Source organism: Agelaius tricolor, unplaced genomic scaffold (genome assembly GCF_023055355.1).
Source record: "Agelaius tricolor isolate 1412-34295 unplaced genomic scaffold, bAgeTri1.0.p SCAF_13, whole genome shotgun sequence".
Classification (NCBI taxonomy): Eukaryota; Metazoa; Chordata; class Aves; order Passeriformes; family Icteridae; genus Agelaius; species Agelaius tricolor.
This window is the reverse complement of record NW_027269273.1, coordinates 22,162,575-22,234,663: the sequence shown is the minus strand read 5'-3', so window position 1 is coordinate 22,234,663 and position 72,089 is coordinate 22,162,575. Positions and strand designations below refer to the sequence as shown.

Sequence of the window (72,089 nt, the reverse complement as noted above, 5' to 3'; positions counted from 1 at the left end):
GGAAGGAAGTCACAGTAAATTAACAGCTGGCTGGTAAGCCTGGAGCTTTAGAGAGAAAACTGCTCCTTCCTCCTTACAAAAAGCTTGGGTGGAAAAAAAGCGGTTTCTCTTCAGTTATTTGGTTGCTGTGATTGAGGTCAGGGAAACTGAAAGAGCTGAGAATTGGATGGAGGAGAGATTAGGATCTATGAGCAAACACTGCTGACTTCCAAAGAATAGAAGGAAATCTCACACTATGGTGTTTTACTAAGTGTCAGAGCACAGGAATTTGGTTGAGGATAAAGTAAACAATTATAATGAAATTTTTGCTTCTTAGCTCTTTAAAAAAAATTGATCTCTCATTTGTTGATGGGCTTATAAATGCAAACTTAATGTCATTCCCATCCATAATGGAACTGCTAACTTCTAGGTATTATTCATCAAGAAAACATACCCATGACAGCTATCAAATAAAACATTCATTAAATTATGCAATTTATATTTCATTCCTGTATGCAGAATACCTGAAAGTACTGGAGCATTAATACAACCCTAATCTGGTTTATCTCCTTTACTGCATAAATTTATCACAAAGCTTCATGACTGAGTAATAGCAAAATCCACATGAAATGTGCACAATCTAAAGAGCTCTATAGGGCAGAGTTTGAAAATCTGCAGTTTCTGTTTAAATGTGTTGAACATATCTTCTTAAAGAATAATAGAAGAAAAAAAAGTAAAGAGCATGTATCACTGATTATTATAAACAGAAGTGTACATTTCCCAGATAATAAAAAAATTTCTGTTCACAGAGTTTGATCTAAATATTTTAAATTGATCTAAATATTCTAAATTCCTACCATAACCCAAATTCAGATTATAGTAGCAGAAGAATCTGGCTTTGAATTATGCCATATAGCATAAAAAAAAAAAAAAGAGGATCTCATGAGTAGATTATGACCCTTGTGCTTTATAGCTGTTCACCTGACCACCTTTTACATTATCTTTGATAGTGCAGATCCAGAAAATTCTCCAGCTGATAAACTAGAAATAGGAAGAGTGTGATCAGTCTCTCTCCCACTTTACCAGCTCCTATGTTTGAAGTTTGAGTGTCAAGTGCTCTTTTTTCCAGCTATTGGAAAATTGGGACTATATTAGTGTAAGTATCATGCCTTACTCTTTTTTAATTACAGCATGTGTTTATGTTTTCTGGTTGTAGATAGAGAAAAGCATGGAAATATGACACTAGAACACCCTGAAGGCTTAAACAATAGAGGGTTGTATCAAACTGACTAACATTAAGAAACCTCTGATTTTTCTTACAGTCTTGCATTTCTTTGGGACTGGTTTATTTTCCTAAGCTACCTGGGATGGCAAGTGGAGCCAGAATACTTCTGAACCTAGTTATTTTCTTGCCTGTTTTTGCATTGTGTCTCACAGGGCTGTGGTTTGGTTCCTGCACTTATTTGAAAGCACAATCTGACTTATTGAGAGTTTGAGAGGAAGATGGCCTGAGTTACCAGTAGCATAATTTATACCCAGCTGTAACTAAACAAGATTTGCACTTGCTTTCCCTCTATATGACTGAAGCACGTGATCAAAAGGCAAGATTAGCTGAGACAAACCCCTGCAGATTTAATTTTTCGTGCTGGGCTCTGAAGAAGGTGCTGTTCCCCTGGATGCTAGGGAGGTGCTGTCCCTGAGGCTGCAGGTTGGGTGGGCAGCTACTGACCAGAGGCTGTGCAAGGACCTGCAGTCAGCTGGTAACTCCATTGCAATGGAAATGAGACCAGGCTGTGTTTGAATTCCCGGTGAGAATCACCATGCACATCTTTGTGAAATGACAGACAGATTAATGAAATACACTTTGGGCACCTTGCATAAACGATCTGTTGCCTGCAGCTGGTTCACTGTGTAATTTTGTGTTATTGTTGCAAGGAGAGATCAGCAGAAGGGAGTGTGACTCCTCACAATGTTTTGCTGTCTGGCTGGCTGCCTGGTAGCCCAAGGTTTAAGATTTTTCATGTTAATATTTAAAATCCCAAGAGGATTGCATCCCAAGTGCATTTTTGAGCTTCTGATACCTGTATTCCATTTCAATCTTGATGGTTAGGAGGGAGAGATTTGGGGCCTGAGGGCTTTCTGAAATGACCCAGCTGAGAGTATACGGTATCTTCTCTTCTGGAGTACTGGCCATGTGGAATTTTTCCCTCCAGAGCTCAAATGTGTGATAAATTTAGTATATTTAAAAATATGTTTTCCACCTAAGCTTTGCATGACAATAATATAAGTTGTAATTATTTAACTGTTACTAGTTATGATTTAAAGTAGCAGACTAAGGAAGAAAGACTGGAAATATCCTAGTCTTATTAGAGCCATCACTCTTTGCCTTGGACATTGGTTATGAAATATTATTAATTTGACATTTTCAGCTTACTTTCCAGTACTTTTAAGAATCTCTGAGAGGCTTTTATGATTGCTTATTTTAAATCATAAGACATTAAGTACTTCAGACAAATAAGATTTTTATGCTCTTCATTTGTAGAATGCACAAAGGTCAGCTACTAAGCATGCTGAGACTCTTTTGCTAGAGGTATCTTTATTACTCTGTCTGTATTTCATATGCCTGTCATAACTACAAGAGGAGTAAATCCAAATTCATCCCTAGATGTGGGGCAAGAAAACAACGCTTAGTAATAAGAGAGCAAAGGCGACTCAGCTAAGAAGAAGGACTGTTCAGTTAAGGCAGGAGAGATGTAAAAAAGTTTCTAAAATGTGACAGGTAGTAGAACCATGGTAGTTTGTAGAAAAAAATCTAATACAAGCACTTGTTTTAAGAAAAAAAAGCTGATGTGAACATTAGGAACGTGATCTATTGGTTAGCAGATGCTTGAACAGTTATATTTATTGGCTATCCAGGAGTGTGTTTCTCTAATCTGATAGTGCAAATATTATAACAGCTGCATACACTTTTAATAAATGTTTTCTAGTTATACTGTGCCTGGGGACCGTGCATCATTCCTAGACCACAAATGGCTCCCTGACCAGGGACACACAAGCTCCTAGGCCATCCTGGACCTCCAGCATATCCTGACTGCACCAATGGTGGCCTCCAGGGATTGCCAAGGATGGCCTTTCGTCACTGCCTAAGGAACAGGTTAGCCTTGCAACTGGTCGGGAAAAGTTCCCCATAAAAATGGGCAATAATATCAGTAAACTGGAAACTCTCCATAAAGACTGTTTACTGCATATTACAAAGGAACAAGGGTATAAAATACAAGAAAGAAAGCTTATACAACTCCTTATATGGGTGAAAACTTACTGTCCTTGGTATCCTCCCGACGGCTCCTATGACCTCGAGCACTGGAAGCGAGTGGGGGAGTCTCTAAAGTCTCATCAATTAGACAGTCATGAGGTTAATCCTGATGAATTCATTACGTGGCTGATTGTTTATTCTGCACTACAAGCTTTTCGCGATTCGGAAGAAATATTACACCCAGCCGTAAATTTGTCTGCAGACACTTCCCATGCACTCACAGCACCACTTTCACGTCCTGATTCGGTTGTTTTGCAAGTGGAGGAGGGAATTAATGGGGAGGAACCGGAGGGTGATCTCGTGAATCTAAGAGCTATTGATCTAAGACAGGAATGTGATTTATGTCCTGCTATAAAGCCACAGCCACTGAAACCTATGGCTGCATCACCATCTACTGACACAAAGGTGCTAAAACAGCAGTCATGTCTCCCACCCTATGACATGTCTCCCTTAAGACATGTGACTGATAATGAACTTTCGCTGTCCCCTGAGCCAAAAAGCTTTTTAGACACCTGCCGAAGACAAGCATTAGATCAAGGGGATGTTGAATTGCTCCATGCTCTGCCCACGGTCTATCAAGGCAATCAGCCTCATCATGAGCAAATTTCTTATGAAATGGTTAAGGAATTAAGAAAGTCTGTGAAAGAAAATGGTCTGCAGTCTTCCTATACGATGAGACTTGTAGAAGCTATAGCAAAAAACTATGTTATGTTACCTGCTGACTGGAAAGCTTTATTTAAATTGATTATGACAGCACGACAATATTCGCTATGGTGTGCAGAGTATGAAGAGTTATGTGAAAATCAAGCCCGGGCGAACATGGACACTGGTAATGCTGGAATAACAAAGGATCATTTGGCCGGGACTGGAGCTCAGACAACCATAAGAGATCAGTTAAGAATGCCCCCAGAGACATATAACCAAGTGAGGGGGCTGGCTATAAGAGCTCTGAAGAGAGTGTCGGACATTAACAGAACTGAACCTGGCTTCTCCACCATAAGGCAAGGACCCCAAGAACCCTACATTAATTTTATCGATCGCTTGCAAACAGCTGTGAACAGGCAAATTGATTTACCAGCTGCAGCAGAAGTTTTATTGAAATCCTTAGCCTATGAAAATGCTAATACTGACTGTCGTAAAGCACTCGATCAAATAAAAACCAAACCTGGTACTTCCTTGACTGACTTTATCAAAACTTGTGCACATATTGGTACAGAACAATACAGAGCAGATTTACTAGCAACTGCCTTAGCTCAACAGCTACAAGTGGCTCGGGCAGCAATTAAATGCTTTGGCTGTGGAGAGGAAGGCCATGTGAAAAAGCAGTGCTCAAAGAATAAGCAAGGGAAGAAAAAGCCTAGTAAACTGTGCTTCAGATGCAAGAAAGGTTACCATTGGAGTAATGAATGCCATTCTAAGTATGACAAAGATGGCAAACCTCTGCCACAGCGGCAAAAATTGAAGGGCGGAGTGAAATCCAGTGCCACAGAACAAAACAGGATCCAGGCACAGCAAACCCACACAGCTCAAATTACATCAGGAGAACCCCAGGCAGTGCCAGCTTGGACTTGGCAGTTTCCACCACAACCACAATAAATGACACATCAGTTCACCTTACACCTACCAGCTTAAATGGACCCCTTCCTTTTAAATGCCATGCATTGCTGCTCTGGAAAACTTCATCATCTAAAAGTTGACTTTTTATTTTACTAGGAATCATCAACTCTGATTCTAGGGGTGAAATAAAAATCATAGCTTGGACTCTTAACCCACTTTATACTATCCCAGCAGGAACATGCATTGCTCAGCTGATACCACACCCTCTATTGCCAGACATGCAATCGATACCATCTGTCAATGCCATCTGACTGGGGCACTGGAGGTTTTGGGAGTACCAGTACTCCCAACATTTGTTGGTCCAAGCTCATTTCAGTACAACAACCTTTTCTAACCTGTGTAATAGATGGCAAGTCTTTTACAGGATTATCAGATACTGGAGCAGACATAACCATCATCAGCAAACAGGAATGGCCACGTGAATGGCCCTTAACAACTCCAGCAGCGATCATTGATCATTGCAGGCATCGGAGGTCAGCACACACCACAGCAGTCAGCTAAAGAACTCATGATATAGGGCCAGAAGGGGAACAAGCACCTCTTAAACCATATGTACTTTCTACTCCATGTAGACTGTGGGGAAGAGATCGGTGAGATCTGTGATCACAGTGGGAACTGACGCTGACAACAAGTCTTTAAAAGTGGTCACTGATGAGCAGGCGAGAGTTCAACTCCCATGGAACACATACTCCTGTGTGGATTCATCAGTGGCCCCTCAGAGGGGAACGGCTGCAACAAGCACAAAAGCTGGTCAAAGAACAATTGGATATGGGAAATATAGTCCCTTCCACTAGCCAATAGAACACCCTAGTACTTGTGATTCCAAAAAAGACTGGCAAATGGAGAGTCTTACAAGATCTGAGAGCTATCAAAGCAGTAATAGCCTTGATGGGTGCACAGCAACCCAGAATACCTAATCCAGCAATGATGCCTGAAACTTGGGAATCATTAATTATTGATTTAGAAGATTGTTTTTCCACAATTGCATTATACCCTGATGATGCACCCCATTTTGCTTTTTCCATTACCATCCTTGAACAAGAGTGAACCCATGCAAAGGTATCACTGGGCTGTGTTACTGCAAAGGATGAAAAAGTCCTACAATATGCCAGCTTGTGGCCACAAGTGCTTTACAACCAGTGCAGCAGCAGTTTTCAACGGTTCTATTGTATCATTATATGGTTGACATACTGCTAGCAGCAGATGACTCTTTTGTATTGCAAAACTGTTTTGCCTTTTTGGGTCTTTCCCTTGACAAATTTGGTCTTTGTATTGCAGCAGACAAAGTTCAAACTGTCCCGCCTTGGAAATACCTGGGGTTTCTATCATTTGAACAGAAAATTTTTCGTCAGTCCATTGTGCTGCCGACCTCTATTAAAACAGTACATGATTTGCAAAAATTATTAGGAACTACTAATTGGCTCAGACCTATCCTTGGTATCTCCACTGAGGAATTGTCACCCTTATTTAATTTACTTAAGGGAGACGCAGATTTACCATCTCCTTGTGAACTCAGTCCAGAATCCCGTGAAGCATTGCAAATTGTGAAAGATAAAATTCAGACATCCTTTGTATCCAAATAACAAGCAGAGTTACCACTGAGACTTTTTGTTATCATAGCTGAATTCCAACCATATGCATTAATAGCACAGTGATGTGATGATAACAATTGTGGATGCTAGAGTGGGTATTTTTACCTCACACATTTTCAAAAACAGCAACCACATTACTTGATGTGATTGTTAGACTTGTTTCCAGAGGACAAAAATTATACCAAACCCTACATGTTTTTTTTTTTCCTTCTTATATCCACATTCCTTTGCCTGCAGATGCTTTTCAGGATATGTTCCAGGAATCATTATCTTTACAGGCTGCCATGACAGACTTTTTGGGAAACGTTGTTAATTCTTTGCCAAAAAGTAAAGTTTTGCAATGTTTAAAAGATCTTTCTCTACAGCCACATTTTCTAATGTTGTCACAGTCCCTGCCTGGAGGAAAGACAGTCTTCGATGGCTCTGGGAAAACTCAGAAAGCAGTTGTTGCCTGGAAAAATTCCACAGGGGATTGGGAAAACTCTTGTGATTTTTCAGCCAGGGTTGACAGAGCTAAGAGCTGTTTTAAAATAAGCCTTTCAACTTAATATCAGATTCCTTGTAAGTTGGTATTTTAAACCATGTTGAACATTCTTTCCAAAGCGAGTGGACAACAAGAATTTTTACACTGTTATCTACTCTGTATGATTATGTCCAATGCCATCTCAGTGTTTTTATGTTATGCATCTTAGGTCTCACTCATCTTTGCCTGGACCTGGGATAATGGCAACAGTTCCAAGTCAAATTACAGAGGCAAAGTTGTAGCATGAGTTCTATAATTAGAATGCAAAAGCTTTGAGTAAACAATTTAATCCTACTTTTTCTCAAAAAACAGACAAACGGCTCATTCTCTGATTGTGCACACTTAACACCTTTACTTACCAGACTAGGTACAAATCCAAGAGGATTATGTGTCAATAAAGTCTGGAAGGTGGGTGTTACACGTTTCTTCTTTGATACCTTAAAATACATGCATGTGTCAGTTGACACATATTCCAAATTTTTTATTGCCTCTGCTCATAAAGGGGAAAAGGGGAGAGATGTCATTAAGCACATGCTGTGCATGTTGTGAGCTATTGCTGCTTTAGGAGTTCCTGAGGTAGTGAAAACTGGTAATGGTTCAGCATATGTCTCACAATCAATGAAAACCTTCTTTCATTCATGTCACTTGTACATGTCACTTAACTGGCATACCTCATTCCTCAAGAGGTCAAACTGTGGTGGAATGCACACATGCCCTTTAAAAGAATATGCTTCTTAAACAAAAAACAGGGAATCCCCTTGGTGTAGCACCTCAGGAAAAATTGACAAAACAACATTTGTTTTAAATTTTTAAAATATTTCCAGATTTGTTAACAAAACAACAAGTGAAAGAAGGTTTTCCCATAATGCTTTAACAGATTTTCAACCACCTGTCTATTATAATGATTAGCAGAGTGGACAATGGCTAGGCCTTCTGCTTTTGTTAACATGGGGGCATGGATATGGCTGTGTTTATCCACAGGACCTTACTGGTTATCTGCAAAGAGCATCAAACCCACTGCAGAAGGAATGATAGCTTAAAGGCATCACAATTTTAGTTTGGTAATCAGTTACAATGGGTTTAGGCACAACATATGTGCCTTTTTTGTCATCCTCAGTGGTTTCTTGAGAATTGTGAATAAAACATGGGTCCCACAACCAAAGACCAATGTTTGACTCACATTGGCCAAAGCAATTAATCAATCTATGCTTTGAAATGGATCACTAGGAGTGGTCATGTATATACAAACATGTCTGGTTGGCATTCCTTTAATGAAGGATGAATGGAACAAGTTGTGCAATCAGAGAGTTACATGTGATTGTACAGCTCCAGGTAAGCATAGGTTGTCATGTTGGTGTTTGGGAATATGGCAATGTAATGCTGGCCAGTCTGTGGGATGGTGTCTGGGCAATGAGAAAAGTAAGTAACTTTCCTGCTCTCTCACTACAGCCTCAAGAACTGGATGTACTAGGCTCTATAAAACTCCTGTATGTTTTTATCTTAATTATGCTAACAATCCAAGCACAGACAACACAGGAGTTGATATAAGTGGCAGTGGCATTTACCATTATGCCTCTGCTGGTGCAATTTTACTACTCCCTCACAAGTCACATCAGGGACCAATGCAATAAGCCTGCCTGTAACATATTGTTAATATGTGGCAACAGAGCAGTGCAAGGCATTCCAGGTAAAGCAGTGGCAGGTCCATGTACTTTTGGTCATTTAACCATGTTTCATCCAAGTCTTGAAGCACTAACTAATTGCACACTATGACATAGGTGAAATAAAAATGATACTAAATCATTTGGCCCTTCTTAACTCTGAGGTTGAATTCTGGAATCCTGCAAAGAGAGTTTTTAGTTCTTTAATTGCCTTTGTTGATACTGCATATGCCTTGAGCATAATTAATAAACTAGCCTGTTGGCTTGTGAAGGAAAGTAATGCTTTTTTAACAGGATCATTAACAGATGTTAACTCTGTACTTCATGCAACACTGAAAAATAGAGCAACAATAGACTTTTTTTGGCCCACGGACACAATGTGAAGACTTTGATGGAATGTCCTGCATGACCCTGAGTGACCACTCTGAATCCATTCACAAAAGCATTCTGGAACTGAAGAACCTGTCTGGAGAACTGCAACAAAACCTGGGATCGGATGCTTTCAGCCTGTTCTCCTGGTTGGGAAGTTTCAATTTTGGGCCTTGGGTTAAACACATAGTTGGTTTAGCTATAATGGGACTTAACAGCATTTTTGATGATTATGTTATGTTTGCCATGTGTCTTTTCTTGTATTCAACAGTTTATCAATCAGAACATAAAGCAGGTAATGCTTATGCAGACACACACTGTATTCACTTTGCAATGCTTAGTAAATAAAAGGGGGGGAGGTGTGGGGCAAGAAAACAAAGAACACTTAGGAAAAAGAGAACAAAGTCTGCTTGGGTCAGAGCAAGGACTATTCACTCAAGGCAGGAGAGATGTAACAAAGTTTCTATAAGGTATAAGGTAGCAGAACCAGTAGTTTGCAGAAAAAAGTCTTATACAAGCACTTGTTTTAAGGAAAAAAAGCTGATGTGGATATTAGGAGCTTAATAACTTACATTATTGGTTAGCAGGTGCATGAACAGTTATACTATTGGCTATCCAGGAGTGTGTTACTCTAATCTGATAGTGAAAATATTAAAAGCTATGTACATTTACTAAATGTTTTCTAGTTCAACCACAGGTGGGGACCATGCATCAATCATACGTCACACCCACATCCAGTGAAATTCTGATAGGTTTACTTAACTTGAGCAGAATATAACTGTACCTACTCCTACTGAAGACACAGGTAGTGCAAATAAAAGATCAGAATACATCTAAATAAAGGGTCCAGATCTGCAATTTCAGCTCAGGTGTTGTGTCTGTAACAGGTTTTTTTTCTGGCCAAAGACACAGAATTAGGCTCCCATTTATTTTGTTTATTTTGATCTTCCTACCAATAAGGTAATGGAAAAGTTAAAACATTTATTCAGACTTTTCTATTGCTCTTACTTTTGACATTGTTTTATACTATATATAAATTGGTTAGCTATGGTCTTATAAAATGTTTCAAGCAATACTTATTTAAGGCAATAAAGTCTGACAGTTGTCCCTGCCCATCTTATTACCACTAAAAGAGCACTGCTGCTCTGTATTTCTTGATATTTGAAGATATCTAAATGACCATCAGTGATGAGTAAAGAAATAGTAACTGAACACAACTTCCAATCAACTGCAATAAAAAAATATTTTAGTAATTCAAATAAAACACTTTCTAAAGTAAAACAAAACTGTTTAAAATAATTTCTGTTATCATTAGCATTGAAATTACTATATTTATTTTAAGAACTGGTGGCTTAATCAGCATTGAAGGCATGTTGTGAAGTGTTAGAATATATTCTGTCATTTGGCTCAGCTTTAGGCAATTATACATGTAAATATAATTACTATGGTATTTTTTTTAAGCATATTAGTCTCAAGTTTGTGATGAATGAATCTGCAACATATTTTCTTAACACCTTTTTGAAGTGAATTAATCCAATATTAATTTATTTTAGATGTGCCAGAAGCATCATCCTATTAGTAATAAGTTGAAATAGACAGCAGGAAATGCAGGTCCTTTCCTAGCATTGCCAGAATGTATCTCTGTGTGTATCCAGCAATCTGGGTGATATGTTGACAGAATGAGGCCAGCGATGCAAATAAAGGAATTCTCCCCCCTCCTCTCCTTGCAGTTTATTGCTTGTCATTGACTAACTCACTGACTAGAATTTCTACAGAAAAATCAAACTAGGAGAGAAGCAGCTTCTATATTAGCATGACTATCAAGTGTTTAATTTGTGTATTAGGTGATAAGAGTATTTATGCTTCCAAAATTGCAGCTATTTAATTTGGTTTATCAGCTGCCTAAGACTGAAGTAGGATTCTCCAGGTATATAAATTTCAGGCTGGATTCTTAACACAAATTAGAGTAGTTTCACTGCAGTTGCTCTAGCAGACTGTCATCAGTGTCACTTTACATTAGTGGAACACATGAATCCAAATGCTTCTGTTAAATACCAAATAAATACAACTTTTTTTTTAAATGGAAGGTGATTTTTTTAAACTATCCTCCCAAAATATCTCAAATTATGCATGCTAGATGTGTTAGGATTTCTTATTTTGTCTTAATCACTTGCAATTTTTTAATCTGATTCCCTGACATACTAACAGCAGAGAGACAACATATATTTATTTTTGCAAACCATAGGGTATATGTCTCAGCAATTACTGTTTTCAGATCAGGAAAGCTCAATTTAAGATCAAAACTATTTATTCCATAAAAAAGAAAAGCCAGAATTCATTAATAAATGAAAAAACGCCCCAACAAAAACAACAAAATCAAACACAGAATTTATAGATAGAGAAATTCAAAGATAGTGGATGAATGGAAGGAAAGCTGCATTTATGTTAAATAAATATTCTGGGCCTTAGCATTAAAGTGAGGTAACATAATCCTGTTCCTTTTGATCATAATACACAGATAATCAGGATAGGGAGTCATACAAGCATATACAACTGTATCCAATTCTTATTTGATAAAAAGGAATCATGGACAAAGGACTCAAAGAAGACAGATAACAAGCTTCTGCATTTTCTGGCTTGTTGTATCCAGTAGATACAGAAAGCCAGATTAGTATATTTTATTCATATTTACTTGAGTAGCTTTATTTATCTAGCATAGTTACCATCTGTGAAAACAAGTGCTTTGCACAAAAATAATGGAGAACCTAGTTAAAAAAAAAAAAAAAGTGGCTTCCAAATTTAGTTTGCTGTTACCAATGAAATACATACTGCAATTTGGCAAAAATCTGTCTTGTGGGTGATTTGAGGGGTAAAAAGGCACCTGATCACTCATTTCCACACAGGTACTCTACCAACCAGAAAAAGATTTTTCTCAGATTGAAGCCTGAACCTCTGTTTGATGGGAGGGGGAAACCACTCTTCCCAAGCTCTCAAAAACTGTTGCAAGCAGACATTTGACTGATGGAGCAGCCCTGCTTTCTCCAGTCTGGGGCACACAGCTCAGTATGATTCAGCAGGTGTCCATTTTAAGTGACCAGAGTTATATTTTATAGGCCATTTTTCTCACTCATCTGGAAGTGTAAGTCTTGGCTGTCCCCATGCCTAATCTTTGTATATTTAATTCAAGTGATGCATATTTTGAACTGCACCCATATAAAATTGAAATCAGCTGGCAAAAAAAGGTATTTCCTATGAAAACATATTTTCAAGGAAGAGATGAGAGGGGCAGTGTGAGGCATAAAAGAACTAAACGAGAAGTTGATGGTGTTGCAATGCTGCTGAAGATGTAATAACTTTTGAAAGGTAATACCTTATTTAGGACACTGAAACCAAAGTATTTTTGAATTCTTGGATGCATTTGAATTTTAAAATTCCACATTTTTTATTAAAAAGTGTAGAGGAGGATTTTACACTCTCTCACACACACACACAATTAAAAGAAACAAAAACATAGAGAAAGTTTGTTTTTTAAAAGTATGAAAGGCAGTTTGCTTGAACTGTGGTCTGGTGTGCTTCCTGTGCATAAGTGGGCCCTATGTATATGATCCACCTGCTGGTTTTTCTCCAGCTAATCTGTACATGTGTTTTATTAATTATGTCATATGTACACTTGACAAAGAATTTCAAACACATAAACACCTGTTGTCTGGCAAACACATAGTTAATATGACAAAAAGTTACAGATAACTCATATATAATTGTTACCTCTGGCTTGGTATGCCTTCAGCAGCACCACTTTAGTGCCCAGCTGTAGCTTGTGCCTGTTTTTGTTTTAGACTCAGGGTATTTTGTAAGCTGTGTATGATGCATGTGTAACTACAGCATATGCTGTTTATGAGCCCTTCATCTTTCTTCACTTGAGGCAGCACTGCCCCCCCACAGTTTGCAGAGTTCCATCTGCATCCCTTGTCTTGAATTGTAGATTTGTATCATGGCAGAGTATAGAAAAGGTATCCTCAATCAGCTGCACAGCATTTTTCTAGGCTGGCAGTCATTGTCAAATCAACAACAAACCTGCTGCATTTAGTGCTGCTGATTCTTCATAAGGCATTTCCAAGGCATTTTAAAATGCCCAACATTTAGTGAGGACAGTTATTACTTCCCAACCAATTTAACAGGGTATCACTGCAGAATTTCACCCAAGGATAGGCATAATATACTCAACCTGTCCTACAGCACTGTAGGACTCTCTGATAAGGTGAAATACAGTGTTTTGAAAGTGTATATTCATGTATATTCCTAATAGCCTAATGAGCACAAAATTCATTCAGACATGTAGAAGAGCTAGCTAAATCCCTGAAACAGCATCCTAGTCCTGTGCATTGTTTTACCAGGCCAATCATAGTTTTCATTTCTAACTGTGCCATATTGGGTTAACAAATATTTCACAGAAGGCCTTCAGCTCTGGTTTTATCTTGTTCTAGTTGCCCTTATTTTTTCCTATTGCAAGTTTGATTGGTACATCCCTAACAAAGTTTATGATGGATCAAAAAGAAAACCTTATCCAGTTTGAGTAGCAAAGGGAATGGCTCCTTAATTACCTGGAATTAAAGGGAACGGCTTCCCTTTAATTACTGCCACTTGATTTAAATCTGAAAGGCAGTGCTTTAGAGTGACAATGTGTTTAGTCTAACATTCATCAGAATAAGAAAAGTTTGAATATAGTTGTATTATGTAATGAAGAGACAGGAAATACTGAGACTGTTAAGCTATTATCTGTCCCTATTTAGAAGTGGTTTTTACTGAGAACTGTAGCAAATTGAAGTAATATTAATTCTGGCATAACTTTCTACTTTTATTGCAGGGTGACTCAAGCCACCTTTTTATCTCAGAGGAAACAATATAATACTAGAGAAATAGCCTTTGAAAGAAAAAAACTGTACCCCTGGTTTAGAGTTTACATGAAGGTATTTTTTTAAACACTTTACTGAGACGTTTTTGTTATGGCACTGAAAGAATATACAATGTGGAAGTATAAAACTATATTGAATCAGAAAATAGACCTCACATTACTTGTTACATGGGCTAATATGGGAGAGTCTGCATTTTTCATCACATCTATTTTCACAGAAAACTATTATTTTTATCACTCTGTTTTAATCTATTGTATTTCCCCTAAGTAGCAGATTCACCTTCAGGGACTGATTTATACATTGCAGTTCTGTTAGTGTCTTGGTTTCCAAAATGTTTTCAGGAATTGTGGTAAGCTCATGTCACTGTTAATTAACCTTAAAGGGAAGACAATACAACTCCCCTGTAATCACAGAATGATACTACACAGTCTTTTTATCCACCACTGGTTCTAACTTTTAAATTAGTTTTAGAAAATAGCAAAACAATTTATAAAGTCACATTGAAACTTGGAATAATCAAAGTGGAAACTATTTGGCCAGTAACTAAATATTGTTCATTAACTGCTGGCAATGATTAATATTCTAGGCAAATTATTACTGATTCTATTTCCAGTGTGTCTACATACTTATGACAAAATTCAAGCTTTTGAAAGCAATTAGGACCAAATCCACAAGTGAAGAAAATAATAATCTACAATAATATAATACTTTAATAATTTAAATATTCCTTTCTCATAAGGGAAAAGTTATTGTGCAATTCATATTATGAATCAAAGTTTTGTGGGGTAAGTCCCTCTTTTTCTTTTTTAATTTTTTCAGTTAAACTGGGTAAGTAAACTGATAAATCATGTTTTTTGTTTTGACCACATAGATTAAACAAGAAATTATAGGGATTATAAAAATACTTTTTTTTTTCCAACTCACAAAAACATCTGAATTGACAAAGGCAATAAGAAGTCAAATTTGATAGAAACAATTTAATTTTAAAATTTCTTTTTGATGTGCACAAAGACAGAAAACTCCTTAAGTGGATAAGCTTCCCTACAGTAGTCACTCTGATTGGTCTCCAATAGATAATCTTTCTAGGAGTATCAGTTTTGTATCAAGAGGATAATAAAGGAGCTGATGTGGAGCAGCATACAATGATGTGTGTGCCCTCTGTAAAGTCCTCCAGAATAAGAAAATGTCTCTGCTTTAACAGGAATCCTTTAAGAGAGACTCCAAATGTGAGTCTTTCAAGGCTAAGTTGTGAAAGACCAGAAGCCAGGCTCCAAGGATGCTGAGCACCTGGATACAGGGGATACAATGCAAAAATGCAACCCTTTTCCTGGAAAAAGAATGGGTTAGAGGGAAATGGAGGAACTTCCTAATTTCTTCCTCATTAGTTAAGTACTAAGAGTTTGGGGGGCAAAATCCTAGTTTTAAGTTTCCCAGTAATTTCCTTTATGTACTATAGATAATATATATAGTCCAAAAATAAAAAAAGAGGTAATATTAGACTCATCTAGACATTAAGTGTGTGCAGCTTATTGTGGCTAAACTGATCCTGTTACAGCTGCTTGATATGGTTAATTCTCTGTACTATTAGATCAATGAAACTGTAACTATGGCATTTTTACTAAAAAAGGAAAGTAACAATATTTAAAGTGAAAACTTAGTATTTCTGGAATGCAACAGAACATCAAAAACTGGTCAAACCATCATAAATTCTGCAGTAGTCTTGCACATGTAATTATATCATCTGTTCCAGATGCTCCCAAAGACCTTTGAAAAACTGTGTGATTTCTTCAAGTGACCTCCCCACATGAAATTTACTTTTGCAAACAACACTTGAGTATCAGATAATGAGATGATAATTTCTTTTAGAGAAAAGGAACATCGAGTTTACTATCAATTGTGTAAATTCATGAGATATATGTAATTTCTTAAATTGTGAACTGTCTTGTTAATAACATCTGCATACTGATTGTAAGCCTTCTGGTCTTCCCAAAAAATGGACTACTTTTGAATTCCAAGTTTCAAAACCAGTTCTTTTTATTTTACTATTACTCAAGTATGGCTCAGTGGATTGTATATTAAATTGATCTGATTACCTTCCTAAGCATGGGGGGAAGGAGGGTTTTCTTAAAGACTGTAAGAATGGAAAAGGTCAGGACAACATGAAAGAGTATTTTTCAGACCACAAATGAGAAACTGATTGAAAGTTCACAATGTAAAAATGCAGTCTTACCTCTGTTTTGCAGAGGTTGAGGTGCATGTTTTTTGACCATTTACTAAAACAAAATTTCTGGTGAGAATCTTGGTTTACATAAAACCACACCAAACCAAACCAACCCCTCATCCAGATTATATTCATATATTTATTAATACTTTATATACTTCTCATTATATTGGTTAACTCTAAAATAATATTAAATTCATTCCATCAACTCTGTTCTTCCCCAAAATGCTGAACAGGAATGAGGAGTGACAACAAATCAAACAGATATATGCATCACTAATCCATATAGCTCAGCTCTCCTTGAAATGTAAATTCCAGAAAGGGACTTGCATTTTCAAAGATGCATGCAGCTTCTGCTAACTGGTGCTCCTGCATTCAACTCATTTAAAGATTAGCTGTAAACTTCAGAGAAGAAAGACTTGATGCCTGCAAGCATAAATATAGAAAGACATTAGAATTTTCTCCCTTCCTTTTTCTTGGGAGACTATGAAATTTAATGTGGCATATAGACGTATGAGTTTTTCAATTACTAGCATCTACCTGAAACTTTTATTAAAGTATACATTGTTTTCAAATTTGCTTCTGTAAGAAAAAAATTAAAAAACTCAAAATAAATTTTCAGAATGTATAAGAAACAGAAAGTAATAATTTTTGCCCAATATAAGCTGCATTTATGTTGCTCCCTTTGATGAAATTGGAAGGAGTTTTGTTTTTTACTGACATTGCATTGGTCGGAAAGAACCAGCCATGCTAGACAATATTGGGAATATGGATTTGGGTGTTCTCTTATCAGACTAAAGTGCTGTGTCCACAAAATAGAAAGAACCATTCTGATATGGAATCACACTGTAAATTCAGAGTTCAGAAATTTTCTGGTCTAGCTTTTTACTTGACAAAAGACAAAGAGCACACTGTTAGACTGCACAACTGTATTCATTACAGTTTGCCTATGCAATGTCCTTGTAGAGATGGTAGAAGACCAGCATAAACATTCTGTTCCTTGACTAATTTGAAACAAAAAGTTTTGTATTTCCACAGATTCTTATTTGACATTGTATTTCTTAGTGCCTCCATCTGATGAATATTAATGATTAAGAAGCCACAATCTCAGAAAAGTGGAAGAAGTAAAAGACAATTTGCACCATCTGTAGAAATCAGGGATGTAGTAAATATACTTCAGAAAGGTAATTTCAGAGATTAATTACATGTTAATGAAAATAATTTGCTCTCATACATACAGCATATTTTCTCTCATACATACATATACAAGCAGTAGAACAGCTAAAGAATAAGATTCATTATATTCTTTTTAACATTTTACATTTGTTGAGAGAATATTTGGTGAAAGATATTTCTACATAGAGTCTGATTCTATCCAGCTTCAGAAGAATACTGCTACCTGCCTAAGTAGCCCACTCATAAAGTATTAAAAGCCTAAAAATCAGCCCTGCAATACATACCTCTTAGCCTGGAAAATGGAAGAATCCCATGGTAGGAACTCCTTTAGGCTGAGCAGTGACTTAGGTAGAAGGACAGAGATGCAGGATCTTCATTGGGTTTGATGCTCAGAGTTGATTTTCTTCTTTGGTATTTATGTGTAACAAATTGTTTACATGAAAAATCAGCACAATACTGTTAAAAAATATTGAAAATAAAATCCTGATGCAGGGCTAGAAATAGTTGTGGTTCTTATATATTAACCTGAGTATGTCTGAATATTGTCTGAGATATGCAACACAAGAGTTTTTTTTAATGTTGAGACTATCCCATGGTCTGCATCAGAAATGGCAAAATAAAACTACACCATGCTTCAGGGGGCAAGCAAATAATTTTTTTTTTTTTTTAACAAGAACCATTGTGCCAATAGAGGTATATAAACCAAAGTCAGGAGAACAATAGAATAATTAGTCAGAGAGTACAAACATAATTCATATGGTAGTACTAAGAGCCTTTCCCTTCAAGAGCAAAGTGATAAAATTTATGCAATCAAATATTTGTACAGTCACTCGTTAATCGTTAGTATTTTTTTGGCATTGATTTTTATTTTAGTGTATAGAATATTAGTCTTCCTGGCATATTTTAATTTCTTTGCATTCAGAACCCTCACTTTAACCTTCTTCAAACAGTTTATATTTTTACTTTGGAGATTTTTGGAAAACACAAGATAATAAGAGTGTGGTTTAATACCCATGTTATACAGACAGGTAGCTTCTAGCTCACCTATTCAAAATTACAGGTGAAATAGATTCCTTCTATTATTAATTAAGTACTTCAGCATATTAAAGATTATGATTTATTTATTGGAGCTACTATGTATGCCCCTATTTTAACATACAATTTAAACTTATTTTATGAAAAATTCTATAAATCAACACCACTATTGTGTGGGATATAAAAAATACTAACAACAAAAAATACAGGACAGTTAGAATAATACTATTTCCAATATTTACATTTTTTACAGTTAGATGCATTTTTCCAAAACAGCAGAAATCTTGTAGAGATACACCTTTGCTAAGTTTGCTGAAGTTAATGTATTTGCATGTGAGACAAAGAAGATCAGAATATGACTCCCAGTAATCATACAAATACATAAAACTTATTTTTCCCAACATAAAGAGTACCCTTTCAACGAGTAACAGATGTGTTGTTCCAATGAAGCATATAACCAGTGTGTTAATTTCATAATACGAGTCTTTACAGTTTAGAAAGGTATGCCTGAAAGTGTGTCTCAGGGCCTTTTTAAGAAATATTGACCCCAAATGTATTAATGCCAGTCAAAGGAATGATTAACCATCCTGTAAAATTTTGCATTGTGCTCTCTGAAATAAGAATACAGTTGCTCTAAAACAGTGCTGTTAACAAGAGGATGGGGACGTCCTTTGGATTCATGTAAACATCTCTCCCTCCCATCACTTCTGATGCAGTAGAATCCCTTGGTTTGGTTAAAATAAAAATTAGAAGACATAATTCGGGATGGAAGATTTAGAAATCTTTCAACTTTTTGTAATTCAGGAAGAGGGTCCTTGATCAAAGTATTTCCATCCACTATGTGAATCTGATCCAAACTGAAATGCTTAAGCCACTTTTCCATATGGACATCATATAGACTTCTCTGAATAGCTTTGTATTTGGTATTAAGCACTCCATTCTTAATAACAATATCTTCAAAGAGCTGAACAGGCTTGTGACTTTCTACTCTGTTGTAATACACTTGGGTATAGTCAGATATAACTCTCTCAGTGGGATCTCTTAGAATGAGCAGCAGTTTAATGGAGCTATTCATGTCATGAATTCTTCCTGGAGCCTGTGGTGAGGTAAAATAACCTGGTGTTTTCTCAATTGTAATTTGATTTCCATAAGAAAATGGCATCAGATTTCTATACCAGTCTATTCCTTTCACATAATTTTCATCCCAGTCAAAGAAGTGGACTTCTGTAGCTGCCACCACAATGTTAGGATGAATATCCAACATTTCCAGCAAAGCTCTGGTCCCTCCTTTACGAACTCCTATGATGATTGTCTGAGGTATTTGTCTGCTTGTGCCAGGAGGTCTCACCTGTGCTGAATAGTGCTCACTTTTATTGCTGAATAATCCCACTTGTGACTTCAGTGTTTCCATCAGTGCCCCATTCTCAACAGGAGCACCCCGAGCATGAGTCAGCAGAAGATAAGCTGACACGAGTAGGAAGGCCATGTGGAGAGGAATAATTATTTCAAGATAATGTTTTGCTCAATTAATGAAAGAATAGGTGAGTCCCCTTTTGAGATGGTTGGCAGAACCCGTGGTAAGCACACAGCAAGCTTCTGAAGCATCTGCAAAAGAAAATAAGACAAATCAGTGATTATAAACTCATCATCAAAAATTCAACTCACAATTCAATTCACAAAGCTAATCTGTGATCCCAATAAGAAATTAATAAGGAAATTATTTGTTTCCCCTGAGTTTATATCAGAAGGACAGAAAAGTCCCATGTGTTGGGGCTTTTTTCTCCTTACCATGAGTGACCACTGATGGTTACTAACCTTTTAACAACTTTTATTTCCTCTGAGCAGATTAGAATTGTTTACTTGATTTTAAATCCTGACCATTTGTTGCTTGCTTTGATTTTCCTAATTATCTTCCATATGTAGCACATACTTCTCTTGTTATAAATACCGTACCCCATATGATAATAATTCCAAGGAATATTTGAATGTCAGCACCTTTCTTCAAATTCCCTGCTAGAATAATCTATTCTCGTATAAATAACAGACCTGGATGATGGTGCCACCATCTGGGTTTTAGTGAGCTATGAATCATACAAAAATAATTCTGTTTACTTAGACACAAAAACCAAAACATAGATAGAGGCAAAGTTTTGAAATCTAAGCCCATTAGAGCAGAAAACTAACTCTGTCAAACAAAAGTAAAGTGGCTAAGTGGGATCAGTGTGGGAAAAATAAATGATGCAGGGTGGATGGATTGTCTGTAACTATCCAAGTGTTGCGCTGCACAGTCATATGCGTGTTGGAAAAGTCTGGGCAAAATCAGATCTTCAGATAATATTCTGCAGTTCCTCCAAAGCTCTATATAAGACATATCCAGATGCTTTCTGGTCACTGAGAGATTTCTGCAGGGAGGAAAAGTCTGCTTGAGGCTGAACAGCTTCTTTTACTTAATCCACATTGCATATGGTCATTTTAAGAAGTGGCGAATGTTAAATATCTTCAAAATTTGCAAAAACTTCAGGCTTGCAGGTATGTGCATGTGCAGATGTAAGTGAGAGAAAACATCTATGTAACTGTGTTACTAACATTTGAAATCTCCTGGGTAACTTTTGTACATAATGTTTGAAACAGATTGCTTATGGATCTGCCATCACAACAACGGTCATAAAAAATTCAGATCAATGCAACACCTGCACTTGAACCACTGTGCTTGGATTGCCTGTTTTTAACTCTGAAAATCCTACAGGACAAATTCCCATTGAGAGGACTCTTGAGTTTCACTCCATTTCTGAGCAATTACATGATTTAAAGATTTGTGGGCTATATCTACATTCTTGTTTTGTTTTTAATGTAGCATGCAGAAAAAAGGGGTTTTTTTCCTACATTGAAGCAGCAGTCATTTAATAAACAATAAACACTTTTGGAATAATTTTGAATTATGGCTCATATTTTAAGGTAGTCTCAGAAGTGTTACAACCTTAGCTCTTTCTCCAGTGTCCACTGTCTCTTTCTTTTTCTGAACGTACTGGTCACAGTACTTCATCTCTTAGAGACAGCCTTAGAAAACACAGCTGATTCCCATTTGTCATGGCACTGAGGAGCATTCAGTATTTCTATTTAAAAATTGTTTCATTTGAGTCTTACTTTACAGGCTTAAAGACTTTAAATTTTTGATAATAACAGTCTAGGCAATGCAGCAGATTCATTAAATCTCTTTTCTAAATTTTATTGAAACCTTCTCCAGCTTCTTGGCTATCTAGGGAATGATTGTAGTCAGCCTCAAAGGGCACTACACTCCCAGTTATATAGCAAATATTAACCCTAAAATTGTCATTTAAAAAATAAACTATGACCTTTAGTGAAGAAATCTGCAGAGAACATTCCCTGTTATGTCTGAGCAAGACTTAAAGGGCAACTGCTTCTTCAAAGAGAGCACAGTTTCAATAGGAAGAGTGAGTATATGATTACTAAATATTGGAAAAGTCCAAGTACAAATTTACTTTGTAATGACAGAGTGGAATGCTGTTCTTTAGGAATTTGAACAGAGGTTTCATTTTAAAAATCACCATTTTTTCCACTAGGAACTTCACTCAGAAATTCTGTTTGAGGTTCCCAAGAGAAAAGAATGTGAGAATTTCTATGGCAGTCACAGGAGGGAAGAACAGGCATGTTTATACCAAAATCATTTATAGTTACTATTCCTTTGGATGGCAAGTTTGGGAAGTGGTAACCATGCTGTTCAGTGCTGCTGAGGGACTAAAATGGATTTTACAATAATGGCAGCTAATGCTGGTTTTGGAAAGATCCTTAGGATGCACAGCACGAAATGTGAAGCATTGCACCCCAGATGATTCCTGGAATGCCAGCTTTCAAAGAAGGGACTCCGCTTTAAGAATTTCAAGCCAAATTTTTCACAATTCACAAGGTTCCTGAATAGTTCAATCTGAGGAAAGGCACAGCAATGCATAAGATGGTATCAGAAGTAGCATTATATGATACCATGGCATTTTTCCAGCCCTGTGATGCCAGCAGGCTGGGATTTGGGAGCAGGGGCCAAGGGAGCAGTTGATCATTCTTTTAACCTGAAATTAATTCTGAAATTCTGGTGTTAGTTTGCATTCTATTAATCTTCATTGTTAAATTAAAATTCTTCCAGGAAGACTGAAGAATTGTTTTTATAAAAATCTTACAGGTTTTCTCAATTTACCACTTTCATGATAATACAGCATGTTATATATTATAAATGCACTTACACATCTATACATTAGATTACAAGTACTTTGAACTAAGGGAAGACCTGTCTGAATGTCTGCAAACAAGGGACTACTTATAAATACCAAGGTGCAGACATAAAGTTCATTATCTGATTTAAATTCTGGAACTATCCCATTTAGAAACAGTTTCATGAACTGATTCTAGACAGGTATTTTAGGGAATTTTACTTAACTTGAAAGAAAACTATTTTTAGATTTCTTGAGAGTTAGTATTCTTGAGACTAACTAGGTTAACAGCTTAAATTGAAAAAAATAGAAAGGAAGAGGGAAAAAGCAGGAATTTCTCTGAAATAAACTAAATGTAGAGTAAAAAAGAAAGAAGTATTTCATACTGGGACTCTGCACTAGTATAGACAGGGATGTGCTCTTCCTAGATCTGGTGACAGGTGAAAAAATTCTCACATTCTATTTTTAATTTTGTTTAAATAATTCAAACACACTAACATTATTTCATCCCTAACTGAGTTTTCTTGTTTTGTACACCTAAGAATCAGGTACAAATACTGAAACCCAAAGAAGACTCTAAGCTGTATGAGAAAATCATACTTATCACTGAGGAAAGATTGGTCTTCCAAAATATTCTCAGTTCACTTCTGATATGAGTGAGAGTCTGATTAATTTACCATCTGAAATCAGCAGTTCTCTGTAAGACACATTCAGGCAGCAAGTAGCAGAAGGAATTCTGCATATTCTGTGGACTGAAGTATTGTTTGAAAAAATAATTAAACATAATTATTAGCCATTTTAACCAGTTTTCAAATTATTTAGTTGTTTTAAAAATTTCTTAGAATCATTGCTAGCAAATATTGCCAGGAAATACTACAGAAAAAATCAAATTCAAAATGTGCTATAAAATTGGTTCCTAAATAGATCAAAATTGCCTTTGGGAGCAATTCTATCACAACAACATTTCAGCTTTGGCCTAAGATATTTGATTGATTTCAGTGAAGCTCTAAGATTTTAGATCCTGTGGTTAGGTTATAATTGCTACATAAATGTAAAGGTTTTAAAGAAGATTTATCACATATAATTGGAATGTTATTAGAATAATTTTTGTGTTGCTTTTATGCCTTTATGCAATTACATTTTTAGAAGATATTGACTGCCTTTTATAATGAAAACAATATATTTTACATTGGTGCACTGCACCAATGAAGAATCTGAAAGTATTCTTGTAAAACTAACCCCATAACACATGATCAGAATTACAGTGTCTTACTACCATTTTTCCCTGTTATTTGGTAGTGTTGGTGCTGTTTAGTAACATAAGGAACATCAACAGATATGATACTTATTAAGCAGAAATGTAGTTCAGAAACAAATTTGTGCTGCAGAAAGGACTAATTAAGTAAATAGTACCTTGGGCTGCTGTTTCTTTTATTTTTTAAAACCTAGACTAGACTTGAGAAGCTGTTATGCTGGCTGAAAAATCATTTTAATATTACAGAACTGTACTAAACACCCTTAACTGCTGCACTGTACTCTGAAAAAAATTCCAAGCGTCTTATGATTTATCTTGCTTTGGGATAAAGTACAAAATCGTTGGGTAAACCTACATATATTATTACTAATTTATAACATTATTAGTTCCTAATAATAGTTCCTGTATTACACTGCCTGTAATTCTTTTCATTGGAGAATTCTGCAGCACTCTGTGTTAATGAACTGCCTGCAACTGATTAAGGCACCATTCCCACCTTACAGGAAATTGCAGCTGACCAATGGATAGATCCAGTTCAGGAGTGCAAATGCCTTGGAAAGTCAGGCTAATCTGATCTGCTCAAGGTCACATAGCAGGTTTATAGTCCAACCAAGAATAAAAACCCCAGGGCTTCTAATTCTCCTTCCAATTCCCTTTTCAATTCCGACTTCGTGCCATTCCATAGCAGCCTCTCCCAACCCTTATGATAACTTATAGCTGGAACACATGCTGAACTGAAAAACAAAGAGGTTTCTCAATGTTTCAGCATAAAACTCAACTTTTTTTTTTTTTTTAATAAAGCTGCTTCTTTCCACTTGCTCCTCACCAAAAAAAAAAAAAAAAAAAAAAGAATCAAGTACTAAAAGTACTAACTACAAACTCAGGATTTTGTTGTTTCAAGGCTTTTGTGCAGAAATACTTCTGTTGGTGACTGAAAACTGCAGCAATGGGGAGTAGTCAGAGCAAATATAACAAAGCACTAATTTTTGTCTTGATTTTTAAAAATATAATGGGATTCAAAATAAGGTACAGCTTTTCCTGTTAATTCCTGTTAGATACAAACATATCCTGACACAAAGATCAATCACTGAGAAGAGTACAATGCAAATATGTTAAGGCTTACTGGCACACAAACTTACTGGCACAATTGAACAGCTCAATTATATCTATTATATCTCTGTAATTAAGAACATCTTTAATGCTGACAATATAAAAAAGCAATTCCAGCCTAAATGTATTCACAACCAAAGGTCAGATAAGGTGAACAGCTTCAGAAATTTCTGGAAGGACAATCATAATGTGATGTCAGTTAGACCCATGTAAAGTATCCCTATACAGCCTGGGTTATGTAATAAATAATTCTCAACAACAAAAATATAATTCTAAAAGTTTTGGAATATCTGAAATTAGGCTGGTGGCTTTCCTTTAGTAAAACTAGAATTAGTTACATAGCATAAGAAATGCAAATCTGCACTCAGTATGGTTTATACATTTTTTAAAAACAGGCAAATGAATTATCCAGGGCATATAGGACACATTGCTTAAGAGAATCCAGTATCAATATATTCAAATCCAATAACGTAATGACTAAGTCAATTAATTCTAAGCATTAAATATTAGAAATAATACTATCATCAAAAGTCCTCTTCAGAATACCTTAATTCTGATTATAATATAACTTATGAAATACTGGATATTTGAAAATATTTTGCACATGTCCAATCGTTGAACAGAAAAGTTTCCTTTTTTAATATTAATTGGAAGGAAATGCAGTTCAGCTACTTCTATCCACACATGTGAGACATGCCTAGGCAGAGTTCAGGGGACAATGAAAGCACATTTCTGAGTGTGAAAAACATAAAAAAATTTGGAAAAGTTTCCTGTGTAGAAACAATTGTGAGTCTTAATTTTATTACAAGCAGAGCAATTACTTTAGGTCTATGTTAGAATGAGACCAATCAGGGCCAATTGAATAACTTTAGAGCTGTGCCCTAGAAATGAGATTTCATTCAGGAGAATCCTAACTTACCTATTCCATGAGACTAAAGACTATGTGGGAGAGTTATCCCAGAGAGATAACCCATTATATGGCATGAAAGTGCTCTGCTACACTTTTATGCTCTGCTCCAAAGCAAGAGTAAAGTAAGAGAGAGTAAAATACAACACTGAAGTTTTGTAACAGCTGCAAGTTCAGCTCAGTGATCTCTTTTCATACAAGGAGCAGAGGACAAAGTATGAAAAGGACCACAGACCCAAAGCCAAATAAACATTGCAGCAGTTCATGTTGCTGATTAAGAGTCTTGTGGGCACCTAAGAATTTTGTTCACTTTCATTTTACTCAAACTATGGGTGTATTTTTGTTAGGGAGATGCACTAAAATTTCCTAAATGAGGTAGTACCTAAAAACCCATGAACCCACAGACTGTTCAGAAATGCTGCCTTGCTGTTGTAACACCTCATTGGGTAATGAAAAAGTTTAAAGGTTTCTCTTTAAGCATCAACATAAAATATATGTTAGCACAAAGAAAGACAAAGACATTAACATTTTAAAGTCCTAATCTCAGCAGAGAATTTATTTGTGTGAGGTTTTTCTAATGAGATTGCAGTTTTATAACAGCCAACAGTTACTACCTTACAGGAATAAAAACAAAAAAAAAGGAATAAAAAAGGAAATAGCTATTTTGTGAGTAATGGTAGGAGCTACAAAGTAACAGCAGTTGGCTGCAGGCTTCTACCAGGTACACAGATGATAATGGATAAAAAGGAAAGCTAAGAAATGTTAGCATGAACTATAAACACCATTAAATCATTGGCAGGTGATATTAGCAGATAGGAGTTTTGAAAGAAGTTTGCTTCCCTAAGGCTAGCATTACATTTCCTAATTCCTTTTCTGACTGCAAATATGTAGCAGAACAGTAATATTACAGTATAAACACACTAATAAATTTCTGAGCTAAATAAACCTTCTACAGCTGTAGTTTACACACTTATATTTTATGGTACCTTTGAAAAATATCATACTCAAACCTTCCACATAAAAGTCACCGAATTACAGTTTCATAAAGATCTTTAATATGCTTAGCACATAAAACCAGGTACATTCTAGGGATACTTGTAAATAGACATAAATAAAAATTCAATCCTATTAAGATGCAAAGAGTGGATAGTGATCAGATTAGCACAGATGAGAAGGCCAATTTTACTTATCACATTGGCATATTTGAAAAGGAATTGCATCAGCATTTTGTTGAATTAAACTTACACCTCTAATTGTTAATTAAGCATCTGAATTAATATAAATTGAGGTAACAAAGATGCCATGCCAGTTCTTCAGCCAAACAAGCAGTAGTCATGTAATTATAAAGCTGCAAGATGTAATGATGTGTGGCTGATAAGTAGCTTTTGTGTATATTTCTACAGTACAGCAAAAAGGTCAAACTTCAGCCTCTCTGCCTCTGGTATAATTAATTGAATATTATTAATTTTCCCCCACTCATTTTCACAAAGAATAACTTAATACTTATAGATGTTTAGGAAATAAAATTAGAATTTGATGCAGATTATTTACTAGAGACCTGTCTTTTAAAGGAAAAAACTCCTCAGAGGGTCAGGATGGCAAATTCTACAGAAAGGACCTCATAGTCCATCTTTTCTCAAAGTAAACAAACAAGTACAACTTGAAGGGACCATAGAAAGCAACTTCATACCAAGACTTAACACTGATTAATAAATATATTTGTAAAATAAATAAAAATATATCAGTAAAATAAATATATTGGTCAAAACTGTGTCTTCTACTGGTAAGCAAATTCTTGCTAATAAAGAAGGCAAATAGACTGCAATACAGAACAGGCAAGCATATTAGAAAAGAAACAAATAGATAAAACATTTCTTGACTAGAAGCTCGATGCCTTAACACATATTCATCATCAAGCTATGTGCACATTCAGTCCAGCAGATAGCTGTAGAGATGCAGGAATGAAAGCAATTTAGGGAACATTTGGAAATGCCTGACAACTGGAATAAAACACATAAAACAGCCCCGAGTGCGACACTTGTGTCTCTCACACTGCTCCTCAGGCTGGTACTGGGAGACAAAGATGACAGGCTGAACACATGGAGTAAGTAAAAGACAGATTATTTTCTGGCTATTATGGAAAATCAGAAATCAGACCCTTGCTCCTTACCATATCTTTTTCCAGTGCCAAAGTAGCACATTAAAGTACAGTAAAAGAATACTCACCACTCATAAGAGTCTGAGCAGACATCTAATACCACACAATTCTAATGATTTTCTCAGGACTTTGGAGATTTAGTAGGGTCCTACCTGACTGTCTTTTCCACTTTTTAGTTAGGAAAGACAGACCTTAGGAAAGTTTCAGTGCAGTCCAAATTTTTCAAACTTTGATGTACAGCCCGAACCTGTTGTCATGTCAGTGGTACGACCGAAGATTCAGGTACACGTCAAAAACTCCTACACTTCAGTGGAAAACAAAGCAATTCCTTTCCTTCAGTCCAGACTGTTATGATGACTTCCCTGTGCAAAAACATCCTCTGCATCTACAAGTTTAAGGTGTCCTCACAAAAACACTTTCCATTGTTACGCCGCTGCATTCCACAGCGCAGTGAATTCCAGCAGAGCATGCTCCTCGGCACACAGCATCACTTCTGCCCCATAGCTCAGTGCCATGGTGCACCCAAACACCTCTTCCACACTTTTCCTTTAGTGCTGCTTCATTTCAAATCAATTCCAGCTTCTCAGAAAGGCTCTTTGATGGCTGAGAGTGCCTACAGCAATTTTTTGGCACCCTTAAGTTCTGTCAATTTTCACCTAAGTCGTAAAGGTAAAATCATATTTAGGAGTCATCACATACATTCAGGATGTGGACTTTAGGACTTCAGACTTGTGAGATTTGTGACAAATGGTGAGAGTTTGTCACATTAGAAACTTTAACTAGAAAGAGCTACAATAGATGTGCTCGGACACAAAATAAAAGCATGGTAAGAGTTGCTCTCAGATTCAAATACTGTATTTGCTATTTATGATAATAATTTTTCTTAGTAGCAATTTTTTATTTGAATATGTAGAATCAATTTGGAAAACATCTGTTGCACCTAGATATCTTATAATGACTTTTTCATATTTTTCACCTCAAAATCTGAATGGTCTTATCAGTATTCAGAGAGTTGATAAGATGTTAGGAGTACCTATAGCAGAGAAAGAGGCAGAGGTAAGGAAGGACTCTGACATAGTCTCATAATTAACTGCATATTAATTAGAGCAACAAAGAGTCAGAACGTTCAAAGCCATTCTCTTAAGACTAGGTAGGCTGTACAGCACATGTACTTTAATTGATTCTAATCCCCTGATTTCAGCTCCTGGAGCAGACACAGTCTGACAGCAGACTGGTCTCATTGTGCCACAATACCTGGACATTTCCCCAAGGAACAATACTTCCATGTAGCATAGAGGAGACAGGTACCTCCATTATCTTACATTTTCTCTCTCAGTCTCCTTCCTTCCCAAATAAAAGAGAAAAACCTCAAAGCACCAAATTTTGTTATTTTAGTTCCAAACTGGCAAAAAACCTTTACTTTTTCTGTAGGAGGAGGTGATAAATTTTGTGATCCTAGATCCATATTCTAGCTGCAATTAGTTTTTTCTACATACTATATAGCTTATGATCCACATATTCCATACTGTTCTAGTCCACTTATTTTTTTTCCTCAGGAAATTAAAAAAAGAGAAAAGTTGATGATCAGTACTCGTTTCTCTTTTCACTGTTCTCTATTACCAGTACAACACTGCTATATAAAGCAAAGATGTAGGTGTTAGTATGTGGTGGTTTTAAGCATAAAATACACATCTTGTGCATCCTGATCATTGTTTCTTTGCCCCATTAATACCCTTAGCAGTCCCTATGGATGGTGTAATATAAAAAAAAAATCATTGTCTCACGGTACATTTTACTTTTGACTACATTTTTTCTCCTTGTGAATGCATCTGGAGTTTTTGCAGAGTTAACAGGACATTACTCGCAGGTTTTCTGCAGCATCTTTCATTGGTGTCTCAGCAGTTATTTTAAACATTTTGAAGAACAAACGTCAACATGTGAATACCAGTTAATTTACAAGTCCATTGGGATTCATAGATAAAAACCAGAAAGTAAAAAGCACCAAACCAACACATTCTAATCACATTGCCAAAAACCATGTAAATCAGACCAATATTCTGCTGCTGCTTACCACAGAGAATAGGAGTTTATTCCTTTAATAAAATGGAGATGGAGTTGGATAGTGCTGAAGCTGAGACAAGAGAATATTAATTCACTACATAAATTGTGGTGCACTTTTTAAAGATTTTGAGCGCCTGAGGCCTCTCTTGCAGTTTAGGATGGCTGAGAACTCCACTGAAGGTTGCCTGTTCTCAGGCACTGATACAACAATTTTCCAGTTCAGCAAGAGGGAAGAAACATATGCCAGTATGTATAAAGATTCTCTAGCAGATATTTGCAGCCTCCCTCTTTGCAGCTGATGTTGTGTCCAAACCTTGCACCATTTCATAAGAACTTTAACATTAGTTCAGAAAGAATAATATGAAATTTAGTTAGGGAAAGAGAATCTCTGGTGGAATCTCCAGTTTACTTACACAACTATCCATCCTCCTGCTCTCAGGATTTGGTATCTCAGTGTTTGGCCACTGCCACATATAGTGTTTTGAAAATATAGCCACAATACTATTTCCTCTGAGCCCAGTTTGTGAGAAATGTGTACTTCTATTTAAAGCAACATCATGTTTAATTTCGTGACAATAAAGGATTTTTTTTCTGCATTCTGATTATGAGTGTTCATTCCTCTTACCTTAAAATATGTGATCACAAGGGAAAATAAATCTGGATTTGAAATTTTATTTGTAGCTATAAAATATGGAATAGTTATTCCTGTTTATAGCATACTAAAAAAGGTAGTGCAAGTATGCAATGTAAGCTACTGGTTATTGATGCCAGTTCTGTGTTAAAGCACAGATAATAGCTTTTCCTCTCAAGGGAAGATAGTATTTCTTCTACAAACTGTAAATTGTATAGATTATTTCACATTTTTTATGCTGAATTTTCATCTTAGATTTGTAGTTTGATATTTCTTAGGTAAAATATTTTCACATTCATGCCCCACTTATTCTTAATGGCATCTATCAATTTCAAGCAGAAAGAACATTAATATTAAGAGAAGGTTAAATTTCCCCTGGAAGGTTTTTTGTCCAGGGAGGTGATATGGATACACTTGGAAAATTATTACAACTATAATATATATACTTTATATACAATATATAATATATATATTTTATATACAACTTTTTCTGTTGACTATAATTATGAGGAATTATAGTCAACAAAAAAAGTGACTTTGAGTTTATAGATAATAAGCAGTTCAGAGCAAATTTTTGAGATCAGAATCAAGATGCTGGGATCAAACAATATCTGTCAGTGTGTGAGAAATAAGGGATTCAATTACTGAATGTAAAAGAATCATTATTCCTATACTAGGGAACTTACCAAAATTATAGAATTTAGGGCACAGCATGTCAAAAAAAAAAGTAATAAAATAAAGCTATTTCCTCTGACATTTAAAAAATGTAGCTGATATAACTGTCATTCAGGGTCTGGAAATATTTCAGTCAAATATAAAAGTACCAGGAGAAATAAATAATGAAGTCCAACCTATTTCATAAAACATCATGATCTGCTGTGTATGTATGAGTGAGTATGCAAGAGAAATTGAATGTGAAACACTTTAAATTATAACACAAAACCATCTTCTAGTAAATGCACCACAAAGCCAGTAGTGAAAGAGTAAAGGATTGGAGAAAGCAAGGGAAGTGATGAAAAGCAAAAAATTGAGCATTTGTAGGAAAAACACAGGTTGTTAATAATTTTAGTGAGCACAGTTAGGTTCTATACTTGTGCAAATACAAACACGCATATATATAGCACACAGAGAAATATAGAACAGACAGTAATAGAAAATAATATAGACAGATTAAAGGATTCAAATTTATGTAGTTTTATGAGCAATGCAGAAGATGCTGATAAATGTAGATCATAAAAGGGGATTGCAAATAGATAAATATGTGTACACTGGAAACATGTTCAGGATCAAATGTTCAAGTGCAGAAGACCTTAAGATATGTTACAACATATCAAACCTTAAGAAAATTTAGATTGTACTATAGTGCAGGTACAAAGGGAGGCAAAAGTGGTTAAGGATGGTATTGCAGTAGATTCAAGTGGAAATTTCCTTAATTGGAGTTCAGGTTTCAGATTTTCTTGTGGGGACTGGATCAAACATAATTTGTGCCGTAATGCCATAACAAAGTGAGATGGAGTGAGTTTGAATTTACAGTTGATTACATGCTTTCCAAACAGAGCAACTTACTCAATCTCTGTTTATTCACATGGGGCATTAATGTTCAGCAGCTAATGTGTTTTATAATTTACACCTCAGATTTCTCACAGTAATTTCCCCTTGAAGACAAGCCTTGAGAGTGAAATTTTTCAGGATCATTTATGCAGGTCTCATTCTAGTCCCACAGAAGTCAGTCATAGTAGTTTTTTATTTTTTACTTAATAACAAAATTATGAAAATTTTGAAAGATTCCTCTCTCTTCCTGATCTTGTGCTTTTCAGAATTGTATTTCTCACCTTGTAGTGATATTACATGGGCAAATTCAAACACCTCGAATGTCCAGGTGGTAGAAGAATGTAGGAAACCATAAAATTAATTCCTTAAGATTGAAGTACTGAGTTGCATTGCTACAGCTGAATAAGAAAGGAAACATCTAATCACTATGCATGTTTAGAAATACATCCAGGTGTTCTGGAGAGATTTTAAACCACAGAGCTGAAAAACTACCAAGCAATATCAGCCCACATGTTGAAAGATATTTTAAACCTATGAACAATAGCAAAAATATCATGGTCATTGATGTAAATTGAGAGAAAATACACTGAAATTAGTAAGAAAGTGGAAAATATTGATGATATGCTAAAATTATATCAAGTTGTTTAGATTATGCCTCCCTCCCATATGAATAAACACATATCCTACTTTGCTGAGCAAAATTTTTACTGTGCTTTGGGATTCCATCGGTCATGCAAGCTAAATAACATGGGGTGAAAAACAGGTTGACAAAGTTTATTTGGCCTTCTGACAAAGTACTTCACTATTAGTTTCAGGGTAAAAAAGCAAATATTCAATGTGGATTAACAAAATTGCTCAGAAAGCAAAGTGTAGGAATGCACAGGAAATGCTCAACATCCAGTTAATTCACAAGCGTGCACCAGACATCTCTTTAGGGAAAGATACTGGCTGAGAGATTCAGAGTCCAAGGAGCTTCAGTTACTGATGCATTTGAAATTTGAATTTCAAATTAGAGATGGACCTAGATCCCTTAGACTTCCTGGAAAGCCTTACCCTTAGGATTCTTTATGAAGCACCCAAAAATCTCAGTGAAAATTTCAGTTGGATGCACAGCAGTGGACAAAGGCCAGCACATTATTAGTATGCCAAAGCAGTAAGAGAAAATGACAGCACAGTTTGAATGCATTTGGGTAAACTAATGGTTCAGAGTGACTAGAACAGCGTGTTTCATTCTGGTCAATCACTCTCAAAAGGAAGAGGGAGTTCAGAGGTGGCTGCCAACAAAAGATCACAAGCATAAATAATTTGTCAATATAAGGAGATGGTAAAAAAATGCAGAGTCTGTACTTTGACTGCTGCATTAGATAAATGAACTAAGATAACCCTTGCTCATTCCCTCACAAGTTCACAAAACATATTTCAGAGAAACAAAAAGGCAATGAAATTAAAACTGACAAAGTTATGTGCTCTGAACAATGTACAATTAATCTAAGAGTGTCATTGCCACTAAATGTTACTGCAGACCTATATAATGCAAACAGAAAGAACGCAACCACCAACAAAGAAAAAAGACATATTTAATTGCATTTCAAAATACAGTATTAAATTTCTTATATAAAAAAATCTACTATAAAAGTGGATTTTACAAGGGCTTCAGATGAAACAGAGATCAATTTGAGAAAACTGCATTTCTACCTTCATAATACCTCAGAGGTATGTCATACAGAAATATGTAGCAACTTACTAAAGATACTTTTCAAAGAAATTTCATATCAATAAAGTTTAAATAATTTTAAATGCATTTGGATATGTTTGTTTACTGAGTTTTGTGGAAAGAGGGAGAGAAAAAAAATCTCCATTTCCAACTACATGACCATAGTTTCCACTCTTAATTTCAAAGCCCAATTTTTGCCTTTCACTAATTTAGTAAAGACTAGGAAATATACAATCAGAGCATGCAGTCTGACATTGACATTGAAAGTAAAGGCAAATTTGGATCTACAGAGGACAAGGAAAACCAGAACAGCATGCCAGATTGGAGTCTCATTCCAGAGGGGAAAAGGCTGCAAATATAAAAAATGAAACAAGCTAACTTAGTTGGAGAAAGGAACTCAGATGGTTCTGGTTTCATAGATGCCAGGGCACAAAGTAACATGATTAAATGATTAAACTCAAGAGGGCATGTGATAACAATCACACTTCATTTAACTTCAGATTGTGAGTCATGTGTTCTAGACTCGGGCCATTCTCACTGATTGCTAAATTTTCTGTTGCTTCATATTCAATCAAGACACCAAATTCTAGGCCTCTTTACTCAGATCACACCCCACTAACACAGAGAATAACAAGATTATGGTCCATGTAAATACTCCTTCCATTTCTCCTGCTTTTTTGCTTGGAGGTGGCAGATATTCTTGAATGATTTCTAATCCATCAAATCACATGAAATTCTTCAGGGCAGAACTCTTATCTAGGCAAAAACTCCACACTTGGGATTTGTACAGTTAAACATTTATCTTATTTTCTATTTATACTTGTTTCTATTAAACTGCAGCCTATTTTATGCAAACCTTTTCTTGGAGATAGCAACAGCATGTTGACGCAGTCTTATTCTCCAGTATGCTTGAACTCTTCCTGTCTTGAAGTCACCCTTGTCTCCCCCATAACCCAAGCAATTAATAAAAGAAACCACCTACTGTGGCTTTTATGCTTTAAAATTGTGCAGTCTGATGTTGTTTTTTGCCAATAGACACTGAACTCTTCAGCTTTCATTCAAAATGTATTAAAAAGAAAGTACAGGAGTTAAATACAAGGCAAGAGTTTATATGAAATGAAGAAAAAGAGATATGAATATATGCAGTGAGAAAATTAAAATATAATTAGCCATGAAAGGAACATAATTTCATGTGACAAACAACAAACATCTATAAATCCATCCCATTCATCTCAATAGAGATGTTAATTTCAGATTAAGTAAAATTAAAAGAAACATAGAAGAGACAAAGCCAGCTCTCCATCTCTGAAGCTGCAAGCAAATTGAAGCATGTTTGCATCAGCAGTGTTTTTAACTGAAACCTTTGTCAAGCTTCATCTCAGACAGCCTACACTTGGTTGAACCAAGCATTTACTTGTCTTGTATCCCCTCGCTAGCAGTGGCCCTTCAGGGACACCTGAGGGACTCTACAAACCCAAGAAAAACATGCAGCGATTTTTCCATGCACATTTTCCTGGGCTCCCATGAGTCTGAGCTCCAGTGGCTCTCTGAAACACAAGTATGAGCTTTATACTCCTTAATGGACAATATCAGTAATTCTGTAAATCTTACTACTTTTTGAGTGATTGTTAACAGAGCTTGTGTCGAGGAGTTCCATGGTGTAACTATGTGAAACTGAAAAAATACTTCCTTTGGTTCAACTCAAACACACCACCTGCCAGTTTCACCCAGTGCCCAACATCCCTGTAGTAAAGAGCCAGTGCACAATCGCTCATCTATTTACTCACCACTCCTGAGTTAATAAACTTGCCATAGCCTCCTTCCGTTTTCTTCTTCCCAGACTGAAAGCTTGTAGTTCTACCTGTTCCTTGTTTAAAAGATTTATTTAGTCATCCTTTACTCATCCAACCCATTCTCTCTTTACCTATTCAAGATGCAGGTGCAGTGCTGTGACACTGCTTGTAACCGTGATGTTTTCTAATTTATTCTATTTCTTTCTGAAAATGTGTAATATTAAATTTTCTTTTCTTTGCTGCTACTGTTTTCATAGCTCACAGTGAATACACTGTGAATTGACAATCTCACAGTGAAGTTCTCAAAAAATAATTGTCAGTTTGAAGTCCATTGTTGTGCACAAATTTATAATTTTTAACCCTTTGAGAACCACTTTAAATTTATTTATAGTGAATTTCACTCATCACTTTATCACTCAGTATCACTGAGGTACTTCTTTGCAGTTTGTTTTCATTTCTCCTATTCTAAATAATTTACTATCAGCTGTAAATTTTCCTGTATAAATTTTCCTGTTCTAATGCATTTGAAATAATACTGGTCTTATGTCTTTAACAAGTTGCTTTGTAAGCTGTTTTGTAATCTACACTATTGTGGTTTAATGTTGTATTTTTGGGCTTTGTGTTTCTGTTATTCTTGGATAATGGAGTAACAGGCCTGCCTTAATTTCTTACATACTGATTTGTGGGTGCCTCCTTGTAAGAAGACTTAGCCAAAATCTGATTTTTAGAACAGACTAAATGAATCTCTAAGAGGAATAGCAAAAGTAGCTGAAGAGAGCTATTTAATATATAATCAAAGGGACTAGAATAAGTCAATTGAAATTTTTGCATTCTAGAGGATCTTAATTTGTTACTAAAGTCCAAGACTAAAACCAACCACACAGTTCAATATGCCAATACACTGCTTTGGTAGTGGCCTAGATGAAAGCATCAGTTCACTTGCTGAGATCTGCTGATGTTTTTGCAATAAACCTCCTCTACAATAAGCATACAATACAAACCCCACCTGCCAGTGGGATTTATTTGTACTCAGTTTAAAAGCTTTGGAACACTTAATAAGAATGGGTTAAATGTTAATAAACCAATAATGTTTTACACCTGACATTTTATTATTTGGTTAAGGCTATGCAACCTCTCTGACACTGAGCAGTTATTTCTGGAAGATCAGTTGTCAGTATCACAGCTAAATTTAAGAACTATATTTTCATTTTTCTCTCTATTCAAGATATGACTGAACAGAGATATCAAATAAAGCTCTTAATCGTGTTCTTGAATTTAGGCACACATTAGAATTCCTTGGGGTAAAAAGCACCATATTTCAGTCTAAAAGTGTTTGCTTACATTATTTTGTAATCAAAGAAAACCAGGCAATATATATTTTTTTTTCCAGTATCATGCTGCAATTTCAGCAACATCTCCTTCAGTTGGCAGATCTCCCACATCAAGTTCTGGGATATTTTAACTAGATCGTTGTGTCTGGTACTTGAACTTCACTTGAGCAAGGTTCATGTAATCTTAAGGTTCATGTAAACAGCTCCCTTTCTAAATTCATTGGAAATGCTCATACATTCTTAAATACTTGATTAACTGTGACAAATTAGAAAGGAGAACAAAACCAAACTAGAATAAAAGGCTCAAACTAGTAATTTTCTGTAAAAATTAGATTCTGACACACATTTCAAGACTCCATAGGCATGGAAACATAGGGCAACCTTTTTTAGACATTTCCAGTAGATCTGAATGCATCCCTTCTAAATTAATATTAAAATGCATCCCTACTACATAAACAACCTTTAATATACAAGATTTCCAAGTACAAGAGTTCTACAAATACAGCCCATATTAACAAGGACAGTCAGGTACCTGACTGACACCTGATAATAACTACACCAAACACCTAAGAATAGCAGCATATATAATTAATAAGTACTTCAAAATATGTGTGCTAAATATTTTTCAAGGCAAGAGAGAGTATTTTATCCCACTGTTACTTTGAAAATGGATATTTGCACATGTGCTTACATTATCAGTGCTTATTATTTTAATATGTCTATTCAGAATAAGAAAATTAACTGCATGTCCATCTGAGGTAAATAACAGCTTATGTTACCTTCATTTTACAAGTATTTAATCTCACTGATGAAAAATTTTAAGTACTATGGCAAATAAAGGCAATGCTTTAGTCCCAGGCTGCAGGGACTTTCACTGACCTCTTAATTATTCCTGTACTAAATTGCTACTTCATTTTTAATGAGTGTTCTATAAATGGTGTAGCTGTTTGTATTCTGAATCTGCAAATGTTGCAAAAACTTCTAAAAATGGGTCAGTTTCAAAAACCTAAAACTTTCAGTCTATTATTACATGGTAGTATTTAAAGAACATTCTCAAGAGCTGATGTTTAATAATAGACATGTATTTTAATGACAGAAATATTAAATAACAATATCAAATAATGTTGACTTAAAAAAATAAGAACTCAGTAATATTAAACCCAGAATAAAACCAATTAAATAAACTAAAATAAATTACTTCAATTGAACAACAAAAAGCAAACACTGACATGCATATGCAGATACAAATTGTTATTGAGCTTGAAAGATGACTTAATCATTAGTCACTGTTCAAGACTCAAGAAACCTCAGTTCTGTTCTACCAGCAAAACTACTGCTTCACTTCCATAAGAGATTTAATTTCAGTTAATTCTAGCAAGCTTAGCTTTCCTTGTAATAAAAAGCCATGTTGTGTTTCTCATAACTTCTAAGCTGTATTAACTGTACCTACAACATGGTCTGAAGATCACGACTGCAAAGCCATTTACATTCTGAAGTTTCCTAATAGCTGCTCCTTCTGCAGAGCCCCAAAACTGAAACACTTTAATATTTAACAAAAGTGTCATGTCATTAAGCTGTGCTTGAAGGGCTGCTGTTGGGATGCCAGTCTGGGCTCAGGGGGAGCAGTCAAGCACTCGATTAGTCTGGCTCAGATCTAATTTGCCAATAGACCAGACCACTTCAAGAGTAACACTTGTGTCCTCTCCTCCTTACCCAGCTTTGCTATCCAGTATACTTCTTCAACTCCTGTTTAATTAACAACTCCCTTGGGATTTCAGTTTTTGAGATTGGGAAGTTGATAAGAAATTGCAGGTGTAGCTGCAGAGGCATGAACATTGTTGTTGTCATCTGCTGGCATGTATAGTTCTGAAGACTCCTGAAGGTAAATCTGCCCTCATTGCATCACCAGGACAATTTCCATCCTGTTGACAAGTGAGAGGCTACAAATGCACATTTTGAACAGCACAGAACAGTCTGAATTAGCATGTGATTTGTATCACCTGTTAGTAAAGGCTAAAAACACTGCTAAACATACCATCAGTTAAATAAGAAAGGTTGCTTTAGCAAATTCCAAGTCTTCATCTGTGCTGCTTTGCTTTTGTTTTCCTTCCATTCAGTCTCAAGGTAGATCTCAAAATGAATAATCTGATTAAATTGCAAAAATTTCCATAATTAATTAGGAACCGTTCTCCTTTCTTTTCTACTTGGGGGTGGGATAAAATAGTAGAAATAAAGTTTTTTAAGAGGGTAACTTCTACGTACATATCTACAATTTGTGGCATCACAGTGCTACAGAGTCACAGAGCACTGAGGTGGAAGGGACCTCAAGAGGTCACTCAGTTTCCACTCTGGCCTTAGGCTTGATCAGTACACTGAAACCATTCTTGACAGATGTTTGCATAACTGATCTTGTAAAATTTCCAGTGATGGAAAGGCAATCTACAAAAATATTGTTAAAAATTGCAGCTACTATTCAAGATAGCAAAAGTCCTTACTGACACTGGTCTGCAAGATTAATTCTTTCCAGTTTTAATCCACAATACAGCACTCTGGAATTCATGCAGATAATGACTATGCACATATATCTCCATGAATAGGGATATAAAATGTACGTTGGATTCCAATTATTCAAAAAGAGAAATTCTGCATAACTGATCACAAATCATCTTAAATTTGTAAATTAGAGAATTTCACAACTAATCGAGCTACAAATGCATTGAATTCTCCAATTCTCCAATAGTATATTTGAAATAAATTTATCTTACTTTCATATTATTTTGAAACAGAAGGACACATGTACATATATAAAGATATATATATATATATATATATATATATATTTCATGTACATGTATATAAATATACACACACATCCCCTCTGGGTAGACTGTGGATTAATACAAATTTCTAATGCAATCTATTCCCACGTGTCTAGGTCTGTTGAAGCCAAAGGTTCTAATGAAAAAGAAATTAGCACCTTCACAAATGAGGACTCTATGGTCAGGCCAAGCCAGATGGCTCTTGACACCTGTCTGCATCCTGACTGGCACTGAAGGGTCAATACTACAGTTTATTCACAAGCAGGAGATGGGAATCCCTGTTGGTTGCAGTAAGGATGAAGAATTAATTCTCTCCTAACAACATAAAACCCAGCAGGATTTTACTTGCAAAGGCAACAACTCTTTCCAGAATTTAATACACATTAACTAAGGCTTCTTACTTTTTTCCTGCAAGGTTGTGGTTTTTTTCTCCTTTGTGAGAATAATTTTACTAGACAAATTAAAATTTTCATGGTGGTAGAGAGCAAAAGATCTTGCAGTGAAGGGAAAAGAACAGCTTTAAGGCTTTAGTCCCAATATCTGGAAAAAAAAAAGAGTAACAAAAATAGATCAAAAACAATTTTTAAAAGTGGAAAAATGGACAATCTCTTTTTTGATTTATATCCCCTAGAAGAAAAGTTTTGAACTTACTGAGTTAAATATTGACAACATTGTACCAATAAGTGTGTGGGGACCTTTTCAAACAGCTGGAACATTATAGATTTTTGCAAGTTCACAAGCCCTGTGCTCGCATTTCCAGTAAAAGCTGCTGTCTAATACAAAGCTAAATGCCCCAGGGACATTGAAGTGAACCTATTTTTCTGCTGGTTTAAGCACACCAGCAGTCATTTGTAGAGTTTACATGGCTTTCTTGTCAATATCTGCTGGTCACAGTCGGTGAGGAAGCAGTTTCACTTATGATCTACTTGCTAATTAAGCATGGCAGCAGCCATTCAGAGTGAAATTTTCAACAACCTGACACACGAAAGGAAAGAATCAGATGTATTCTCAGAAGACTTCAATCTTTAAATCATTTGGATTCTGTAGTTACTGGAACTGAAAGATAACAGAAATTACTTTGTCAGATTAACATGCAACTCTTCTGATAAACTATAATATACTGTATGTAGAATGAATGGTTTAACCCTGATATTTTACAACAAAATTCTTTAAGAGAAGGAAAATTGAAAGGATTTGAAGTAAACCCAATATAGGCTAAAAATCTGTAGAGTCTCCTGCTTCTCCTCATTTTCTTCAGGAGTTCATAATCAATCCTTTTCTGTTGACATCCTGCATCATCTAGCTGTCCTTCATGTCTGCTGCCCATTGCTGTACTTGCAGGAGGATTGCACAGCTGGTGCTCTTCTGCACACAAAACATCCTAGAAAGCATCAGCAAAGCCACTTCATTGCTCTGTTTCAATTCTTTACTTCCTTGACCTTCAAAAGCCAGTTGCTTCTTGCTGAATGATTATCATCTCACATGTCACTGCTGCCTTATCTTACTCCTCCTTCTTGGTTTGTATCCATGTGTTGTCTCTCAGCTCATGCTTGTATTGCAAACTCGCAGGCAGAAGTCTTTGACATTTGTACAGCCCCACCCAGTGGTCCCAGGCTTGAATTCCAGGACACATTGCAACACAGTAAATAAAAAAACCCCTTAAATATTAATTTCCTTGAGATCTCACTCTTATGTTATGCCCCTTGTGTGCAGGGAAGACAAATCTGGAGGGGCTGGCAACCAAATCTTGTAATGAAATAAAACACACCAGTAAAAGTGAACACTTTCTGATAGAAACCTCAGGATGGCAAAAGCATAAGTGCAACTACCAGAGGTGACTGAAAGGCCTCTTCCCACAGAGCAAAAACCCACTCCACAAGGAACACTATCATATCCCAGCATATTTTTAAGCATTTACAAGCCATGCTCAAATTCTTCAAATAAAATACAATAAATGTTTAGTTATATCTAGTTTGCAATTGCAACTTTTCAGTTCTTGTCCACCTATGTTTTATAATTATCTTCTCTAAAAATAGATATTCTACATAATTGAAAAAAAGGTGCCTTTTGCAGTTTTGTTGTGTTCCAAAGGAGTGTTCCTGGTGAGGAACCAAGGCAGGCAGGGAAGTCCCCAGCCTGGAGCAGGCAGTTTTTGGGCAGTGACTGTGGTGCCCCTGTCACTGTGAGCAGGGATGTCCCTGTGGGTATTGCAGGGGAGCAGCAGCTCTCCTGCCTGGACACTCTGCAGTGCTCTTCATGTCTCTATTCTGCTCAGCATAACTTCAGTAACAAACTTCTGCAAGGAAAAGCATCTGATAGCGTTACTGAAAACCTGCTTTTGAAGAAAATACTTTGAAAACTAGACAGAGCTTATTTTGAAGCCCTTTTTATCTTATTAGAGACATACTAAAGATCTCTGGTGAGATAGTAGGGGGGAAAAGGCTTCAGAATATATATATATATGTATAAGATTTAATTTTAAAGACTGATATTCTTTCCCTGACCTTTGGCCATTTTTGTTTTAGTTTCTTAATAACAAACGAGGTTGAGCTATTAAACTCTCTAGAGATAATTCACAAAAGAGCTAAATAAAGAATTAAAACTGAGGCACAGTGAAAAATACATTAGAAAAATAAACTACTAACATTTTTAAGTAAAGTAGTCCAAAGAGTTAGAAAGCCTCTAAATTTCAATTTCATGATGAAAATTCATCATGAAAGTCATCCCTGAGTCCTGATAATTTTCATGTTTTTCTTGTTTTGGTTTTTTTGTGTTGTGGCTTGTTTTTTTTCACTTCATTTGTATCTATTATTTGAGATGCAGTTCTTGACTGAGATTTTGGCTGCACCTATAATGAAATATTTTCTCCTGTGGAATACTTGCAAAGTGCTGCCAATAATCACTAATAATCAGAAAATGTCACAGCAGGCAGTGCTGTCAGTGCATGAGTAGCCTCACACATGAAATTCTCCATTGGAGAACAAAGAATAAAAAGTCTTTGAGCTTTTTTCAATATGAACTGCTACTTATTAAATATCAGGATTTTACTAAGCATGCTTTTAAGAAACACTTCAATGGAAAAAAGGTCACAAGAAAGCCACCAGTACCTTTTTTTTTTTTCAGTTGGAGACTTTTGCGCAAACGTTACTCCTGCGCAAAAATCCAGTTCTGTCTATGATGATGCAAGGATGACACAGTATTGTCTGTGAAGCTAGTTCTGCCCTGAGTAAGAACCTTCTGGCATCAAACTAGATTAAAAAGAACAGATGGTTGCAGAAACATAATTAAGAAAAAGAAAAGGAAGAAGAAACTGGTATCAAAGCATCAGCATCTCTTTCCCTGAATTTTCCCTGAAAGAAGTAGAAAGGAAGTTTTAAAAAGGTTGGATCATCTAATCCACATAAGATTCTATTCAAAAATTAATATATCAAACACTTGAATCATAAAGAAGAGCCAGATGCTCAACGTGAACTTGGACATTGCTAAATGGTCACTATAGGCATTCTCAAGAAATGAATATAGTTAAACAGAAAAAGTCTCTACAGGCAAATTACCATATTCTTATTCATTAGCAGAAGATGAATCAAACACAGGAAACACAGGTTGGCTTTAGCTCTCACCTTGCTGTGCATCTGCCCTGAAGACATGGCATTCCTTGTATTTGATTAAATATGGAACTTTCTGGAACATTAAGAAAACCTAAACCAATGCCCCAAAAAAACTCCAAGCAAAACAATCCAATCCAATCCAAAACCAACTGCTAGGCAAAAGACAAAAAGTATTAATAATGAGCATAAAAACAAATGTATTTTTAAAAAATACAAAATACCTCCATTTTAGTCATTCAAGAGCTGTTTTTGTATAGCTATCAGACAACAGTGCCTTAGGGACAGCTTGGGATTGCACTTGCCTTCTACATCTAGGCTTGCTGAAAGCTGACATCTTCTGCTAGTGTAAGATGCAGTTTATAAACAAAACAGCCCTCAAGAGGTAGAGCTACAATCACAGCAGCATAGGCAGGTACACATGAAGTTGCCACATCTTCTCACAAGCTGCAAAGTTCTCCAGCATCATCTTCAATGAATCCTACACATGAATCTTTCTGTGTGTACAGGTTCTTTCCTGCAGTTTAGTATTGAGTTGTTTCATATGCACACTCTGATCATGAAGGTTATGCTTAGTATTCCACAGTAAAACATTTTAATTACTTTAAAAGAGTATAAATTTCATTCTAGTCTTTGATGCTCTTAGAAACAATTATAAAGCAGCAAGAATTACAGAAAACAACTGTTAGTATTATTTAAATTTAATCAGAGATCAAAGTTATGAGAGTAGGTAAAAGCATCAGAAGTTTCTGGGAACAGCTGAAAATCCTCTACATCTGGCTCATTAAAAGTACAATACTCTACAACTGTAACCATGTGCAATATGGACACCTCCAGTAAAAATAGCCTTCGTTTATAATCTATTCTGTGGCACATATTCAGGGGTTCAAAACAACAAAGAAGAGGTACAGGTGTGGGTGAAGATGTTAATAATTAAACATATTGACTCTTGTTGCTTTATAATAACGAGTCAATATTTTTAACTATTGTTGCTTTATAAATTTATTAAAATTGATAATAACTACCTTTAAAGTCCACTTGTGCCACAGTAGTATCTATACAGTCACCATAGATGGGAGGAAACTTGTGGATTGGGATTGAAGAATGTGCAATTAAAGCACATGTGACCTTTTTGTTAGGCCTGCTCTGAGCCATTGCAAAACACTTCAGTCTGCAGTGAAACCAATGCATTCATCAAGTTCTATCAACTAGATTTTAATCTGAAAGTTGAAGGTGTATATATAAATACAAATGAAAGATTACTGTGTAGTGTCTAAAGGGTAGCCATGTTTATTGAAACAAAAAGCACTGCTCTTTAACACCACTGATATGAAATCTTTTTAGCAGCAATGTTTTTATTCAAAACTAGCTATGTGCCTGAAGTTATAAATTGCCTTGTTCTAAGTACAATGTTACAAAACAGATCACTTAGTGAAGCAGCTCAGAAAATGGATGTGCTTGTGATACCTTTAATGTAGGTCCTTTTTCTAAAGAATAAAGAAAAAACCCCCAAACCTCAGAATATTTAAAAATTTCTATTTATCAGACAAGGAAAAAGAGCCTACATATATTACATTCAGGCTGTCAAAAAGGTTCATTATGGGAAGCTTATATATTTATTTACTTGTAGAACTGGTAGGGATCACTGTCTGTTACAATTACAGCCACGACACTTCATTCCTGACAAGACTTTACCGTGTCTCTGTTAGCCCACAGCACATCTGTGGAGCTCATGGTTATCAGTCTGATAAATCCCAATGTGCTGTGTCAGTTTTAAGCACCCCCAACTGCTCGGGCACATAAACATCAGCAGCTACCAGGTGCTCTGTAGTACTTTATATCCATGCCCTACACTGTCCTTCCTGATATTCAGTTTTAGAAATCCATTTTCAGTTTCATTGCTCTGGTACCAATAATCAAATGGCAAAAAAGTTTTGCCTGAAGCTGTATCCAGTGTCCCAAAAAGATAGTCTGAGGAAAAGAGGGCTGAACTAAAACCAAAAGAAGATATTTAAAAACATTTTTTATTATCTATTTGAAACAGAAAGCAACATGACAAAATTTAACACAGTGTTAATAAGAAGGAAGATATATCTGTAATATGAGTTTATACGTGTATGTCTCTTCAGTTGTCCTGAAAACAAATCCTAAAATATAAAAAACAAATTATGACTCCAGGAGAGACTTTAAATTTTATATTTTTAAAGATGAGACAGAATTAAAGCATTCTTTAGACCTAGTTGCAGGTATAATAATAATAAAGCCAGATGATAAGATACAGAGAAAACAGAACTAATGATTTTATTGTACTCATGGATTTTTTTTGGTCTGGTTGTTGTTTCTAAAAATATGTTTCTAAAAACAAAATTGAAAGAAAGATGCCCATAAAGAAAAGTGGTTTTTTTTTCCCAAGGACAGTCAGGCATGGGAACAGGTTGTCCCAGGAGGTGGTATTGTTTCTGTCCTTAGATGTTTTCCAGACCAAACTGGGAAAGCCCTGAGTAATCTGGCCTGATTTCAACACTTCTTGAGCAGAAGGCTGGACCAAGATACCTCCTGAGGTATCTTCCAACCTGAATTTACTGTATGAGCCTATAATCTGTGAAGTATTCACAGAAGTATTCACAAAAGTATTCAGAACACATTTTAAAGGAACAGAATAAGGTCAGTGCTAGCACTACCACTGCTAAACAACAACAAAAAGATGCAAAACAGATCATCTATCTTCAAGAAATACACACAATATGACCACAAATAACACACTGTATGGGAATAAGAAAAAAAGGTCTTAAAGTAGAGGTAGGTAAGAGAAAGACATGTTAAATGCTATTTCTGTAACAAGTTTTACACAGACAGCAAGAGACAAAATAGTGCAGGAAATAACACTTTTTGGTAGACTCTATCATCTTGCACACTGCAAATGCTGCAGATTCCAGGTTCTCATACTTTTAAGCAAGCATGGATAAAAAACCTGTATTACCCACAACATAAAAAATCAACATTCCATTCTAGAAGAATTAATCTCTTTCTAGTTCCAACATGACCAGGTTTGGTTTCAACAATTATAGCTGCTGTTGCTCAACAGCTGTTTAACAAGTCAGGGGCAAGAAGTGTGCTCAGACCTCTCCTCATCCAATACCCTGTCTGGCTTCTCAGACATTTCAGTGGCAGCAAGTGCAAGTCTTTCAGAAGTGAGTTAGAGTGCACTGTGCAGATTTAATAACTCCTTCCCCAGCTAGAAGACTAAAGTGCTCTAAAAAAATATAAATGAGAAAACTGAAGTTCTCTAGCAATCCCTTGGGCCAATTACACAGATCAGAGATGGAATGATTCAAAGCATGATGGACCTGTCTTTTCCATTCTTTTCTTGATTATTTTAGCATGAAAAGAGTTGGTTCTTGCTAAAGGTAGAATCAACTCAACTACAGCTGACCTAGACAGCTGTACATAAAATTACATAGTTCTCCAAGTTTTTTCTTATTAAGAAAAGAAATAGATGATGGAACTTGGTGTCTGGTGCAATCTTGCTTATTTACAGAGGTAAATTTCTGCTTTTCTTAGCACAACAAATCACAAGCAAGCAAGTTTTCTGTTACTTACTATTTTCCTTCATCTACCATTCCATCTAAAACCTCTCACAAAGTAGTGTCTGAATTCACACTTCAAATAGTCATTTACAGAAGGTCATGAGCATTTGCTTCATTTTTCACTTCTGTGCCATTTTCTCATTTCTTCTAAGGTTTATTTCAGCAAAACCCCTCAGCTGCACGTATTCTATTTTACTGAGTAACATACCTTTGTTGTGAAGCTTCTTAAATAAAAGACAGCGGCTAATTCCTCCAGCATCCTTGGTTTTCTCCAGGAATTGGCTATCACAGCTAGAGATTGTTAATTTCTAACCTGAGTGATCTGCTAACACTTGGCTGCAGATGGATTTCAGACACCAATTATATGGATGATAAAACACTGGCTTTTCACAACAAGGCTCTACAGCCTTTGCACATACAGCTGCTGGCCAACTGTTGGTTATTCAGAGCAAAAAAATCAGCTTTTCCACTGACAGCCAATCTGAGCCTCATCTATAAAGTCAAGCCCAGTAGATCAAAACAGACTCAGTTCTTGAGTTTTCTGTGCCAAATGAAGAACCAAAGAGTACCAAATGAAGAGCAAAGAAGGCTGTACTTAGAAATGCAGTGCAGTGTACAATCACTTTCTGGACTGTGAAAGAGATGAGCAGGAAAATAGATGGCACTGGTCTCTGCAGGCAAAGACAGTTCTCTTTTAGACTGGTGTCATATGGAGAAATTGGATTACCACACAATAACAAGTCCAATAAGCACAGATTATGAGTGTAGGATAGAAAGTAATTTACCACTAGATTAATCCCAGGCATTCCTCTTACCTAGGCTGCATTAAAACAGAAGCATTTATCTTTCCAGCCTATTGTTCAATGTGTTTCATATCCTCTGCTACCCCCAGAAAGAACAGTACATTATTTTTTTATTATATTCTATTTACTTTTTCTATTCTATTTTTTTATTATATTCTATTTACTCTCTACAAAATAACAGTTTCACATGCAGCAGATGAAATCTATTTGGCAAGAAAGTACAACAGTATTTTTAAGTTGTCTGCATTTTCACTGGGTGGGTCTATGACTTGAGCACATGAAGTAGCTGCTCTCAGACAATCACACAGAGTACACCTTACTTTGCCAGCTAGGATCTGAGGTCACATCAATATAAGAAAACTCTGGAATATTAGGCCAAATTAAATCTAAAATATTGATTTGTGTGTACAGATATTTCTTAAAAAATATAATGGCCATTCAGTAAAATACACTGAATGGAGAGAAGAGAGAAGTATTATATACTTACTGAATTAATAAGATTTAAAAATTATTAACATTCTAAAATTCTTAGTTCAGTTAAATTTTGACAGGATTGTCTAGTTATCTTGGAGGAAAATCATTTATAGCTCCTCCCATTTCACTCAGCCTTCCTAAACCCATGCTCTTGACATTAAATAGGAGGAAACTAATGTAAAAAACTTCAAATAGGGAAAATGTTTTCCTTATTACCTTAACAATTTGATGGTAATCAGTTTTCAGAGCCATTCCCCATTAAACAGGACTGTATTAAAGGTAAGTAGGTATTTACTCAGAGACAAAATTCAAATAAGTTAGATATTGAAAGGTCAAGATAAAATTATTTCATACTTGGATATTTATCTAACTAACTGGAAGGTAGAATTTATATTCTGAGGAATCCTGAAGCTCCAGTAGTACAATAAATTAGTTCATTTAGGAAGTAAAATTCCTCAGGTCATTTGTAGAAAGGGAAAGAAGCTTTGCCCTAGCTCTTTGTTAAAAAAAAGAAAAAATTCTATTAAGTTAGGTGAAACAAACTCCACTGCTTATACAGGTTTCCTGCTGCCAGCATGGTAAGCTCTGTCCTACAACTCAGCTTCCTGAAACCTGTAGTTCTCTTAAACTTAGTTAGGAGTAGGAAGTGAGTAATTCTATTAAACATAATCAACATTTTCTCTGGTAATATTATGCTGAAATAGTGTGTGGACAGGGACATTCCCTCCAAAAGTTTCTCACCAACCCTATGTCAATACCTAAAATTTCCTCATGCCTGACATAAGTACATTTTAAAGTGCTAAGAACAAATTCACCTCAATTACACAATATATATAAACCACTGGACATGGGCTACATTCTCATACTGGAAATGTCTCATTCAATAGCTACGAACTCAAAACTTAATTCTGAATGTTATCCAAAGCTTCCCATGTAACAACTCACACTATATGCTTCGTTGCTCCATCTGTTTAAGAAAATGAGATTATAACAAGATGGAAAAAATAAATTTAATCTTACTATCCACAATAAAAAAATCAACAAAATAAAAATTTTAAAGTAACTATTGCTATTAATAGTTATAGCTAAGCACAAATAACACATTTCATGGGACCAGGATCAACAGCACATGGCTGAACAGACAGAGAATGTGTCAAAATACTAATGCACATGTAATACACCATATGCAGAGACAACTGATATTTTTTGACTCATAATTAAAAAAAATTACTCTGTAATTTGAACATTCTTCTTTTTCTTAACCTTTTTAGCAAAGAATCATTAATAGACAAAGGCAAAATCATCTTAACTGAAACAATACTTGCAATTCTAAACCTATATCATTATTTACTTCCATATATACATACACACACACACACATATATATGATTATTTCCATTTACTAAATGAGAATATCCCAGGATCACAAAAAGTAAAGTAGAAACAATAGAGTAGGCCATATATTTTATTTATAGTATAAAGTAATATGATCAGCTTGTACAGGAATAAACATGTTAAAACATTTATGGTATTATTCCACAATTGGCTGAACAGTTAATTGCCTTAATCAGTATATACGATATTATCTGATTTTTTTTTAATGGCAATTTTACACACTGAATATTAGAGTTTTTATAGAAACAAACCAAAATGCTTTAACAGCATTTCCTTCTAGTGCAAGCTAGCACAAATTTAAATATCTCCCAGCAGGCAACAGAGAGCCCTGTTTGGTGCTCCTGTATTTCTATTGGCTTTCATTTGATTAAAGGAAAGTGCTTCCTATAGAAGCAAAGTAGAACAATTCCTTGGAGTATTACAGCACCACGTTCTGTGCCTGTGACCACACAAGGATTCAAAAGAAGAATAATACAGTGTTCTTTTTGGAATAGTAGATTATCTAACTTTGAGTAATGACTATTCAGTGAAGATTTATATTATTTCCATTTTCTAAAGCTCTATGCATAATTATCATAACAGTTCTCTTTTCAAGATAAATTTAGTTTCAAAACTTTGGCTTTCTATCACTGGCACTATTTATACTCTCAGGATAAAGGAGATGAAGTTGCAAGCATAAAAAGCCAGCCATTAACCATTGAAATAACTGTCCTAAACTTCCATAATTTTGCAGAGGAGGGATTAAAAAAAGAATGAAACAACACAAGTGTTCAGGTCTCTAACTGGCTAAAGAGGCCTAAGCTCTCAGGAGTGTTTGCAGTGTACAGGCATGAATCTTACTTTAGAATCCAGAAACTTAGAGCTAAGATAAGAATGCAGCAGAATATGAAAATAATGAGCCTTTTGTTCTTCTTTATTCTCCAGTGCACATATCAGATTTTGAATTTAGAAAACTCTAGAAGCACAACAAAGTCTACACATAGTAAGGATATTTCATTACTCTACTATAGGACAGGAGGGAAAATACCATAGCCAGGAAATCAGTGGTGTGGTTGCCAAAACTACTGGAAGACTTCACATTGTATAGTACAGAACAAAATCAAACCCATACAACAAAATTCTGTAAATTAAGTAGATTTTAAAAGCCCAACAAAACACCATCTAAGTAAATGGAACTATTTATTTACAGAATAAACTAAAGGTAGCATGTGGTGCAAAGGAAGCTGAGTCATAATTTGTGAGACTGAAATAGCCTAATGTTTGGGGATAAGGTCTAAAAGATTTCTGACTGTGGCAGTCTAGAAAAAGAAACCCCTTACATGTTTATTTTCATATTGCATCTCAAGAATCTAGCATTAGAAAGTGTCAAAGCTGACAAATGCAAATTATTTTCCATCTTAAACTTGACAGTATTTACCTTTATAAATGGTGCAATAGAAAACAGTGCTGTGAGGATTAATGTGAGCCAAGTCTGGAAGGTGCTCAAGAATCTGGCTGTCATAAGACACGAACTTCTCTCATCCTGAGAATTACCAACATGCCCTTCATATGTGACAAGGTCACCAAATTAAATATTTCTTTATAATATCTGTGTAAGGCTTATTTTAAACAGTGTACGTAGAAACGATAAATAACAAATTCTGAACTTCCAGTAAAAATTTAATTTTTTAAAATTTTGTGTTACAAACTATTGTTTGCAAGGCTTGACTGCCTTTATTTAATAAGGTCTGCTTATTGTATAAATTGCAGTGAACAGCTTAGCTGAGTAATGTGGCATTTTTGTGGCTATGATTTTAACTAGTTAAGCCATGGAAATAGATGACAGCTACTTTATTTTTAATCTTACTGTTGGAGAAAAGCTGTAAACTTTTTCCTTCCAGAAATAATCCGCAAACTGATTGCTGTCAACTGCTTGCTGGAGGGAAAGTCTGTCAACCAAGGAGGGTGGAGACAGGAGAGACAAGCTCCCTCTTTCCATGTGTAAATACCTTTCCACAAAATGGAGGCAGAATCTTATAGAATCTTTGTAAATTAGGGATCTATTCTGTGTGAACCTTTAAAAAATGTTCTTTATAGTATCCAACACTTTTATTCAGGAAAAACTATGTCTGACTAGACTTTGTTATCAAAGGGACATGATGTTATTCAAGTGTTCTCAATGAAATCCTGTATCTTTGTTCCTTAAAAATGAAAACATATCTTGTAAGAGCTGATTCTGGATTCTGAGGGATGTAGTCTGCCCTTTATAAACTTCAAACACATTTATACCAAAATTCAAACTCTTAGCAGATTTCTAGGTCTAAAATATATTGGTCCTATACCATTAATTTGCAGAACCTACCTGCCTTCAGAGGGTGTAATGATGATCATAAATATCTACGAGGAGTTTTTACCTTGTAAACACTACATAAATGCTAAATTATGACAAGGACAGAAGTAGCCCAGTTTATCTCCATCCAGAAGCTAAAATGTTTTGCTTGTATTTGAATTGTCTTATTAATTCATGTCTAAAACCCAGTATCTCTACTAACTGATATTTTGCCATTTATCAAAATAGTATATATCCCTAACATCTTGCTTCAATTTTTTTTCAGCTGTCCACTGTAAGATCCCATTGTAAAAAAATACAACCTCAGAACACATTTTTCTGTTGCCAATTTCTGGAAAAAAGTCTACTCTTTGCAGTTTACTAAAACTAGAACATGATTTTACCTCTCTGAATTTCTGAAACCCTGAGTTTCTTCACTTGCAGAAACTTACATGACGCAAAATGGTTGGTTAGCAATCTGGAGAATTGTAGTAGGAAAAAATATTAAATAATTTTCTCCATTGTTCTGCAGGTAATGTGTAACATTTTACTTAAAACTGTATCTGTACCTTTTATAACCTCAGTTGAAAAGGATTTGCTCTGCCCTTCCAAGTTAAACAGATGTACAGTGTTAACAGGAAATTATAGACAACAACAAAAATAAAAAAACCCCTAAAGCTATTATTTTTCTTAAATTCAGATGATGAGCATTTATGCACTTATATTGATTTTGGAAATAAAAGTAAAGGTGAGAGCTGCATACTTGCACAGGTGCCCATTCATAATTTTTCAATTCCCACCTATTCACTGCAGCTTGGATGCCAAGGGTCATTTCTCTCCAAATTCTGGAGGCCTTAGCACCACACAGAGAAGCAAAATTCTCCCATTTTTCTGATGCAGTTACTACAGAATGTGAATTCAGAATCAAACTGCAAAGACTGGATTGCTTCTCAAAATCAGCGTCAAGGTACTAAGTTGTAAGTACAATTAGCTCATCACTGTCCCTAGGACACTATTTCCTCATTTCATGGAGAAAAAAGAGAATCATAATTTTCAGTATTTTAAGTGCTATCTTTACAGTATTCTGTAAATGGAAAGCCATTTGATTACAAAGTTCCTTTTCATCACTCTTCTACATGCACACACACAAACAAAATATATATTTTTTTAGCTAAAAGCAAAAGTATCAGTCACTTGCTAAAGAAACTAAAAACTCCTTCTCTTCAAGCAATATTGAATAAATTTTGCTGCAGCAAAACAGATTGGTCCTAGACCAAACTTAAATATTTTGAGCCTAAACACAGAGCCCTGAATCTCACCCTAGAAATCTTAAGCATTGCTTGCAATGAGGGTAGTTCAGTGTCTTTTCTCACTGCTGCTGGCAAAGCAGGTGAAAATGAATAGCAAGAGAAAATAGGGAATACTGAAAAAATTTTTCTCAAAACATTTTTTTGCGATTTGAAGGAAACATAAAAAAGCCCTTGCATTTTTTAACATAAGGTACACAATTTCTTCACCTGAATGAAAGACCATTTGGCTTCCAAAACATCAGCTATAGAGCAATTAATTCATCTGTATTTCACAATCAAGTTCAAGATTACGTATTTCAAATTCCCCGTAACTATAACAAGCCCAGACGTTCATTTGACCTATAAAAAATGAGGTGGGGAAATAAATCTAATGCAAAAAAAAAAATGCAGTGCCTGTATGACATGTAAAATAGTATCTTCCCTGTGTCAAACATATGGTATGAGTAATTCACAGTCATACACTCAAACATAGACAAACAGACAACTGTCAGCTGGTGCACGTGTGTACACACACGTGCCAGTGCTATTAAACAGAGCAAGGAAAGATGGTGAAGAGATATTTTTATCTGTTCATTTTCCTGGTCACACAGCAGAAGTAAAATTATTACTGATGCTGCTAACTATTATTACTAACAATTACATTACTATTAATGAAGCATGAAAGTGAGGTGAAATGGAAAGTAGTGGAATTACTGGGCTCAGAGGATTGTGATCGGTGCCACAAAATTCAGCTGGGAACATTACTAATTGTGCACCCCTGTGAGTGCACCCAACTGGGGCCATTTCCCTTAAAGACCAGAATAATGGGACTGAGGGCACCCTCAGCAAGTTGGAGAGTGTGTGAAATAAGGAACAGTTGTGCTGCTGTTAACTGGGACCTCAGCTGGTAGGAGAAATAAAGTTCGGCAAAAGGAAATACACATTCTTCACCCAGAGAAAAATAACTTTGTGGACTGGTAAAAGTCTTAGGACCAACCAGGGGGAAAGAACTGAGCACTAAAGGATGGGGAACGTCCTGGTGGGCAAGAAATTAAACATGAGTCAGCAAAGTGCCCATGTAGCAATGGAAGCCAACACTTTCTGTGTTAGGAAAAACAGTGTTAGGAAAAGCAGGCTGAGAGAGATGATCCTTCCCTCAGCAGCAGTGAAGTCACATCTGGAATATTGCCTCCTGTTCTGGGCTCCCCAGTACAGAACAGACATGGACATACTGGTGTACATCCAGTATGGCCATCCAGGACACAGAGAAGATCTGGGTCTTGGAGCATCTGTCATTTGAAGAAAGGAAGGGAGAGCTGAATTACTTTTTCCTGGAGAAAGCTCAGAAGGGATCTTAATCAGTATTTATAAATGCTTGGTGGGAGGGAGAAGCCAATCCTTTTAAAAGCAGATATTATGAGAGAGGACATTCAAAATCCACTCTCTCCAGATTTCATTAAGGAATTTAATATGGTATCACCCAGCAATTATTTACTGAGTTGGAAATACAAGCATAACACAAAAGTAAAGTTGATATAAATGGTAACTATTGAATGATAACTAATGGTAACTACTGATGACTAATGGTAACGTATTGAATGGACTTCTTTAAAATCGTTCTTCACACTCGTCTTACTACATTTCTGTAAACATGGTGAAAAGCAGAGGTGTTTTGATAAAAACTGGTTACAGGAAGCCCTCTTGATACTGGGGAGGTTCTTGCTAACTTACAGAAGAAATTGGAGGAGCATTTGCACAGGATTAGAAATGAGAAAACCTTTAGCTACTCTTCAAAGCCACATGACTATGAATAGCAGAATTTCTGATTATTTCTGTGATGGTCTCTTATTATTTATCTCTCTTGCATTTGAGAGCAACACAAAAAGATAAATCACACACCCATGTTTACTATTAACAGATTAAACTAACCTGGCCTATCTGTAAAACAAACTTGATATTCACCAGTGTCTGACAAAGTATTTTCAAAAGACTGAGTGGAGCATTAGCAGTCTTATTCAAGACTTTGAGCAAACACTTCAGGTACAAGGTTCAAATTCAGGAGAATCAAGTTACTAGCCTCTGTATCTTCCTATTTATTCTGTTTTGCCACACAGACTAAAAGGTGCTTGCTCTGCTTGTTTGATCCTAGCACATAAAAGCTGAGGAAGACACATGATCGATGTTTATAATTTATTGAGGGCTACACACCGAGGAAGAAGTTGGTTTAAAACAACAATATAGCAAGATTAAAAATTAGGAATCAAAGAATATATTTTGGTTGAAAGTTCAAAGAAAGCTCTAAGCAGTAGGAGAGAGGTTTTGAAATATCTTTTGAAATATCCAGAAAGAGCAACAGGGCAATTTACTTAAACATAGACCGTGATGACTTTATAACTGAAGTTAGATAAGATTACTAGATTACTGTTTAGCTCAGAAAGTCTTTTCTTCAGTCTGGAATTACTACTGTGATCAACTGCTCCTGGTTCTGCTCCCCTGCTTCCCAGACTTCTTGCTCACTATTCCCACTAAAGTTCAACTAGGGCTGTGAGAGGACCTCATACAATTTTTATCCTTAAGAGAAAAAAATCTTAAGACTTAAACTGCTACCTCTCTAGCTTAAATGGTTTTATGGAATACTGCATCAAAGCAGATGACTAGAAGACCTCCTTGAGATCAGAAGATTTACTCAGCACCTAAACAGAGCAGTGCACTGCAAACATACAGAAATGATATGGCCTTTTTGAGTCTTCATTAAATATTTGTCCTCCTGGCCAGTTTAATGGATTCCTACTTACTATATAAAGAGTCAAAAAGAGAATTTGATTGTACTCCAAGTAAATACACCTCAAATGCTGTCACTATTCAGAATCATGTAATTTAACCTGTCTGTTAAGACATACAATTATCCCCACCCTTTATAACATGGTAACATGTTAATCACTGAACAACCCATTCAGAAGTTTTCTATGGCAGTGGGTAAAGCAAAAACAGCTACAGAAAAGAGAGAGGGCATATTCACATGCCTATAGCTACTGGCCAGTTGTCACATAATCATTTGTATAGCAGCAGTGAATATTGAGCAATGTTGTCAACAGCCAACTCTTCTCCATTCAGCTCCTTTCAAAGATGTGTCCATCAATAAACAAGCAGCACTGTGATTTCCTGACCCAAAAAGCATGCTCAGCTTGTTGCAAATGTTGAAAATGTAGGCGGGTCTGTCGTTCACCAACCCCACAATCCCTTGTATCAAACACAAGTCACTATTGTAAGGCCAAAAAATCTGGTGAGTATGACCACATTTCCCCACCTCCCTCTGGCTGACAAGTGATTTTTTACATTTTGTTTTAGAAATGAAGCAAATGTTTTTCCAATATAAGTGAATCCAATGCTTGACAACCAAACAAAAATGAACACTGGACTGAAATTTACACAGTGACATATATTGTTCAAACCCCAAATCAGAACTCCCATATTTCATTTATTACTTGCAAAGCCAAAGCACTGGCCAGAAGAATGCCAGTTACACAGAAAAAAAGTATTTCTATTATAATGGTATCTCAGAACAATAAACGTTCACTATTTAATATATTTTGACCACTTTGTGGACTGGTGTCCATGACAGCATTTCCAGTTAGACACAGAAGATTTGGAAAAGAAAACAAATTATTCTCCTGTTCCAAGTTCAAAGATGAACTCCACTTTTATTGACTGTCATTTGACCTCTACCATCTCTTATTTGGTGACAAACTAGATTCTCAACAACTGAATCTCTTTTAGTTGTTTGGTTATAGTCTAGACCAAGGCTTCCACCTTAAATGCCATAAAAATGCTGTGTATGTGAGTATGATTTCTTTTAACAATGACCTGCACTCTTGGATTTGACAGAAAGTCTTGATTTCCAAATGTTTTTCCCCACCTGACTAGTCTCCTTTCAGATTTTTGCCTCCCTTATTTTGTTGCTGTAGAACAGTGATGTGAAAACTACTGCATCCAGGCTTGCTTTCAAAGTAAGCATATTGAGTGGTTAGCCTGGCTCATATGTTCTTGCTTACCTCACAGATTTCTGTGTTATTATTAGTTTCTTCTACTAGCATAGCAGTCTTTTGCCACACACATACACACACTTTTACAATAAGCTCACAACTTATGAAACTTGCAAATCACACATTCTGTCAAAGCACACAAATTCCTTAGTTTCCTCATTCTGAAGCAATGTACAGGATCCATCTATAACACATAACATCTTTTTAATCAAAAAGCAGTATTTTTACATAAGTGGAACAAAAAAATTTAGTAATATTTGCCATTCACAGTTTGGTCAAAAATATTCTAGGCTACTAAAGCAATTAACCCCAATCTAAATCAGTTCCATTTGAAATGACAAAACCTCAGTCTAGTTTTGCCAGCAACAAACCAAGTGAAATATATGAAAAGTCACAAAATTAAGTATGAATAATTTCTACAATATAAAACCATTATCTCACCAGACTAAAGCTGTCATTTTGTATTTTATGATGAAATACCTGGCACAAGAATAACACAAACATCTTACTGAACAGTAGGTCTCCCCAGTTCATCTCATTTAGCAGGCAAGCGTCAAAAACAATTACTGTATTGCCTTAGAGGCAGTAAGTGAAATTCTTGGAAGTAGCTTTTGACATTTTTAAAGTTTTTCAAAAGGTGAAAATAATCAAAGGACACATCACACAGATTTTAGTTGCTGTAGTTGAGAAAGTCAACATTTTCAATAGAAGTTGTGCTATCCCTTGTCCAAGTGTTCCCCATCCTGCATCTCAGAAAATAGGGGTTTGTGCACACTAAAAACAAGGTAAACCAGCCTGGTTATTCTCAGTCTTTTCACGTGTGGCAAAAATAAGAGGACATATGTGGTTCTAAAGCACCATCCTTACACTCCACCACCTCCAACTCTGCAAGAGATTTCAGGCTGTAATGTGTAAATCATTACATGCTCTAATAGTACTTTCTATTTAATCAGGGGAGAAGAAAAACCCCCTCTATAATTACAATAAATAACTACAGTTTTGTTTTAAATGAAATGATGTAGTTTATATCTGACCTGAGTTTCAGTCTTTTCCTAGTGGGAAATATAAATTCAGCATTTGGATACATAATCCTACAGCTCTCAGAAGAAGCCGACTCCACCGCGAACACTTTACATGATTTATAGCTCTCCTCCAGATTCAGATGACAAGTCTCGGCGGAGCAGGTGCAACGGGGTATTTTTTCCTTCCTTCAGACATCATTCCCTCGTATGTAAATTAATTAGCAAGTCTTCCTCACTTTGGCGTAAGCGGGGAAGATGAAGCTAATGGAATATCAGCGTTCGGTTCCTCACGAGGAGCGGGTGACCCGGCGGAGGGAGGGAAGGAGGGAGGGATGCGGGGAGGGGGCTCGCCGTTGTTACTGCTGGAGCCACAGCGATTTCGACAGCGTCAGCGGCGATAAAGTGAGCCTGGCTCCCGCGCACTTATGCCAAGAGAGCGATTTTCAAACCACGGGCAGGATTTGGGGGAACCTCGGGGACGCGAAGCGAACACACCCCGCGCACCTCCCGCGGCAACCCGAGCATTCCTGTCCCCCCGCCGGCAAGTTGGAGCTGCCCTGCCGCGCCCCCTCCGCCCTGCCCTTCCCTGGCTGCCGGGGGACGGGGAGCGCGTCCCGACTCCCATTACCTCCTCCGGAGCCATGGAGAGCGCCGCGGCCGAGCGGAGCGGAGCGGAGGGGCCGGCGCTCCCCGCGCTCCCTCACCCGCCGCGCCGCGAGCCGCTGGCACAGCCCGCTCCACATAAATGCATTAACAGCAGCCACATCATGATTAATTCATCAGTCCCAGTGACCAGGGGAGGAGGCAGGCGCGGGGGCTGGGGAGAGGCAGGGCGCACGGGACGGTCCCTTCTCCCGGAGTTCGCCCCTGGCTCAGGGCTCCGCCGGCGCGGAGGGAGGGAGGGATGGATGCTGCGCCCGGCTTCCCGCGGGTGCCCGTGCCTGCCCGGCCTGAGGGAGGGCGGGGTCTCCCCTCCCGGACAGGGCACCGGGCTGCAGCCCCGCTCCCGGCCGGCGGGACCGCGCTGGGAGCCGGGCGGGGATGGGCGAGGCAGCCGTGGGAAGTTGGGAAGGCTCCGCGCCACGGAGCGGGCGGGCCGCAGTCAGCGCTCAGCGGGAGCATCCTCAGCTCCACGGGAGCTGCAGCCCCTCCTGGTCTCCTGGCTGCCAGCGGCCCGCCGGGTGCCTTGGCGGCGGAGCAGGCCCCGAGCTGCCGGCACGGAGGGGCCAGCCGGGCAGTACAAGCATCCCGGGCATCCGTGCGGCCGCGATCACGGCAGCAGGACTAAGCTCGTTTGCACAAATGTGTCCAAACCCCTCCTCAGCCTCGGTGAATACAACTGCTCGGCCACGCGCCAGTTGCTGGAGCCAGGTTTTTCCGTGCCACACATCATTGGTGTCCATGTGAGCTTGCCTTGGTCTGCCGAGGCAGCAAGCCCGGCTCCTTCCCCAGTCCTCCGGCACAGAGCTTTGCTGCCCCGTCTTCTGAGAGCAGTGCCGATTTCTTCAAACACCATTTGTCAAACTAGCGGTACGCTGGACTTTGAGTTTCTCCACAGAAGGGGCACAAGACCACTGTGATTTTAAGGGTTTCAGAACAGCTGTTAAATGCAGGAAACCCTTTGCATTTCTCTGCCTTCATTTTCCACTCCAAACATAGGTAGAAGTCCTCTAAGTCCACCATCCCCCTCCAAAATTTAATACAAGATGTACTATACAACACCAAGCAAGATGCCACCTTACCTTCTTAGTCAGGTAGGTCCCTAGTCAGGTGATGAAATTTGCATAGAACAGATGACTTATCACTTCCTTATCACTGCCTCACTTCATCTGTAAAACCATGTTTGCCTACCTATTGTCATACTCCAAGGGAATGCATTTGCATAGGATATTACCATGGTTTAACAATTCCTTATTGAACGTGTGCCAGGAGCAAAAATCACCTCTTGTGGATTTTAGATTAGCAAAGAATCTCCAAGCTGACACAGCTATATATAGAGATTGCCAAGTACCAGACAGAGTTCATAAGCTTTACATAGAGAGAGCCCCAAATTGTCACAAGCCCTGAGATAGGTAATCATAGGCAAGGAGGTTTAAAGCTGTGTAAGGAGGAAACAGAAAATAAATGAAAAAGTAGAGCAGTTTTGTGGGAAAAATTCATTTACATGACACATTAATTTTCCTTTTATATTATGCTCTAGATTTGTGTTGCTCATACACAAAAGAATAATTAACTCCACAGTTAAGGCTGTGTTGTGGTTTGTACTTATAGCGGGAGTAAAAATCTCTAGGTTCAATACTTGAATGCTGCATTTAGACTACACAGCACAATAGCATATAAGAATTACAGTTGAATTTTCTTCTAAAAAATAATACTTGCCTTCTACAGAGAAAAATCTGAATTGCCCTCTTTTTCCAGATTTTCCCATTTTCATCTGTGAATTCTGAAGGTTCCTGTGTATATTAGAAGCCATTCATCCTGTAGGAAAAGAACACAAATAAAGCTGATTTTTAACTTTTAAAATTAAGTAGAAATAGGGTAACACAGACTATATCCACTATATTATTTCATTGCACTTGGTACTGGTGTCCCAAGATAATTACATAATAGCAGATTGAATTGTTCTACCTACATTTTTTTTTAAAAAAAGGATTTTATCAGAATCAAATGTTTCCCGCAAAAACTGATGTACTCATCTGAAAACATAAAAAAATGAAACTTGATTAAAACCTTTGAATCACCAATCCAAAACTCTGCTTCTTAGCAGACATTACCTAACGTCTTCTGTAATCCAGTGCTTCTTCTTAAAATCAGTTCATTTCACTCTTCCTAGTGAAGGCAGTGCCTGAACACGCACTGGCTCCCCTGATTAGAAATTGTCCCATTTGTTTCTCTCCCAGAACATTCTAAGTATTATTCTTTTCTGTTCACCTATTGCTATATTTATATACAACACTCATATTTTTCTTCAGTTGAAACAGATTCTCTTTCAATCTCTTTCCATAAATCAAGTTCTGGATTTCCCTGATGATGTCTATGATCTATTACAATTTGAATTAGTAATTTTTAAACTCTGACAGATGGACAGAGCTTTATACATGACATTCCAGTAAACTCTTATTAGTAATGCCCACAAGGGTCTCTTCAGCCCCATTTAAGCACTGATAAAGGAGGGCTTTGCCTCACTTTCTTTCTTGACCTTCCTATGTCATAGCTTTTGGCTTGTCCTGTGCTCAATGCCAACAAGTCTTTCTCATGCCATACAACTTTTGACTCTCAAATTACCAGATTATTCCAGAAGTTTTTATCTGGCTCTGGTGCATAATCTTGAATTTTGTTATTGTATTTCTTGGCTTTTGTGTGTGCTATTGACAAGCTGCGAATCAACAGCAAATTACACATTTTTTTATTTTCTATGATTATTAATTAATTTATTAAGGGATACAGAAATAATACGAACTGAGCCTTAACAAACCTAGCAAATTCTTTATCTCTTTTCAGCATAAATTCTCTTCCTTTGCAGGTCCTTACCCACTTCACAATTTTATACAGGTTTTCTTGTCTTCCATTTCAATAGCTGCCCACACACAGATGACTGCTTCCAGGTTAAACTCTGGAGAAAGCAAAGGTGTTAAATGAGATGGTGTATGAGGTGTCAACTGTTACAGAGTTTGGGATAAAGATGTAGTACAATTAAAAACAAAGGAGAAAACCACTCATAAGTAGCCTGGTAAAAGTCATCTATCAGCTGTGCCACATTTCCAACTTAAAAATGGCCTAGTACTACAATTCAAAGAAAAATCACCATGGCTGGAGAGGGGGGAGAGTGGACCTATTCTTTATGCTGTTCACTCGTTTCTTCTATTTCTGGAAACTCTCTAGGTTCTTTATTACAGAACTCACTTGCCTGGGCATTTTTATTCATGTGTCATCTCACTGAGAGTGGTAGAACTATGTAACTATCAAAGTATGGAAAACTTCAAAGCTGGATTTCTTTTATTATTGTTATTTGCTGAAGTACAAATTTATGTTTCTATGAAATGGTTAATATCCTTGTTGATACCTTATTGGTATGAAAAGATGGATGCATAGTTCCACTACCACAACATCTGAAGTTATACGGATACAGATTCATTAAAAACATTTCAAGTAGTATTTATTTTTATATTGTGAATCAAGTTTCAGTGCTGCCACATCTAGACATTTGGTCTAGGTCTATCTAAGCCTAAATCTTGGGATGAAATCTCAATCACACAAAAATCAAAGAAATTCTTCTAGCTAATTCATCAGAGCTAGGACTGCATTCACTGATTTTTCTCTGAGGGTTCACTACATTTGACATGAAATCCTTAATTACAGCAGCTTATATTAAATATAAGCATACACGTGTCTAGGTTTATTTCTAGAAAATAAATTATATTGAAGGAAGAATATTGCATGATAGAGTCAATCCTGATACAGTAAAACTAAAAGGAAATGATAATAATACATCTCTATGAAATATCCCTGGCCTGAAGGCCATATGACATTTTCTTGATTCAAGGCTTAATATTCAAAGCTTGGTCATAGTTATTCATCTGTTAAGGTTCATGAAGTTGGTCTGATTTATGACTAATTCTGGCTACTACATGGAAACTGTGGATGCAGATGAATTATTATTATTTTTTTCAGTCTGAGGCACAGATTAAAACTCAAGGCATAAAGAGTGTCTTTTGCCTTGATTTTAAACGAATTTTCAGTGAATTAAATATTTGACAAATAATGGGGCAGGTCTACCTTTTGGAATTCAAAGCACTAGTGTTAATTAAGAGTGAGTTTGACTCACTTTCCTCATTCTCCAAAGAACTTTTCTTCTCAGCTTTATAAAAGTCAGATTATGTAGACAAATGTGGATTTCAATCTCTATAAAACTTACGGGAACTATATCATATAAAAGCTCAGGGTTTGACATAGGCAACCTCTGTTATTCATTAAAATAACAACTCTGGAATATTCCAGAGAAGTGCACCTTCTCTCATGTTTATCTGGTCATTGACGATTTCTGATTTCTGACATCTTAATTTTCATGAAATGACTTTTTCTTGCTGAACTCAGAAAAGCTGTTAGAAATCCTTATTAGCAATGAAGCAACAGACACAAAATACTGATAGGACACCAATAATGTTGTAAGATGACATACTTATTTTCTGAAAGAGGGGAAATTCTGTCATTCCTGAAGGAATGCTGAGACATTCCAAAAAGCATAGATAATTTTTGAAACTGAAACATTTTGCTATATACATTATTTCTGATTTTTGAAATTGCCCTCAGTTTTAAATACCCTCACTCATATGTCAATTGTGTTACCTTAAATTGTGCCACCAGAGGCAGTGAACTGAAGAAAGAGAGAAAATGGGAAGGTTGACTGAAAAATCACAGCAAGAAATAAGATGATCCAAAAAACCATATTACTCCAAATTGCTAGTCCAGCTGAGCTGTACCTTTTGCAGTCTCAGAGCAGACTGTAACTAAGGCGCAATTTCTATTGTAGTTCTCTCACCCTGAAAACAATCCAAAACGATCTATACAAAGCTAGGGCAAGCTGCAGACAAGGCTGGTGTCTACAGTGTACAACCTCTGAGCACCCTCCTGAAGCTGTGCAATTTGCTAAAGAGTAAAAGAGTAAAGCATGTTGCGGGCTTGCCCTTCAGAACCTCAATGCATTTCCTGCTACTGAAGGAGCAGACATGAAATCAGTGGAAGCAAAACTCACTACACCACAACACTGAACCAAGACCATTATTGTTTTGCCAGCCCCGATGTTTCCGCTGAAATGTGGTTTATAATGCTGTAAAATTATCGGTCAGGTAAACCTCATTGCAGCTCTTGGGTATAGCTGTCCCTCTTCATTTAAGATAGATGTAAGAACTCATTATGCTCCTTTGCTGAAACAGGTAACTGAAAGGACTTTAGTCTCTAAACCCCAAACACAATTACACATCTCTGTACAAAACGGAAGCTTGAAAAAGCCAGGTCAGAATGAGAATGAAGTGGGTGGAGTGGTTTTGCTGTTTTTTAAGAAGGATACAAATGAAAGTGACACAATGTATGTAGGCTATGCATGTAGGACATGTATAAATATGGAGAGAGGAAATATGTAGAAGCTCATGTCAAATTAATGCCAAAGAACAGGTACTGAGGAGTAAAGCTAGACAGATTTTGGGCTGCTGGCACAAACTGCCACGGTTGAATCTCTGAAAAATAAAAAGCTTTTTTAATATGTATAATTTCTGCTATGCTCAAAGAAAGAAGATTTTTTTAAGGTTGCTTCTTAGAGATAGGACTGCACTGATAAAAGATCAATCTCTATTAACAGCTCCCCTATCTAATGGAAATAATAAAAAAATCTCAAAATTTTGACCAGCTGTTGGACACAGTAACAAAGCTGTGTGACAGAGTGACAGATCTCAGACGTAAATATACATGCTATTATTAAAGATATAAATCTCAGCTAGAAATATACATATCATTATTAATTGATTTTCAGAATTCCCACCCTGTATTTGCAGAGGTGTGCCTTCCCTTAAGTTCCCTGAGTATCATTTACACTTTGGGAGCTGTGACTGCTATATCCAGCTTTCAAATACCCCAAGGACCTGCTAAATCAAAGACATTCCTATACAGGAGAAAAATATTTTAATTCTCAATTTCTAGATGAAGACTTAGGTGTCTGTAACCTCCCCAACACACTTACATCCCTTCTCCAGCAAGTCCAGGAAAAAAATAAAGAGAATGTAGGCAGGTATCTGTTGACTTTGCCCCCAGGTGCCTTGAAAGAAGCTTAGTAAAGGAGAGAGTCTTTTGGGGTAGTAGACTGAAAGTGGCTTGGAGCAAGAAGTGAAGAAATACTCCAGTGCCTTGTTCAAGGAAATAAGATTTTGTAGTTTTTTGTAAACAAACAGAAGTATCTCAAAGAAACAGCCATACAACAGGATCTAGCTTTACAAAAGCCATCAAGTTTTGACCCACTGTTAAACTCATCAAAGTACACTCCTGACTTATAAAGACCAGGAAACAGTTATCTCAAATTATCTTTCCCAAAGGAAACTCTGAGAGTAATCCACATAGTGCAAGTGATTAATTTTCTCAGTGCATATGTCACTTCTGACTTCATTATTAATCAGTGACTTTTTTCCATACCTGCAAATCAATGAACAAACTTAAGTGGAAGATGCAACACACTCATGAATGAAGCAATAATATTTAAAATGTCCACCTCTGAGCTCTCTAAATCTCACAGTATCAGTCAGGACTCACAAAATCCTTAAGGTTAACACCCAAGAATGGAATGCATTTTTTTTCACTTTGCTAAATAAATGCACAGCACAGTGTAAAATGGTCACATAAGGACAGTTTAAAATAAACACACATTCATATCATATGCAACAGCAAAAAGAGACATCTTGCAGAAGACAACAGTGATTGCTCAAGTGCTCAATACACAAAAATGGAATACTTCATATGCTGGAACTGATCAAAGGTCCAGTACTCTGTCTCTGGTGTGCAGTTCATCTACGTTCTTATCCTTGGCCAGATGGTTCAAGGCTGTGAGTGAGTGCGTGTACAAAGTGGTTCCTTTCAGAACATCCTCCTACCTTCTGGCAGCATTAAAGTATTAAAAGTATTATTTTCTGAAACAGATTTTCTGCACAGACCTGTCATGTTTCATAGCCATGCATGGATTCAATGGAGGAAGAACAACACAAGCAATGATTTACCCTTTCTGAAGAGGAACCGTCACAGCTCCTGAATCTTCTGTGCACCACATACAGCACCCTGGGCTTTCCTGAGAGGTCTCCTATCTAATTACTCACCAAGTTCAACCTGCTTAGCTCATGAGATCTGACAAAATCACAGCCTGATGTGGAGCAGCTGGGATTTAACTCTCATTTATAAAAATTAATTGGGAGATTTTTTTCTTTCTTTCCATTTTTTACACTTCTTCACTCTTAAAATCACATAAAACCCACACATGCACTTACAAACACACAAAACAAGGAGTAAAAGCAAACCACAAGAGTGAGTGAAGTTACTTGCTATAGAAATAGCAGTGCTGGTATTAGCACTTCAAAGGGAAAAGCTATTTTAAAATTTAACTGCCTGGCAGATGCAGCAGATATAGGACAGGGACCAAAGAGAGGTAAGGAGAGAGGGAGAGTAGGAAGAGGAGAAAATAAGTGGGGAAGGGTAGGAAAACAGATGAATGGTGCATTAGTTAAAGGTAAAAAGCCAAACTCTATGCTGGCAGTGGCATTTTGGCAATGTGGAATCCAATAGCAAAATTCCAATTGACTTCAGGGAAATCTGTTTTTCGCTCTGTATCAAGTTTTACTCTCAAGTACTGCAATGTGTCAACACAATTCCTCAATGTATTTAGTTCCTTTTAGTTCATTCTTGCCAATAATTTATTCTACAGCGATTCTACAAACGTTGTAAAGGCAAGAAGGAAACTAACCCTGACCTTGAGTTTTCAGTATTACATTGGAAAATCAGGATAGTTAGAAACCAGTTCATTTTTATGACACAAATTGCTATTCACAGATGGTATTATACAAACCATAAAGAGTCATTCATCATATATTAAACTCCTGTATTGTGAAGCAACAGCTACAAAGTTTCATCCCCCTCATTCCTGGGATTTGTTATCATCTTCTACACTGCTGAACTCCAGAGGCCATAATGATTTCAAAGGGAGGGATTTAAAACCATCTGTTTAGTCTGTAATGCAAGATATATGGGATGGTTAGTCAGTCTACACTGATGCATAACTGATTATTACTGAGGCTCAAAAAATATTCATGGAAAAGTGTTTTACATACAGTCAGTCTGATTGCTGTGGTAACACTGAATAACCTGAGCTGGCTCATTAAATCCATCCATGATAGAACTTTTTCTGTCTCAGATCTTTGACAATAGGGGTAATAATCACATAGATAAGTCATTAGTCTATTACAACTCTTTTTAATTTGCTCTTAGATCCATTCTGAACAGAATTCAGGCAGCACTGTTAAAAAGTTACTATCCCTGCCACTGTTATGCCAGGAGATTTTTCTGATAAAGGGCACTACAGTGAATATGAAGAAATATACCCACATCAAAATAATTTACAGGACCATCTTTGCCTTGATATCACCAGCCCACTGTGTAAGCACTGTGTGACACCACTTCACAGGAAGCTTTGAAGGAAAGGAGATGGATCCTTTCTCAGGGCTCCTAAAACAACTGAGGCAGTTGCAAACATTTTACAATGGGGAATCAGGCTCCATGAATCAAAGCAAAATTTTCTTGGCATATGGGCCTCTAGGACCAGAAAAAAGTTCATAACTCTAAATGTATGACCTTGTGGAAAAGGGAATACCAAAGGGTAACCATAAACTTATGAGATCATAGTTGAAGGACTGTGCTTTGCACTTTATAATGACTGAGAAAAGATGATGGGCACAATTCCAGGTTAGGGTTTTTTGCAGATGATTTGGTGTCTTTTTGATAGACAGAAAAATGAAAACATAATCTATTAAGAAATAAGAAATTCCTTATCACGTTAGTGCGTTTGTTTTTCTGAAAGTTGTTTTAAACTCAGCGTTCTTCCTGTAGGTGCGCAAGAAATGTTGCATGGGGACTTTATTTATCCAAACATTATGGAATGGTTAGCATGTTCTTATCAGGCTAAAAACTGACTTAGGCTTTAGAAAGCAGAAGATACAGAAGAGACTAACACAAAGAACTGAGTAAATCTACAGTTTCAAGTGTGTAGTCTTACCAATCAGCCGTATGAAACAGAGACTGAGAGATTATTACATTAAGAATAATCATAGAATCATACCTTTATGTTATTCACTCCATCTTTTATGTGTTTTCTCTTACTTACTTCCCCATGTTTGTAAAGTTGAGACCATTTAAAGTTCCTTTATCCATATGGCTGGTTAACAGTTCTCTAATTAGATTTTTAAAAAATCAGTGGTTTTGCTTCGTGGCCTCAAATGTTGAATTCCTTGGCTGAAAAAAAGGCTTTGTAGCAGATAAGTTTCAGGAAAAATACACTTAAAATAAAATACTCATGGTTAGAATAAAGAAATTTATCTAAACAGCCAATTATTTAATGTATAAAACCATGTGGCCTTCATTTTCATATATGTAGCTGTAATCATTCTGGGTTAAATAAATCTGAATGAATGTAGAATGTAGAATATGTTTATTCTAAACATAAAATTATGAAAAAATAATACTTGCAAGACTTCTAGGTAAGGTACTTACACTTTTTTCAGCTCTCAAACTTCTTTATAGGCTTAGTCCATGTTATGGTAGCCTAGAGATTGAATCTGCCACATTTCCTTAAATCCACTGCAGGTTTCAAAGTTAAGAGTTCTCAACTCTGGAAGTCCTGTTTTCACATTGAACACATTTTCATTTGTTTACATGAATATCACCTCTCTGTCTGCATTTGTAGAAATCAGTTGAGACTTTTTCATTGAAACTGTTGGACACTGGAGGTGAATGAGGAAATACACACTTTTATATTGAGGAAATGACATTAATTTTAAAAAGTGTGGCCCTTGACTTCATTTAGGTTTTGGTATTTGGTCTCTTTGTAATAGTTTTTATGTAATTTTTGATGTTTCAGTCAGATTTTTTCTTGGTAAGTATATACAGTAATTGGGTCATTTTAACACTTCAGAGCACTATGGAATATTTTAACTAAATAGAATCCACCCCTTTTGACCTCTAAATCACCAAAGACGCTTACACTGTGATGATTTCAGTTTTTAAAAGAGCAGGTTAACCTTAAAAGAACAACTTACCATACTTGTCAAAGAAAAAGAAATCACTTGAAACAAGAAAATAATGGTATCTCTTTTCTTCTGATGTTAATTATATGCTTTTTTGTTGATTCTACTGTCAAATAATAAACATAATCCTCTATGGACCAACCTGGTTTTCAGTTTGGGATACATAACTCATGTTACAGTCAATGTACAGTTACACTGTGCCTGTAACAGTGGAGACCTGCTTAATTAGACTCCCCTCCAAAAACCACAAAGAATAATTGCATTCCCAGGTTTTTAGGTACCACATAGTGTTCTGGATACAAAACTAAACTCACAGGAGCAAATAAACCCTCCACTACTAATATTTCATAGGCAAAGGCTACCATGCAAGTTGACACAGAAAATAATGGATCTCTGCCCCAGATTTTTTTGCAGACAGACTTAATTGCTTATTAACTCCACAGGTAGAGATAATTACAAAGATTTAAACATATGCCTTCAATTTTGACATATCCAACCTAATTTTGACATATCCAACCATATCCAAACTCTCATTTTTCAGACTGGTTAGTGTTTCAAAACCCAGCTGATGTTGAAGTGGTAACTATAGGTACTCATCCTCATTTAATAAATACATTAAATAATTATAAGAGAAATATTCTTGTACTAAGGTAGTTTAACTGTATTAAGCACACCTAAAAACCATAAACATAAGTAGTAAAGTTTTAATTTTACTTTGGTTTTTTGTTTGTGTTTCTTTTTTTCTCTGGGTGCTTGAGAGTTTTGGATATGCAAGGTTGTTGTCCTGTGTATCAACAGGATCCTATATGAAAAATCTCCAACAAAAGTAGAACTGTGATTTGAACTAAAAGGCTGATTTGAACTAAAAGGCTGAGTCCAGGCCTAATGAATGACTAAATGAGATGATATTGACAGAGGATATACTGACACTGTGTTTTACCAACAGACACAGTGTCAGTCTTGTATGTTTTGAGCTGAATAGAGGAAAGCATCTTCCCAACAGGAGCTGTGGACTGCTGTGATGCAGAGGGTTGGAGCTACTGAAGCTCTGTAGCTGCCTCATGGCTCACGTTGCTTCAGAGAAAGGGCAGGCAAAAATCATGTTTGCATCGAAGGGCTAACATTAATTTATCTAACAGTGGAAGAACCAGCCTCAGAATTTTTGCTGAATATTAATGACCAAAGCTTATTTTTTTTAATTATGGTTTTTAGAAAAAATATTCTGTGCCTTATTTTTCTGTCTGCTGAGGAAGCTGATGTTTTGTTCAAGTTGTAATGTGGGTAATTTAGCTCAAGTTATTCACAGAAGTTTATTTCATGACATATGCAAAATCATGATCTAAAGAAATACTCAGACACTTAAAGTAGAAAATTTTTAGGAACAGATTCCTCCTCTACCCCCAAATTAGCCAAGTTACCAAGGATAAACTGATTATTTCTCTTTGAGATGATATATAATTTATGATGCCAAGCACATATGCCCTGGGGTTGACAATGGCTAGTAATATGACATTTTCAGGAATATAACAGCAGTTAGACTATTACCAAGATGCATTGAATACAATGGGCAATTATGGTAATTATGTAACTAATCACAGAAAACAAGGTGTACTGAAGATGCATTGGTTATTTCATTTATGTATGTAGAATCTGAACAATTTAGAACTCTTTTCTATTTAGAAAATGGGAAAACATTCTATCATTCTGATTCTCAATGCATATTTTAGAACAGCGTCTAAAATATGTTTGAATATGAAGAAAAAAGGGAAGTACTTCCAAATATTTGCACACCACATTCTATAAACACGTGTCTCTAAATTTTCATAATTTCCTCATAAGAGCAGTAACTTTCAATAGGATTGAATGTGATGTACTCTGCAATTCACATAATAAGACAAAAGAAGCCTGGAGTAAAGCATCTAAGCTAAATACACAAGGCCACTGAAGTCAAGACAAAAATTGCCTCTTGTACATGGAAGCACCAAGGCTGCTTCTGGACCAAGGGGCCTATCAATAACAAATTAAGTCTCTTGGGTTTCCACACACATATGTATTCCATATATTTTTCATAGCAGTTTTGCTTTTTAAATATTTCATAACTTGAAATAACTCCTTCTTACTCATATTTTATATGAAAGAAAACCTCTAATAGAAGAGTTTATATAAATTAGTATATCCCTTTTAGGTATTTTTTGATTTTGCAGCGTCTAGAAGTTACAAAGTACAAATTAAGTGCATTTAGAAAAGAAGGGTGTGCATCTTAAAGTAATAATAAACATTCCTAATGTTTAGGGGGGAGGAGGAGAGGTTTTTTACTTATTTACATTTTTGTGGTTCAGCGAACTAAAGAATTCAAGTTCCAAGGCTGAAGTCTTTTTCTATTGTTTGGGTTTTCTTGTTGTTTTAAGACTCCTGGGATCTCTAGGAGGGATCTGCACAAAGAAATCTTGCTCACTTCTCAAGGAGAGATTTAAGGCAAAGTTCTCAAACCCTGGCAACGCTATTCCGTGTTCAGGAAACACAGGAAAAAGCCTGTTTGGGACACAAGTTCCTCTGTTTGGTGGTCTATGCCTGTGGCAAGACCTCATTGTCAGCTGCCTTCTTCTGTAGCAGGTGGTGTCAACAAGCACACTCTGCCTTCCCTTCTTTCACCTGGCTTGAGTATCTTGTCAAAACCAGTTATTACAGCTGGGTTGTCAGGGTAGCACCTTGGGTCTGATGATGATGAAGGAAGCGAGATAAAAGTTCATGAGGAAGGCCAAGCAAATTCCAAATACCTTTTATGATA

At 36.4% G+C, this 72,089-nt stretch overlaps 1 protein-coding gene across 4 annotated transcripts; it reads right to left on the bottom strand.

Moving 5' to 3' along the window:
• Positions 1-16,307: 16,307 nt before the first annotated feature.
• LOC139595644 (heparan sulfate glucosamine 3-O-sulfotransferase 1-like) lies at positions 16,308-60,315 on the bottom strand. 4 transcript variants are annotated; one of them, XM_071439175.1, is made up of 3 exons: positions 60,218-60,315; positions 17,649-20,004; positions 16,308-16,614 (listed from the first exon to the last, which is right to left on the bottom strand). In XM_071439175.1, the coding sequence occupies exon 2, from the start codon at positions 19,883-19,885 to the stop codon at positions 18,956-18,958; it is 930 nt and encodes a 309-aa protein (XP_071295276.1). In that variant the 5' UTR covers positions 19,886-20,004; positions 60,218-60,315; the 3' UTR covers positions 16,308-16,614; positions 17,649-18,955. The 4 variants fall into 4 exon arrangements, with proteins under 4 accessions (XP_071295276.1, XP_071295275.1, XP_071295274.1 ...); XM_071439174.1 differs by lacking the exon at positions 60,218-60,315 and adding an exon at positions 59,104-59,498; XM_071439173.1 differs by lacking the exon at positions 60,218-60,315 and adding an exon at positions 58,488-59,019.
• Positions 60,316-72,089: the final 11,774 nt, after the last annotated feature.

What these genes read in the sequence shown, in the direction of transcription:
- LOC139595644 (XM_071439175.1), bottom strand. Translation starts at nt 19,885, where the DNA reads ATGGCCTTCCTACTCGTGTCAGCTTATCTTCTGCTGACTCATGCTCGG.